The sequence below is a fragment of the Pelodiscus sinensis genome, chromosome 2, assembly GCF_052426305.1.
Source record: "Pelodiscus sinensis isolate ZL-2025 chromosome 2, ASM5242630v1, whole genome shotgun sequence".
In the NCBI taxonomy this organism is placed as follows: Eukaryota; Metazoa; Chordata; order Testudines; family Trionychidae; genus Pelodiscus; species Pelodiscus sinensis.
In genome coordinates, this window is record NC_143053.1 from 42,922,551 (window position 1) to 42,994,639 (window position 72,089).

General features: G+C 41.1%; 1 protein-coding gene and 1 pseudogene across 1 annotated transcript; one reads left to right on the plus strand and one right to left on the minus strand.

Moving 5' to 3' along the window:
• Window positions 1-700: 700 nt before the first annotated feature.
• Window positions 701-33,684, minus strand: CIBAR1 (CBY1 interacting BAR domain containing 1). The gene is made up of 9 exons (XM_075920386.2): window positions 33,622-33,684; window positions 25,955-26,189; window positions 22,424-22,492; window positions 20,545-20,646; window positions 19,505-19,510; window positions 12,235-12,339; window positions 10,595-10,708; window positions 7,444-7,563; window positions 701-2,081 (listed from the first exon to the last, which is right to left on the minus strand). Exons 1-9 carry the CDS (start codon window positions 33,651-33,653, stop codon window positions 1,977-1,979), a joined length of 888 nt encoding a protein of 295 aa, XP_075776501.2. The 5' UTR covers window positions 33,654-33,684; the 3' UTR covers window positions 701-1,976.
• Window positions 33,685-42,841: 9,157 nt separating this feature from the next.
• LOC149525249 (uncharacterized) lies at window positions 42,842-51,454 on the plus strand (annotated as a pseudogene).
• The last annotated feature ends 20,635 nt before the right edge of the window (window positions 51,455-72,089 follow it).

Consider the following 72,089-nt stretch of genomic DNA (forward strand, 5'->3'; position numbering starts at 1 on the left):
GGTCTTTATGCCTGCTTTATGCAGTTACATCTTGGTAGACTTCTGACATCCCAGTTGCTACAGCCATCCTTCTTGACCACATTTACTGTACTTTTAATCTCTCTATACCTAGACAAACTGACCCAGTCTAAGGAGCATTTGCTATCTCCATTTTTGGAAGGATCCTAATTGCTTCTCATTCCCCACCCCATTTAAATACAGTACAAAACTCACTTTGTATGCTATTTACACTTGATAAGATGTCAACCAGATTGTCAATTTGGGTGATTTGATCAGATGACTTACTATCAAATGGAAAGGATATGATCTAAATTCCACACGAGTGCTTATCAATTGTTTTCTGCCAACATTTTTACTGCAATATTATTGGATTTCTTTTGAACTGCAACATGTTTTAAGAGATTCATTTGGATTTTCACCAGTGTTACATGGTAGTAAGACTCTTTTCCTCTAAACAAGTGTGTATTATGTCCTACAGCATCAACCCTTGAATATTACTTGTCAATGTAAGAGAGTGAACTAAGTGCATTTGTTTTCTCCACAGTAATTAAAACAAGTATTTTACATGTCAGAGAATCCAACTGTATTTTATTCAGTTGAGCTACTGGCTGGTTAAGATATTAATTTAGAGGGTTTTTTTTTACTTATTCCTAGATACAGGTAAGTGTTTCAATTCCAAATGACAAAGAAGAGTTGGCTTAAAAAATCTTTATTTTTTTCCATCTTAACTGCAGATTCAAATTAGTAAATACTAGAGTTTAAGATGATTAAAATACTGAAACAACTATTTGGCAGACAAACTGTCACTCCATACAATAATACTGAATACAAATTTTATCCAGGAATGAGTTTTACAAGAAATACGTAGGAAAATACTTTGAAATCTTGTATCAACTGTCCGTAACTGCTATAGTAATGAGAATTAGTAATTGACTAATATAAAAGGCAAGTATGAAAAGGTGATGAATACGAATACAATATTCTTTTATCATGAAGGCACTTTCACCTAAAAAGGAAGCTATATGAAAAGGAGAGCTCTTGGGCTACATGTGCAACAGAAAGTTTATTTAAGCGATGCAATTCTAGCTACATGATTCCAGCTTTACCCTGTGAGGGATCAACAGGAGAAACTCTCCTGTTGACTTCCCTTAATATATTCCACAAGAAGAGAACAACAGGGTCTACAGGAAAGTGATCTGTGGTTGGTTTGGCTGGCCTTAACTAGACCTGCTATATTGGCAGCTAGTTGATTGATCTCAGAGCATCAAGCTAGGCTGTAGTGTAGATGTAGCTTTGGACTAGACCCGTGCTTCTAATACAAGCCATTTACACCACTGCAGTGGTGTAAAACCATAGAACCATCTTAACTAGCTAATTGAGGCTTTTCAAGAAACAAAGGTAGAATACAGCAATTTTCTGCCTGCAACTCTGTGACAAAGGCATTGATAGGCAAGGCAGTATAGCAGGGCAACTTCTGTATTTTGCTTTGCAGCAACACAACAGCTCTTGGGTTGAGGACCGCCTGGCCTAAGTTGCACTAGTAGCTGCATTACAACCTGGCCCCAAGATTGGGTGAAATTAAGCTAGTACACAGATACAGCTCAGCTAGATCTAAGAGTGAGGATCCCTGTGTGCATTATCTCTCATTAAATATTACAGTATATCCCTTTGAATGCAATAGACAAAAATGAAGCTTGACTAAAATTAAATAGAACATATAAAAGTGTTCAATAAAAGTCTACTGAAATGTTTGCTTTTCATTTTCAGTACACTTAGTTACAATCTTCAAGACTGACTTACTGTTCAAGTAATAAATAGCCAAACAGAATTAAATGTTGCTGCCAATTTCTTGCTGCTCTGTTGTCATTTTAATGGATGACCTCAGTGAAATCTCGTAATTAACACACAAACTGTTTAGCAAAGAAAGGCCTTTCTTGTTACTGGAAAATAAAAACAACTTGGAACAGGTCTCAAAGTTATCTCTCTTCCTTTGTAGCTTCCAATTCATCCTCTTCGTCCTCTTCCTCGTCCTCCTCCTCATCTTCCTCCTCATCTTTTCTTAGCCGACTGTTAGAAATTTGCTATGAACAGAATCAAACAAGTCATACTTCTGAATGACTTTGGGGGGGAAAAAATCTCCCTATCCCAAATTCATGCAGTTTTAGGATTGAACTGGCTGTATTCAAAGAAATATCAATCTGTTTCCTGACGGGAATATAATACCATACATAAGACAATACATAATGTAAACTTCAGCTAGTTAACTGCAGAGAATGATTTTAAAATGTTGCTCATATGATAACAGTACCAGTAAAAGAAAAATTTACACTTATGAGAAAGCAGCAGTCCAAAACACCTAGATGGGTCATATCTACACTATGGCTGCTACAGCAATATGACTATAGGTGCCGTAGCTATGAAGTGCAGATTCTTCCATAGGAACTCCACTTGTTTGAAGGAACCATTCTTCCATCAACCTAATAATAAAGGATGACTCTGACTCCCTTTGTCCTGTAACTGTCAACCTAGCTGTTAAGCATAAACTAGTCTGTGGGAAATCCAAATTTGGTTCCTTGATATAGTGAGCCAGCCACGCAGCAAACACTCTGGAGGTCTTGTAAGAATTAAACAGACTCCAACCTCTTCAGTTAGCAAGAATCAGCAATGACAGGCTCCAGAGTAACATTAAAGTCTTTTCCTTGAGAGGATTACAACAAGGTACGGTCTCAAGAGCATGGTTGGGTAAGCCTTCCTTCTAGATTTTTCAAATTCATAGTTGTGGAGTTTCTGCAACCTCCCTTTTTGCACAAATTTTGGAACTCTTCTCACCCACAGTTTTCCATGCATGTATGATGTATTTCAGACCCTGCCCTCCCAGCATTAAGCTCTGTCTATACTTGCAAATTTAAAGCATATGTGGGGGCAGTGCAGTCAGGTCAAGAGCACTAGAAGAGGGCTCTCCCAGGGCATGTCTACACTAGGGGAAAAAGTAAAATTCAGATATGAAACTTCAGTATATTAATTGCATAGCTGAAGTACCTTAACTCAGCTTTTGGCGCCATCTACATTGCAGGAACTCGAAAGGAAAACACTCTCCCTTCGACTTCCCTTACTCCTCGTGAAAGCAGGACTACCAGTATAGACCCTCTCAGTTCGATTTAGCTGTCTTCACTAGAAGATTGACAGCGGCAGCTTCGACCTTCCTCTGTAGGGTAGGTGTATCCCCAAGTCCTCTACCTCCATAAGTGGAATAGGTAAGTGCACTGGGAGTGTGGCTCCCAGTACTATAGCTTGGTTTACACTGGTGCTTTACAGCTCTGTAACTTTGTACTCCAAGGAATGACTTTTCACACCCCTGAGCCAGAAAGTTGAAACACAGTAAAGTATCGTTGTAGACACAGTTATCTTGGAAGGATGAAATAAATGTCCTAACCATAACCTGCATAGAAGGCGGCTGCTGTCCAATTCTATTCTAGCTTCAGACAACCTGTACTGTCCAGTCCCCCCTTGCTCCTGTCATAAATGTTAACGGTGATTCACACTCTTACAGAAGCTGGAATCAGGCCTATAGTTAAACATACAAAGGGTGTTGGTCTGCCTGAAAATGGGGAAAAAAACCCACAACCCAAAACAGGCGCTGGTGGAGTAACAAGCAATGCAAACATTAAATCTGGTTATTTCTCTCCCTGGTTCACTTTTCTGAAAAGGTTTTCGTTCCAAGTGTCCTTTGAAACCTTTTTTTTTTTTTAAATAACCTAGCTCCATTAACTGCGTCTTGTCTCTTATCAGATAATGTTGGCAGGTCTAGACCTGATCTGTGCAGATTCAACCCACAAATCCCATCTATTTTTAAGCACTAGATGAATATGTTCTTGACTGAGTAAACTGGCATTTCTTAAAAGTTACTTTGGATAGATTTGGTTTAGGCCCTAAATTTAAAAAATGGGATTAACTTCCAATATTGCTACCCATATACTATTGAGTGAATGGAAAATTATCAGAAACATTCCTCATTTTTAGAGGCACAAGACAAGAATGCCCCATATCACCTTTTTGCTACAGCAATGTAATCACTTGCCCAATCACTCATATAATGTTAACAGAAATGGAATTACAATAGGGAACACATATCACCCTTGTGTGCAGATGTCAAGGCATGTATTACAAATCCAGCTCTCCACTACTAATTGCAAGAAGAAATCTTTGGCAAAAACTCAGGATTTAAAATAACCAGGTCAGAGGGGCTACATGTAGGTGAGGGCTCTGATTTATAGATTATAAAAGAAATATAAATATAAATGAGTAACTACATTAAAATAACTGGGAATATACATTTCTAAATGAGGGTAAGATTTATAATACTCTTAATTTTGCTCCTTTGAGTAAAAAAAAAAGACATCTAGAAAACAAACTTTGTATTTTTACCGTAATTAAGCAAATGAAAGTTGTTAAAATGAATATCTTAATTTTCCAAAGGTTCCCAGTTTTAGTCCCAGAAAGTCTTGTAGACCAATGGCAACCACTAATAAATTCATTTGCAGAAATAATCCCAGATTTAAGCAATCTATTATAAAGGTCAGGATACAAGGTAGAATTGGCTTTATAACCACACTATTAAAAAAACAAGAGAAGTGTGGAAGGGTTTATTTAGAAAACTAAAGCTAAATCCATATCCATAGTAAACGACCTAGAAATTAACACCATTAAAAAAAGCCAGGAAGTTTTGACATTTGGGAACTTACAGGTATATCAAAATTCAGCTGTTTGGAAAAAAATATATTTAGATCACCTAGTGAAATATGACTCATGATACACCAAATTCCAGGTTTTCAACATACGCTATTAAGACTATTAAGACATTTTTCAACCCATCCCACAAAAAATGTGTTGGAAACTGAAGAACTACTCACTACATACATGAAACACAAAGATAGATGCTCCGAAATATCCTGTATAATAGACATTTTATGATTTAATCTGTGACCCGGTTTCTCCATTGGTAAAATGGGAAAACAACATCTTCCAGCAGTATTGTGAAGGTTAATAAATAAGTCAAACAGTATGCAACTGCTAATGTAATTATCATTTGGTTTTAACGGACCTTGCTTGTTAAAATTACAGTGAGATATTTGTCTTGCACAAAACAGAATAAAGCCAAAGATTATTCTTAAACATAAAATTCTGAAAGCCACTCTGTGCAGTAAGCCAGGTTTATGAAACAGGTCAGATTTCAACCAAGATCTCCAACTAAATCTCAAATATACAAAAATCTGACATAACCTTAACACTGAATTAAATGTCTAATAAAGGGGGATGGGTTCTGGAGTGGCTAGGGCAGTGTTTCTCAACTTTATTAAAGTACCCTTTTTTCAAAAATAAAATAAGTACCCCCCAGTACCTACAGTTTTCAGATGCACACATTTTTTTTTCTACCATTGCAACACATTTGTTTAAACAGCTTAACTGTAGCCCGGTGGGCGATGACATTTTTAGGTAAAAAAAGTACAAAAATAATAAAACACTGTCAAACTTAAATTCAGTTCTCTCCTAATTTCAGTTGTGTAGAGGTAACTCCCCTCTCCCCCCAGACTTCTCTTGAGTACCCTTAAGGGTACTCCTACCACTGGTTGAGAAACACTCGCATAAGGGATAGGGCAACGGTGGGCAAAAGAGCCTCTGTGGGCCGAATCCAACCCGCGGAGGCCCTGCTGCTGCCCCCGCCCCCAAGCCAGTTAGGGTCTGGATGCAGGGTAACACTGCAAAGCCTCCTCCTGCCCTGCCAGGAGTTCGTGGTGGAGAGCGAAGGAGGCTTCACAAGCTCACCCACTCCCAGGCCAATCAGGGGCACTTTTTGCGGCACTTCCTGCACTCCCCTACCCCCAGGTCGATTGTTCTGGGTGTGGGAGAGCATGCCAAGCCTCTTGGGGCCTCGGTGCCTAGTGGGAATGTGGGGCAAAGGGGCTCTCCCACCCCCAGACCATGATTGGTCTGGGGTACCCCTGCCCCCTCCCCTTTAGGCCCCGTCTCTTCCGGGGTGGCCCGGGCCTACTTCAAAAATTTTTGAAGTAGCCCCCCTGGGCAAAAATTATTGCCCACCCCTGGGATAGGGCATTTGCCTAAGGAGGACAGGGTGGTGGGTTCAGGCTCTGGTTAGACTAACAAAATGTATAGCTAACAACTCCTCCAGAAACAGTAATTAAGCATCACCGATTTAATGTATTCAGAACATTAGCTGTACTGTCTCTGTAAATACAGCAGAGGGATATAAAACAGAAAATATTTAGTATACAGCTGTGTTAATACTGTGCATATCTGAGGGTTAACTACAATTTAGTGAAATTTTTCATGATTTTTGAAAGTGTAAATATAGGAGAGCTTGAAATATCTAGAATGAGATTTAACTAGCAATTGTAATACTTTGGAGTTAATTAGCAATTTAGCAGAGTTGCTGACTCGAGTCCCACGACTTGAACTCGAGTCTGACTTAAGTTGCCAAGGTGACTCGACTTGAGACTCAACTTGGGTTCATTGTTTATGACTTGAGACTCGACTTGAGACTTGCTAATTTTGTTAAATCGACTTGGTGAATTTCTCACAACCTGCAATAATTTTCTTTGTAAGATATCTTTTCATCTTACTCTTTTTTGCCCTACTATGGTATATTTTTAGACATATTATTTCTTCCAGTGTTGTCAAGAATTTTTGCTTCTGCCATACCTCCAATTATTTGCATGACTTCACTTCTTTAATTCTTCATTGTCATCTCCCTCTTCATTTTTTTAAAATTTATTGGACACATTTTATAATGTAATATAAAAAGCTTCCTATTCTATCCATACTTGATCATTTTATTCATTATGAATTATCTATCCTTCAGTGGAATGCATTCTTGCTGCAATCATTAATACTGACAAGTCTTACTCAATTTCTGAATCTTATTCTTATACATTTACCTTTCCTAAAAAGTCACTGCCACAAAGCTAGCTCTTCTAAAATGAAGTAAATATTTTTAAATGTTTCTACAGAATTCTCCTCTACATTTTATACTTGATAATGGACAGTTTTCATTTCCTACAAAATCATTTCACAAACTTAGTCATTCTCAAATTAAGAGGAGAAAAAAAGTTTCATCTATTTTATTCTTCTATCATCCAATAGTTTATTTTTTATATTAGTTTTTAGTATTTACTATTGTATGCAAATCTTAGTATTAAGAAGGCTATAATTTCCTAGACACAAAATACAAAACAAAAATGTTCACTGAACATATCTGGAGTGAATTCTTCCCCATGTTCAGATAGCATACTTTGATATAGGCCCATTAAAGCCAGTGGAACTATGACAATTTACATCACTTTTGAATAAGCTCCTGCAATACTGTCTCTATTTTAATACATCTTCTGGAATTAATCTGGAATCTAATATTCATGTTTTCTATCTTACCTGTATCATCCCAGATGAAAATTTTGATGAGCCAGTTCTTTGAAGGGGAGACTTTGAGTTTGCACGGACTATGTCTAAACGAGATTGATAGTCTGGTGGATATAGGGAACTTCGAAAAACCTGTTCAAAGAAAAATGGCAGTAACTATAGTGCCATGATATAAATGCCACGCTGACAGCCAATATTCCCTCCAATTTTTTCTAATATGTAGAATATATTTTATGCATTGGGGCAGTGTTTCTTAAACTTTTTAAGACCGAGGAACACCAAACAATATCTTTTTTATGGGGGAACGCCAAGGATTTTTTTGTTCAGGGAAATAAAAAGCCCCCAGGGAAAAGTTGAGCCAAAAAAAAAAAATTGCCCCTTTAAGGGTGGCCATTCCCCAGGGAAATGTTGTTGACTAAAAAAATAAATAAATAAAATGTAAAAAAATTTAAAAAAAGGCATGTCCCTTTAAGGATGGCCATTTTGAATTCTGTTCTCTCCGTGGCGCACACTTTAAGAAACACTGCACTGGGGCATGTGTGGATGTGCACCACTAGTAGAAACACATGCTGGCAGCTGTGGGCACTAGGTTAATCAACTAGGAAGCACCTGAATCTCTCCAGGGTTGCTGCCCAAGAGCACAGCTTTCAGGAAACCCTGCTAACAGCTCAAGAGACTTAAGCAACGAGGAGTCCTGTGGCACCTTATAGACTAACTGAAGTGTAGGAGCATAAGCTTTCGTGGGCAAAGACCCACTTCGTCAGATACATGTAGTGGAAATTTCCAGAGGGAGGAATAAATATGCAGGCCAGGATCAGGCTGGAGATGACGAGGTGGATCCAATCAAGGAGGATGAGGCCCACTTCTAGCAGCTGATCTGGAGGTGTGAATTCCAAGAGAGCAGAAGCTGCTTCTGTAGTTAGCAAGCCATTCACAGTCTTTGTTTAATCCAGAGTTGATTGTGTCAAACTTAAAGATGAACTGTAGCTCAGCAGTTTCTCTTTGAAGTCTGGTCCTGAAGTTTTTTTGCTGCAGGATGGCTACTTTTAGATCTGCAATTGTGTGTCCAGGAAGATTGAAGTGTTCCCCTACAGGTTTTTGTATGTTGCCATTCCTAATATCAGATTTGTGTCCATTGATTCTTTTACGTAGGAACTGTCCTGTTTGGCCGATGTATATAGCAGTGGGGCATTGTTGGCACATGATGGCATATATTACGTTGGTGGATGTGCAGGAGAATGTACCAGTGACAGTATGGCTGATCTGGTTAGGTCCTGTGATGGTGTTGCTGGTGTATATATGTGGGCAGAGTTGGCACCGAGGTTTGTTGCAAGAATTGGTTCCCGAGTTCGAGTTATTGTGGTGCGGTGTGTAGTTGCTGGTGAGAATATGCTTCAGGTTGGCGGGTTGTCTGTGGGCAAGGACCGGCCTACCTCCCAAGGCCTGTGAAAGCGAGGGATCATTGTCCAGGATGGGTTGTAGATCACTAATGATGCGTTGGAGAGGTTTTAGCTGGGGACTGTAGGTGATGGCCTGTGGTGGATCCACCTCGTCATCTCCAGCCTGATCCTGGCCTGCATATTTATTCCTGCCTCTGGAAATTTCCACTACATGCATCTGACGAAGTGGGTCTTTGCCCACGAAAGCTTATGCTCCTACACTTCAGTTAGTCTATAAGGTGCCACAGGACTCCTCATTGCTTTTGCAGATTCAGACTAACACGGCTACCCCTCTGATACAAGAGACTTAAGTTCTCTAACACAAGTACAGCATCAGAGAGTGACAATACATTCTTACCCTCCAACCTTGACTTAAAAACTAACTCTGGAATGAAGAAAAAAATTCAGTCTACACTTAGTATGCTCTAAAATTAATGCTGTTCAATGTTATTTTCTGAAGTTTTTTCTATGAATTATAAATAAGTTGATCAAGTACACAGTATTGATATGTTCAGACTTCTGAAAGGTGTTTGACTTGGTACCACATGATATTTTAATTGAGAAACTAGAATCATACAAAGTAAACATAGCACACATTAAATGAATTAAAAAGTGACTAAATGATAGGGGGTCGCAACATTATAAGTAGATAGTCATCAAGCATTTGTACTGAGGTCCTACAGATAGCAATTCTTGGGCCTACATTTTTTTCAATGATCTTGAGAAAAATAAAATTACTGATAAAGTTAGCAGAAAACTCATCACAAGGCAGTCCTAAATAATGAAGAGGACAGCTCACTCATACAGACTCATCTAAGGTGGGTGCAAGCAAACAATATTTTCATTTCATTACATTTGAATACAGCCAAATGTAAGATCATACTATATAGACACAAAAAGGTAGGCTATGCTTACAGACAGTCCTACTGGATAGTCATATGAACATGAGCTCCCACTAATGCTGAAGCTAGAAGGGCTAACAACATCTCTGGAGTGGGATATCTAATAGGAGTAGGGAAGTTATATTACCTCTATTTGACAATGGTGCAACTGCTACTGGAATACTGTTGAAAAATTGAAGAAGGTTCAGAAAAGAACCATGAGTATGATTAAAGGATGGGGAAAATGTGCCTTTTAATGGCACACTCAAGAAGCATAATCTACTTATCTTATAAAATAGAGGGCTATGGGATGATTTAATTATAGTCTAACAAGTACCTACATAGGTAACAAATACTTAAATAATGGGCTCTTCAATCTAGCAGACAAAGGTATAACAAAATCCAATGGCTGGAAATTTAATCTAAACAAATTGAGAATAGAAATAAAGAGCACATTTTTAACAGAGAGTGTAATTAACTACTGAAACAATTTACCAAGCTTTGTGGTGGATTCTTTATCAATGGATAATCTGGATTGGATGTTTTTCTAAAAGAAATGCTCTAACATTCAATCACAGTTATTTGACATAAAGCAGGATCTAAGAAAGTCCTAATGACTTTGTTACTCGAGATTAGATGAAATAATAACAATGGTTTAAAAATCAGTATATGAATTTCTACCCACTTTAAAGCTCCTTTACACAGTTGTAGTAGTGTAAAAGATGCCTTAGTTAAATGAAAATCGGTCCTTTCTTTTTTATTATTATTTACTTACAAGGCCACGTTGCACACTAGATCTACAAATGTTGGCTAAGTTAGAAAATTAATGTTGATTGTTCTTACCTCTAAATCTTCATTCTCCTCAATATTGTGAATATTTTGGTAGGCAGCAGTGTAAATCTCTAAAGCTTTTCCATGGAATAGCATTTCAATAGTTATAAATTCAGAAAATATGCTCTAAAATTGAGAGAGAGGTTGTATTTGTATGCAGCTATATTATATGACAAAAGGACACTGCGGCTTCCAACACAAACTAGCACACTTGTATCATTAATATCCTATGAAAAACAGCAATACAGTTCAATGCATTTTTAAGTTTAACTTCAATTCTAGTTATTAACTCCTAAGTCTGTTGTCAGCTTGGCAAACACTATCTATCCTGTTCCCACTTAATATACCATTTTAATTCCTAGCAAACAGTTGACTAGTGACATATAAACAGGCACTGAAGAAGAAAATGAGAATTTTCTCACTAACTAAAACCTGCCTATGACAACTCTCACTAGCAGTGTTAGATTTTCAAACAGATATAGTGTTGTCTCATTTATACAGTCCCTCTCCGTTAAATGTTGCATTTTATTTCCTTAAAAATACTCTGTCAATTGCAATTTAATGACAATAATCTCCTGAAAACTTAAAATTGGTTAGGAAGAATCTTTTTATTTTACTATCTATATAGATTTTTGTTAACACATACCAGAAAACCCTGCCTTTTCTCGAATATAATTCACCACTCTCTCCAAAACTACTGAAATGACTCTTATCCATGTTACTATATATATATGTTTTATTTTGTCTTCCTCCCCTCCTTTTTTTCCTGTTTGGGCTACTTATTTAATTTTCAAATTAAAAAGAAGTAGCCCAGTTCAGTAACTTTATAGTAAAGCTGAGATGGCATTTTTAATTCCTTTTCAGTCATTTATATCCTTTTGGGTTTAAGTCTTTTATGTTTATTTTCTCAGATAAGAGGGAAATGAAGGCCTTATACACTTAATCAGAAAACACTTCTTATAATAGTAGCCGTTTTAATTCCAATAACCTAGTCAAATTCCAAGTTGAGTAGTTATATTCTGCTTCTGATAGCTGTTGCTCAGTACTGCCACTTCGTTCCACCCACAAATGCAACTATCTACTGGAGGGAATACGGCAGCTGTTTAACAGTACAGCGAGACACTAGAGGCACACCTACACAGCAGGGCAAAAGCTGAATTAAGCTATGCAACTTCAGCTACATCAATTGTGTAGCTTAAGTCAAAATAGCTTAACTCTGCTTTTGGCGCTGTCTACACAGCAGGAAGTCGAAGAAAGAACACTCTTCCTTCAACTATCCTTATTCCTTGTGAAATGAAGATTACAGGAGTCGGAGTAAGAAGTCCTCCAGCTCACCATTATTTCAAAATAATTGCTTAATACTCTTCTTTATTTCAGAATAACGTCAGTAGACATAGCCTAAATGATATTCAGGAAACATTTAACAGTGGATCCAAATGAAATGAAGAATAACTAGTTAATTTTTATATGTTATTATTTGGGTATTGAAATAGTTGTGAAAAATCACCATATTTGCACCAATTTATATTTGTGCACAGTTTACCTGAACTGGAGGTAAGCCTAGCTTTGCCAAACAAACAGCAGCTAAAATCATTTTGACAAAATGTGATGCTTTAAACTGAAATGTAAACTATATACATTTGCATGCATACCTTTATGTCCTTTATTTTCTGTTTTTCAAAATTGTCAATGGTCTCCTCCAACTGCCGACTTGTTCGAGTTGCATCCATCGAAGCTCTCTGTAGATCACTTTCAGCCTTATAAAAATAACCAAAGAGAGATTTTTTCCCCCTTAAATTAATATTTAAAAGGTTATGCACTGTGCTTTACTTTGGAAACCTTTAGACTGCCCTGACTGTGCAAGTTACAGTAATTTAGATTTTTTTGAGCGTTGGACAATAATATCACTTACACTGATTTACAGCCCTTTAGAAGAATTCTCAAAGATTTGTACAAGAATCAAAGTCAAATTTAGAAAACGTGAACAGTAATTCCTGATTTTAAAAAGTACACTATGCAAGTGAGTCTCTAAAAGCCTTTTTAAACTGGGCCAATGACTTTATATATACACACCTTATGGTGGTGAATTTTCTTGGTAAAAGAAAAACATCTGGTTCTGATATGAGTAAAAATTCTTATGGACTTATCTCTATATTGTAAGGTACTATACACTACACTAATTTTGTGTGCATTAGACAAAGTATCAGTGTCTTCATTTTGGATACTTATTCCCACAAATAACATTTAAAATTAAAGAAAACCACTACATTATTAAACAATGTTAGCATATTCAGTCTCATTCTGGGGTTTAATCTATGTATAAACAGTATATACTATTTAATTTGTAATGTGAATAGGGTATTGTGTTAGTGTACAAAGCAATTTTAGATATCTCAGGTTCAAGCTGCAGTTAAGTAACAGTACTTATTTTGACTTCAGCTTAACTCAATATTTGATTAATAATGTATGTTAAATTTTCTCCATATAGGCCAAAAACCATTTCTAGAAGAGCATATCCTTGGATAATTTAAGCACAAATTGCAAGAAATATTGTATTTGTTGCCAGTTACAGTATATCTACAAGCCTTGCATAGATATACAATACTATTGAAACACAGAATTTGTTGTGTGATCCTGAAACTAATCTGCAGATATAGATCTGTATGCCCTCACAGAGTCCTACTGAATTTAATGGGAGTTGTACAAATGCAAGGGTCCACATCCAAGGGCTTATAGATTCATTTGCAAGACTGTAATATTTTGAATAGAAACAACTTGAAACTAAGGCTACTGAGTGCCCTTGCCAAATGTGGTAGCTTTACAGTCATATTTAGCTCTTTTAAAAAATATTCTTTCCTCCTGTCAAAACAGAAAAACAAGTGGAAAACAGTAAAAATGAACACGTTGTCAAATGTAAAACCAAGACAAGGTGATAAAACAAACTAATTTATAGTTTTATACTATTCTTACGTATTCCTTTAACTATATTAAGTAAAAAATTAAGCATACATTTGTTATGTTAACTGTTAACTTTCACTTCTATTGCTACCTTGGTAACTTAGACACATCAGAAAAAGGTAAAGTGCCTTCTATTGTATATTCCTGAAGTCAACTCCATATCCTGATATACTCTGAATGCTGCTTTGAAAATGATATTGTTATGAAAGAAACAGCAACTCTGAGGACAAACAGGGTCAATTTTAAGGATGGAAGAGCACAAGGGTCAGCTTGGGTGCTATTTTACATAAGCGCCATATTGCTGTGTCACGTGGCTATTTCTTGATTGTGTTTTGTCCAGCTTTCCCACACCCCAATCCAATCTGCAGCCTCTACTGTGGGTTTTTGGTTTTTTTGCTTGAAAAATGGGAGATGTTGAAAATGTAAGCTGCCTAGGCCAGCAAAACAGCTAGGCCAGCTCCCATTTACAATGATCTATGGAATTAGTAATAAGCAAACATACACCATCTCCATCTCTCCATTTAGGCCCCAATTCAACAAAGTTCTCAGCACTATATTAATTTTAAGTATAAATAACACCCTACCTGCTCAGCAAAGCATTAAGCCTACATATTTTCCTAAATCTTCCAATAATGCACTGCAATAGATAGTTTTTGGCATATTATATTTGTCTGGTACAGTTTTGTCACTACTGATATTTAGTAAGTAGCAAATATTGCAATGTTAATTATATTACTGTCATGATAATAGACTGCTAATCTTGATCTGCTTTTAATAGATAGGTCCACATATTTTATGTATTAGTTTCTTAGGAAAAACAGTATGTTGTAATACAATAAAATACTAAAGCATGCTAATTAAAAGATTTTCTTCTGATATTTCCTCTTCAGAAACACAGCACACACCTGTGACTGAAATTATTAATAAAGGAAAATATTTTTTATGAAATTGAAAATAAAATATTTATAGTACAACTTATGTAATCTTGGGTAAAATATCAATCAATATGCTTACATAGAAATTATTTTTGTCTACAATGTCTGCCTTTCCTATATTGTGTGTATTTATGCATGAAATATTTGCTACAGCAAAAATATACAGAAGCATTGAATATTTCCTTTGGGAGCTTGTCAGAAATGTGCTATAGCAGAAACAGTTGCAAACTTCAGTATTATTTATTATCTATTAGAATATAGAAATGAATATTATTCTGCAGGTAGTCAGCAGTTGTTTAGAGGGGAGACAAGTTTTTTCAGTGTATTCCACTAATGATTGTGCAGCAGTACACTAGTTAGTTAAAAATGAGTTAGGGTAACTCATCTGCTAGAAAAAATTAATTGTTACCACATGTTTGGCATATATCCGGTGGTCATCATCAGGGTAGATAGCTGCTGGAAGTGGTACAATATTTGTATATCATGTAATATTTAATTATCAGAATCAATCTGAATAATCAAATCACAAAGGGCAAAAACTCAAAATAAAAGTATGTCATTATTTGTAGAAGAGGTTGATTTGAGAAAAGTCTACTATTTTCATGAAGTTATACAGATAAGACGACTCTGAACATTTCTGATATCTGCTTGGCTGCAGACAGAAGTCTGAAGTACACATCATATTTGTGTAATTATCTTATTGAATGCAACACATATAAACTACTTATAAAAGGTAATGACTTTTAGAAGAGCTGTAGAATGTCTTCTATGAACATATGTGAATAATGAAGAATAGATTGATAACCCTCCATATAATTACAGGCTACTGAATATCTAGTACAACAACTCAAAAAAAAAAAACCACAATAATTTTCAGATAGTTGAAACATTCCTAATTCTCCCTTAGAATCTGTTTGAAATGTTTGATATTTTGTTGTCACACTGAGCACTGTCACAATTCCATCAGAGCACACCCCATTTTCCCTAGCGCATATGCATTTCATTGTTGCACAAGCACTCTCACATATTCCTGCATATAGATGAGGGTAACTTCTAGAAGAGGTAGCAGCACCATCATGTTAGGAACAAGATGCTCTGAGCTATCACCCTCCATTTCTGATAGGGGACACTTGAAAATACAGGTTGAACTTCTATAATCTAGACCTCCCTTGTCAGGTAACATCTGTAGCCTGGCAATTGTGGATGAGCAAGGGCTGGAGCACTGACAAGGAGAAGATGAAGCCCTGCACTCAGCAACTCCTTTCCTCTGCCCTCCCAGAACACTGCAAATAGCTGATTTGTGGTGTTGAAGCTTAGCATGTTTCAGTTGCTACCTGAAGGAGTCCATTCGTGGCAATTTCTCACTTGTTTTATTCTTAGCAAACATTATCCAGAGATGGTTTGCTTATCACAGTACAATAAACACATCAGTAAGGCACAGACAGACTATCTCTGAGCTGGACTGATCCCAAGATGAGTGAACTCAGGGCCGGCTTTAGGCCGATTCCCCCGAATCGGGCCCTGCGGCCTAAAGCCATGGTCACCAACCGGTCGATCGTGATTGACCGCAAGCCTCGACCAGTCGATCGCAAGGCATTCGGGCCCCCCCACTCTCCATTTTTCCCCCGCCCCACTACCTATCTCCAGCATAGTGCTGGCTTCCCACGGGGTGGACGGAAGTCCTGCCTGCAGCTTCGCGCCACTTCCAGGGGCGGAAGTGTGCTGGCTGCTCCCTTCCCACAGTCTGTGGCATGCTGCAGGAGGGGGCATTAGCCCCGGAGGAGGAGTGTGGCAGCTTCCCTGCACCGTGGGGGGAGAGGAGGGGGTCGGCTCCGGGGCAGGCACGCGCAGGGGTTTGGCCCCAGGGCAGGCAGGACATGACTCTGCCCTGTAGCTAGGGAGTTAAAGGGGCTGTGACTCGTGTCTGTGCAGGGTGCGGGGTTTTTTTTTTGCTGAACAAAAAATCCTGGCTGCCGGGTCCCCGTAGAAACTGCTCGAATTAGGCCCTGCACTTCCTAAAGCCAGCCCTGAGTGAACTATGGGTACTCCTGAATCAGAATTACATTATGCTATATTATGAAACATATCCATTCCCAGCTCCACAGCCTCTTTATGCATGGGAATGAATATATTCCTTTTGTGAACACCACTTTTGAAATAGAATTCATTTCCCCTAAGAACACAGCAATATCTTGGCAACACAGATGCAACAACTAGATATAAACTTCACATTAGCGCCTTATTTGCTTTGCATGAACAACGTCCAACAACGTGTTTATCTGATTCCTTGTGATCTGCCTTGAGTTCTGGTAGTATTGCAAAATGGTTGTCAGACTCCACTTTTACTGCTTGTAAGATGCCATGAAACCTACCAAGCAAGGTATACTTCACAACCAGGTAACAAGCTGTATTAATACTTAATAATTCAGTCACTGAGAAGAAAGCCTGTAATTTCTGATTTATTCTTTGAATGTCTTTAAGCATTGGTTTGGAAATGGTACTAACGGAGCGGGGTTTCAAACTTCTTGCATTTGTATATTTCCCCCTGAGGTTTCTCTCACCAGATGACTGATTCTTCATCTGCATACTTGTCACCAACAAAAGCAGTGTCTTGACATTTTAATCAAAGGATACAGTTCAGCAGCTGATCAAACCGTCCCAATTTTACACTTGGTAGTATCAGTGCACACCATCTGCAAAAACATGAGGTCAACAAATAGCTAATGTTGATTCAAAAGCTGACAGTAGCTCAGCCACTGACTTTTCTAGATGGTGAATTGCTTTTTTGGGTCTTTCTTAGAGATTTATGCAAATTGAAGAAGGAAATTGGGAGCACTTCCAGCCAATGTGCCTGCTAATCTTTCCCATCCACATGTGGCTTTTTCCCATCCAAGGGTGAAATAAATTTTTGTGCGCACCATCAGTAGATGCAAAAAACTGAGCTGTGGGTATTTAGCTCACGCCTGAGCAGCTGCTCCTGTGCACAGCTTACAGCAATGGTGGGCAATCTGCAGCTCAAGGGCTGCATGCAGCCCATCAGGGTTCTATGTGTGGTCCACGAGCCATTTTGTTTACTGTTTCCCACATACAGGGTTGCCAGATTCCATTGTTTTTTGTCCATAGTTTTTCCTACCAATATCACTAAAGTGACATGCACATAAAGCAAGGGCAAGTTAAGTGAGGTGCATGCTGATTGCACAAAACACTGATTGTGAGAGCTGTATGCTCCCTCTTCATCCAATCAAAGCACTGCTATGGTTCAATCAGCACACCCCAAAAAATGTACTACACAAAGCAGTTAGCAGAACTACCTTATTCCAGGAAACCGTCTTGGTTCCAACAATTTTGTGGCCCACTCATAAGCCCAGGTTGCCTATTTCTGGCTCACAGGGAACATTGGTGCCAGCTCATAGTTCACCACACACTTGATATCAACATCTCTGGACTTGGCAAGTGCTGCTAGCTTGCTGAATATCTGACCATCAATAGTTCTTGTTTGTGCTGTCCTGCTGCTGCTTGATTGGTTTGTTGCGATTACCAAATGATCTGAGATTATATCTTTTTATGGGATCAAAGAGGCCTACTTCACCTTCTTGCACTCAATGCGTTAAAAACTAATTCTTTTACTCTATTCTCTTATTATGTACAAACTTTCAGCAGTTTCTGGTGGAGCCACAGTAGATATTGCAATGTACACAAGGAGCTGTCTGTTGTGTAGGCTTGTTCCAGGTTGAGTGCTAAAAGAATGTGCCATTCTTTTAGTCATGTTTGTAATATCTTGGACATTTTCATTAGCAACCATGCATTCTGTAGTTGTTTCTTTATGGAGACCTGTCTCTGAAGCTGAATTCCACACATTTTTGTTGTAGCTATTAATGAGTCAAGTAACACTTGGTCAAAACCTTCTCTTCCATTCCAAGATGCAGATGCTTTCCATAACCCTTGTTAGGAGATTGCTCAATGGCCACACCAAGCCATATACCACTAAAAGATCAGGCAAACCAGTAAACTTCTCCCTGACTATCAATTAAGGTCTGATATATATCTAGCTTCTTCTCCAGAAATCTGTCTTCTGCTACATTTACACAATCCCATCTAAAACAGTTCACATGACCACTTGGAAGTCAAGCGTAATCATCTCTATGAATGTGTGAACCTGTTACCATTTCTCTTTGCTTCTATGTAATTCATCAGTAGTTGGACAAAATCCATTATACGGTTTTGCCAGAACAGAAGTATATTTGAACAATTTTTCCCTGGGTAAGGTAAGTGTCCATGAACTGGCAGAGTGATTGAATGCTGGTCATGAAGTCTGTCATGGCATTTTAAATACTGATAACATTTTATCATTAGAAGATAATGATAATGTCTTAGCTGCACAACTTTATATAGTCAAAAACCCTTCTCAAATCAATCCATTCTACAAATGAAGACAAATATTTAGAAGTATTTCTTGGTACAGACTAGCCCATAATGTTATATGCAAACAAACTTTTGCTTTAACCAAAGGCAAAGTACAGTAGACTTCCGATAATCCGGAACCTATGGGAACTAGGTGGTGCCGGATTATCAAATATGACGGAGTATCAGGAGGTACTATAAGCTGGTTATGAATATACTGCATACAGTATATACTGTATATAAAGCAAAATGCAGGATAATGTAGCACTTTAAAGACTAACAAGATGGTTTATTAGATGATGAGCTTTCGTGGGCCAGACCCACTTCCTCAGATCAAATAGTGGAAGAAAATAGTCACAACCATATATACCAAAGGATACAATTAAAAAAAATGAGGAAGTGGGTCCGGCCCACGAAAGCTCATCATCTAATAAACCATCTTGTTAGTCTTTAAAGTGCTACATTGTCCTGCATTTTTAACCATCTTGTTAGTCTTTAACATTTTTTGCCGAAGCTCACTCACTAGGCTCTTGCCATTTTGATGCCGGACTATCAGGAGTGCCAGACTATTGGATGCTGGACTATTGGAGTTTTACTGTAGTATGGGAAAATGAATAAAATGTGTCACTTGGGACTAAATATTTCCCAAGCTTTCCAAAACAGTAGTATTTTTTGAGTACACAGCTGCATTATCAATTGTTTTCTGCCAATTTTGGTCACAGATAGTTTCTTTGAGTTATGGCCCTTTTTGTGACTTTATTATTTTTTTTTTCAGTTTGGAGGTTGACAATGTGATATAGAAAAAAAACGGTGATATAGAAAAATACTGGACCATTTTCAGACTCTATATTTTTACATAATGACCACTAGATAGGTACCTAAAAAGTGATAGCAATGAAGCTTCTCTAGATTATGGGTTTTGCTTTCGTGCCCAAAATGAGTCTGAGGTGGCAGACTACATCTTTTCCTGCCCTAATCAGCCTTATTGAGCAACAGCAACAGTGGGGGAAGTTCATGCCCCCCATGGCCGGCAGGAAAGTTCAATAAAACTGCTAGAGAGATAAGATGACAAAATAATGGAAACAAAGCTAAAATTAAACAAAACGTTAAAAAAAAAGAAAGCCAACATTTATTCTATACTTACTTTCTAAAGAAATACAACTCATAATAGGATATAATCTTTCCATAAACTTCAGATACCATATACAACAGACATTAAAACCTACTGTCAATGTTAGAAAAATGTGGAAATGTAAATATTGTAATATTGCGACGGAAAAATTTCAGAGAGGTAGCCGTGTTAGTCTGTAACTTTAAAAACGAGTAGACCTTAGAAACTAACAAAAATATATAGAATTGTTAATCACAAAAGCTCATTTTTCTATATATTTTTGTTAGTCTCTAAGGCGCCACAGGACTACTTGTTTTTGTAACTGAAAACATGTCAGATACTGTCAGATACTTTTTGTTAAATAAATGCTACTATAGCAAATGTTTTAAGCTATAGCTAATAAGCTGACAAATATAAAATATAACAATTTGTGATTCATGATCAATGTACAATATAATCACTTTATATACAATTTCTTTCACATCTTTCTAAATATAGTATTTTTAATTACAGGAAAACCAATTGCTTCTTATATTCATTAGAAATAGAAAGGATACAATAATGTGTCGATCTGATGGATTCCTCTGACGTGTCCTTTCCAGTTGAGATAACTGCTTAGCTTCTCGATTCTTTGCTGTTAAAGTTGCTTTGAGATCATCCTGCAAATATATTTATAACAATTTAGTATATGGTGAAATAGAACTAGGGGTGTATGAAATACACTTGTCTGCATTTATGAGTTGTCCAGAAAACTTACAAATGTTTTGCTCTAAACCCAGTTTTTTATGGGTGAATCCTGTGAAATGAGGAGCACTTCCTCAAAAAGACATCAATGGGCACTCGGTGTGTTTAGCACCTTGCAGGATTGGACCTCAGGCTGTGCCATTTTTTAAATGTTTAGATGGAAAAATGAGAATAAAATCACTATTTTTAAAAGAAGAGTTTATTAGATGGCCAAAAAGCCACAATTCCGCAATCAAGAAAGAGGTCAACTTTGCTAAAAACCCATGCTGGTTCAGTGGCAAAGTGTAGCCATCATTTAGAAATAAAAAAGCAATATATGACAAATAGAAAAAGAAGAAATAGCAATCAATATAAATTAAAAGTATGAATTACAGGAGATTGATAAGGGAAGCTAAAAAAATCAGGGAAAACCCATGGCTGGCAGAACTAGCGTTTTAAAAGTACATTAGGAACAAAAGAAAGCCTAGCAATGCGATAGGTCCCATGCTGGATGAAATGGTAAAAATGTTACTAATGATGCAGAAAAGGCAGATGTGCTCAATAAATATTTCTGTTCTGTATTTGGAAAAGCAACAGAATAATATACTTATACAATATGAGAATGATGAAGTACTTTACAGTCTGTTAATTACAGAGTAGTATGTTAGACAATGCCTACTCAGGATAAATATATTACAATTAGCTGGCCTGAGTAACTTGCGCCCAACAATCCTAGAAGAGTTAGTTGAGGTGATTAAGTATCCCACTGATGTTAATTTTTAGTAAATTTTGGAATTCAAGGGCAATTACAGAGCACTGGAAGAAGACTGTTGTGCCTATATTCAAAAAAGGCAAGCAGGATGATATAGGAAATTATAGGCTGGTTAGCCTGATGTCAAGAGAGAACAGAAGCCTAAGTTAGATTCAATTAATAAAAGAATTCAAGAATAGGAATACACTTAATGAAAGTCAACATAATTTTAAAGAAAGCAAGTCTTGTCAAACAAACCTTATTTAATTCTTTGAGGAGATTATAAATTTGGTTGATAAACATGCTGTGTAGGTATAACAATTAACTTAGTATTGCACAACATTCGGATTAAAAGCTAGGCACTATAAAATAACAAGAGATCATATGTTAAATGGATTAAGAACTAGCTACCTGACAGATTTCAAAAAGTAGTTGTCAATGGGCAATCATCAGTAAATGGGGATTTTTCAAGTGAGAGTCTCCTGGAATACGTATAACAGTAGGCCTAATGCTATTTCAACATTTTCATCAATGCTCTGGAAGTAAATATAAAATCACGCCTGAAAGTTTCCAGATGACACACTGACTTTTTAAAATTCAAATTAAATTAGTTAAAATCTGAAGGGGTAATTCACTTAACACAGTGAAGTCTTTCTATTTCCTATATACAGAAATGCAGTTCTTTTCCTAAAGCATTTGCAAACAAGTTTTAACATATCTCCTAGACATCATTGTCGAGGCTTGGACCCCATCCTCTTAGTTGTTTCCTGAAATGTATCTGCTTCATATATGTCCCCAGATGCAATTCCAATGTACTGTTGTGAGTTACATACCTATATCTTTGTTGCAATAACTATTTTAATAGGAAATAGTTAAATAATTTGGTATGCTTAACAAGCTTCACCAAAATGACTATAAGAATACACTAAAGTTTGAGAAAAAATACATTATATTGTACCTACCCTTTTAAGTTTTACTATGGTCCCATAACTTTTCAAAGGATCAACAACTTTGGCTTCAAGCCTTTCAACCTAGGGAAAAAAGTCAAGTTACCCAAGTCCTCTGCATAGTAAATCTATCGCTAGAAAACTGACTACTGTAAGAGTAATGTTGAGACTACTAGGATTTTAATCATATTCATGGATGAAAAAGTGACGGTGGAGATTGAATACATAGGCAGAAGCAATAGAACTAATCAAGTCATATTGATCTTGATATATCCCTAATGTAAATTGTACGAGGAGTAAGGGAAGTCGGGAGAAGAGTGCTCCAGCTTGAAATAACTTGTGTAGATAGCGCCAAAATTCACAATAAGCTATTTCGACTTAAGCTACACAATTAGCGTAGCTTAAATTGTGTATCTTATTTTGAGTTTAGCGCTGCTGTGTAAACATGCCCTTAGATCAGTGGTTCTTAACCTGGGGTGCATGCAGCCCCTGGGGGTGCAAAACAAGCCAGATTTTTATGACGTATCTTAGGTTTAAAGAACTGACCTACTTCAATGATTTTTAATAAGGGGTGAGAAAACATATTTTGAGAACCAAAGGGGTGCAGGCTGCAGTAAGGTTAAAAACCACTGCCTTAGAGACAAGCTCTCATACCAACAGAAGTTGGCTCAATAAAAGATATTACAGACTGGACCTCACTGATCCAGCACTCTTGGAACCTGAGCAGTCCCAAAGGCCCTAGGCTCCATGAGGTGCTGCTACTTTGAAACACCCCCTCTAATTCCCCCGCCCTTGCTGCCACAGAATATTATATCAAGTGACCAGCCTGACATAGAAGAGAAGACTCCTTCTCTCCATGCAAGAACTGAAATGGCATTGTGAACAAGGGGCAGACACTACAGAAAGAGTTTTAAGGACTTTGAAACTAACCAGGGTCTTGTATAGCAGTTAAGTATCACCCGGTAAGCATACAATAAGCTGCTTATTATTTCTGATATGTATTCAGTGTAAATCATTTGTTCTAAACAAGCTGTGCTGGTTACTTGTCTATCCTGTCATTAACTCTGGATGAGAACAGAACAGCAGGTTTTGAACTAGTCATCTCTCTGCTCACCCATTGCAGCTAAATCCCTGAACCCAAATGTAGCAAATGACATTTGGAAAAAAAACACTTTTATAAAAAATTCTTTCTAAAGAAAATGGAGCATGTTGTCCATTGCATGCCAGATTGTAAAGATTGGACAGGCAGAAATTACTTAATTAAATTCACTAAATTTGGGAATAAAAAAATGTCAGTCACAAGTTTTTTGATATACCCGGAAGTATGTCAAGTTTGCAAAAACTTTTTAGTAAGTGCAAGTCAGTTGTAAATATTGTAAACAGCCCTTCTGTATTACATTTTCTTCATCAGTATTTCTAAGCTGATTTTATGTTTTAAATATATTATTAAGCCTTTATTACTATAAAGTAATAATTCCAGATTATTATATATTTAAATTCACAGAAACAAATATATTATTTTAAATTAATCAGTCAGAGCAGTTTAGTGTGTTCATAGCAAAGCTCATGGCTTTTAGAAAAAGGGAACACTAATTTACTTCCTATGATTTTCATAAGACATGTTTATGAAATTTCACTATGTTTATCTTAAATTATGTTTCCAAAGATTTTAGGCAGATCAAAAGATTTTATATCTTACTAAGGTACTGATTTTGGTGGACGGTTCTCTTAAAACTAGTTTATCAAATAGTCAGAAGTAAAAGGGAAACTCACTTGTCCAGCTATCTAGAAAAGGAATGTGTGTGTGTGTGTGTGTGTACACGTACATACACATGCAAGTTTTTATACTATAGTAATTAAAATGTATTTTTAGATAAGGGTGGTCTTTTGAAAAATTAATAAAAAATGTGTCTGAAGAGCCAAATATTTGAGGCTAAAGCTGAATCCTCAGATTGTGCATCTAAATTATTTTTTAGAGATGTGATTTTATAATCTTCAGCCAGAAACTAATGAAATATTAAAGCAAATTTTAAACTAATGACATAGTAATGCACAACTATTTTTGTCCGTAAATAGGGTTGGCACATGCCTGTTAAATGGTTTCATTATCACTTAATGGTTCTTTCCTAGGTTCAATGTTATAATAATAGATCTGGTAAGCTGGAAGGTTTTTCAATTTTAAATTAATAGATTCATTTCTGGGGAAGAGTCACCAGTCTGCAAGGTGCAACCCAGGGGAGATATTGCCTCCCCTTGCCTGTTACACCTGTCACCCATGATCATCACAGTGATTTGCAGGAATTACAGCATAAATTCCTGGTCTGAAGTGAGAGGAATGTGGGTTTCCACCCTGAGAAAAGGTGACAAAGACTGACCCGAGTGTGGTTCCCTCAAGGAGACCAAGAAGGGGTCAGAAATGCAATTATCTTGGGAACTGTAACAATTAGATTCTAAAGGGTATTTAGATGCCAAAGTCACTGAAATCAATGGTAATTAAGCATCTCGGTGCTTCTAAAAATCACACTAGGTATCTATCTGCATCTCTAGACAACTAAATACCCTTAAAATCTGGGCCTAAATACACTGTGAAAGGAGCATAGGATTCATATTTTCAATTGCCCTGAGTTAAAAGGTCTATATCTCTTAAAGGCAAATGTAAAAAAGATTTATATTTTTTTCTTTTGTTTCTTAATGTACACAGATGACTTTAAAGGGTTGAGTTTTTAATTTTTTTTCCACTTTTTTTTCCCCATTATAAAAACAGCATGTCAAATAAAAAAAGAAGAATGTCAAAAAAAGAATGTCAAATATTGTATTCCACTTTTCAGTTAAGAGTACTCCATCGTGACAAATGTAAAGCACAGCATTATGAACTCCTTATAAATAAATAGGTGTTAGCATAATACAAAAATTTTAAACAAAATAAAGAGAAATCCACTGCATTCTAATTATGCCCCAATCCTATGATTAGATTCATGTGGATGGGCCTTTTGCACATGTGGACACACAATGAAGTCAGTGGAACTTCATGCTAGTTCCAGGGCTGATCCTTGCAGATTCCACTGTGGTTTCAACACCTCTCTTCCTTGATATGTTTGATGTCAACAACTCACCCATATTCCAGCTATTGACAATAACTTGTGACAAAGTGAACGATACTTGAAGGACAGCCCAATTCACAAAACCAAAAACCAAGCATTTATTAAGCATAATCTACAGCTCAATAAATTCCATTGGCTCTCTTCTCATCTCCACTGAAGACCAGTTCTTTAAAACATGAGTGTAGCTACTCAGGGGGACAATTCACTAGGCATGAAGATAAGAATGGGCATAAGGCAATTCACAATTTGGTCTTAGGTCTTCAGAAATGTCATAGTAGGGTAATCTATGAAAGCTAGTGGGGGCTTATTTTGCTTTGTTACTAACACATTTATTACTAATGCATTTAAAAGTGGTGTTTCCTCAGTCTTTGGAGACAGACAAGGTATATATTATGATAATTATATTAAAAAGATCAGTTTACAAGCACAACATACAATTCTTTACCTCTGCTTGGCGATAATCTTGAAGTTTGGCAAATTCATCTGCAAAATTCTTCAATCCAAGTTTTAAGCTTGGTGTCTCTGTAGCTGCATATGCATATATTTCGTTTACTAGAAGGTCTGCTTTGTCTCGTAGTCTAGCAGTTTTACGCACATATGCTGCAAATATTTGGCACAATTCACCAAAATGTTTTTCCACATTTGAAACAGCCTCTCGTACTTGTCTAGTCTGATTGTCCCTAGAGACCAAGGAAAAATGAGAAAAAAGCAAAAGCCCAACATAATTACAATACATACAGATTAAACAAGCTTGACAGTACTGTCATCACTATTTCATAAACAACATATTTCAAATTGGTCATTTTACTTCTGGGCAAAATGGAAAGTAGAGGAAAATTATGCTTAATTCCAAGGTGATGTATAAAAATACAAATACAATAATAAAACTTGAGATTTGGTTTTCAGCTTAAAACTCATCAAACTGAATTTTAAAAAGTAAAAATGCAATAAGACCCAAACCAGATACAGCTACATACTTAAGAAAATTTTAATAAAACTCCCATGGAGTTAGATGCTTTGGGAATCTCAAAGGTTATTTATCTGCATCTTTAGACACTTACATACATTTAAAAATCTGGCCTGAATTTTGTTAAATGTACAAATAATATACTGAAAGACTAAAGAGGTTTTTTTTCATTGGTTTTAACTTTATTTAAATGACAGAACTTTGGGTATAATCATTTCCAGTGCTTCTTTTGTATTGTTAGACTATTTCTCCTGTTTTAATGCATGTTTTTCACACACCATTAGATGCGGAAAATGTATTTTAAAATAGAAAAATATGAATGCAAACCCCACAGAAATCTCTGAGGTGGGCAAAGCACCAGAAAACTTTCTTAAAATAGATTTTGAACTGATTGTATACCTTTGAAAATATTGTCTTAAATATAAGGCTCTCTCAAGTCCATCTTTATTCCCTAATGTAAACCAGGGATAAGTATTTTGAAATAACGCCCCTTATTTCAAAGTAAGTGCAGTGTCCAACTACCAAGCCTGTTTATTTGAATTAGCAGGTTGGTTATTTTGAAATAACAACTCCTGCTTGTCATGAGGAATAACACTTATTTCAAAATTGCAGCTGGGGAAGCTCATGGTAGCAAAGCCTACAATGAGGAGGTCATCGTCCCTCCAGTGCGATGACCCTCCATAGCAGGATGGTGTTGATGGCCTTCACTACCTGGATGAGCACGGCCCCAATCATGGATTTCCCCATACTGAATATTTTCCCTATGGCACGGTAGCTCTCCAGTGTTTCAAGCTTCCAGAGGGCAATGGCGATGTACTTCTGCAGTGGAATGGCGGGTCTCATGAAGGAGTCCCATCACCTGAGGGAAGGGGTGTGCCATTTGCAGAGCTCCAGGAAGGTGGCCTTCCACATGCAGAAGTTCTGGAGTCACTACTGGACGTCCCATCGCTGCAGGATGATGTGGAACTGGTCTTCCTCCGCGGTGTTGCAGTATGCAGGGGATGGAAGACCATTAGGTGTATTAGGAGCGCAAGGGCCTGGGTGAAGAGGCCTCCTGGTCCAGGCTGCTCATTGTGGTCCTGAATCAGCACGTGTGCAGTGTGGATCAACTGTTCCATGAGGTGCAGCATGAGGCCCATGAGCCTGGCACTGCTTTGCAGCAGCTGTGGCTCCATGCAGTCAGTGCTGTGGCGTCTGCAAGGGCAACCAGAGGACATGGCGTGAGCTTGGTGACCTGCAAGGGGGTAGGCAGTGGAGAAGTGGCATGTGAGATGTAGCTGGAAAGCGGAGCTCCTTTAAGCATGTATCTCTGCTAGCCTCAGCAAGCAGCCACAGGAAGCGTCCTCTCTCCTGGTGCCCTCTCTGGAATGCTTCAGGGGGCTTTAATTGCAATACAGGCACCAATCAGTGTGGATATGCTATTTCGAAATAATTCTGTGCTATTTTGATGCTGCCTTGTAGTGTGGACTGGACGCGCTATTTCAAAATAGTTATTTCGGGAGTTATTTCAAAATAATTTCCTAGGGTAGACATGCCCTTAGCGTGTACTAAGGCCCCATTCCTGCAATCAAATGTACATAGGTGTAAGCTTCCACTTAGACAAAAAAAGACATTAGTAGGGTTCTGCACTGGCAAAGGGCTCTGCTCATGCTGATTGCAAGATCAGTGCCTTAGTTTTAATGGTTCTAACTTTCACTAGAGGTGAATCATAATTCTAAAAATAAAATCTGGCATATTATTTAAACAAAGCAAAAAATAAAAACCTAATTTAAGAAATATTAACAATGCCATCACAATCACCAAGAAAATAGTATCCAATACCAACAACATAGAAAGTTGCAGGATAAAACTCTGGTGTATAAAATTGTAGATGAGCCTTTTGTTAGGTGGATTGGTGGGAGGAGGAGTACAGAAAAATAACTTGGCCAACAGAACTCAAATGCTATGAACACTAGAGCTTAGGAAGTCCCTGAAGCAAGTACTTTCTCCTTTTAACCTCCTCAGAGTTCGTAAGTGTGGTCTCATGAATAGGATTTAGGTTGTCAATAACATGCAAGGTAAATTTTCCACATATGTACATCTTTGACTCAATGAATTAACCAAAAGAAAATAACATATATGTAAATTATTTTAATTGGTTATATACATGAGTTATATTCAAGACACAAGAAATCGTTCTTCCGCCTTAGTTGGAGTATTGTGTCCAGTTCTGGACACCACATTTCAAGAAAGATGTGGAGAAATTGGAGAAGGTCCAGAGAAGAGCAACAAGAATGATTAAAGATCTAGAGAACATGACCTATGAAGAAAGACTGAAAGAATTGGGCTTGTTTAGTTTGGAAAGGAGAAGACTGAGAGGGGACATGACAGCAGTTTTCAGGTATCTAAAAGGGTGTTACAAGGAGGAGGGAGAAAAAATGTTCTCCTTGGCCTTTGATGATAGGACAAGAAGCAATGGGCTTAAATGGCAGCAAGGGAGGTTTAGGTTGGACAGTAGGAAAAACTTCCTGTCAGGGTGGCTAAACACTGGAATAAGTTGCCTAGAGAGGTTGTGCAATCTCCATCTCTGGAGATATTTAAGAGCAGGTTAGACAGACATCTATCAGGGATGGTCTAGACGGTACCGGATCCTGCCGTGAGGGCAGGGGACTGGACTAAATTACCTCTTGAGGTCCCTTCCAGTTCTAGTGTTCTATGATTCTATGTTCTGCTTTTTATATATAGGATTTTAATACTAATATCATAGCTATGCGTTTGCATAAAAGTTATTAATTAGGAAACTCAAGTTAATGATGGGTTTAGGGTAGGACTTAAAATTTCAGCGTCCAACCAAAACCTGGATATTTTATACTTATTAATCTCATTAAACCATTCGATAAATTGAATTCAAGACTTATTTAGTTGGCATTCATATTTTGCTTCATACTTCAGTCTCCTCCTCCTCTCTGTTTAATTAGTGCCTTCAGTTTATGGTTTCACCTCTGCATCACGTGTATCACAACGTCAGCAGCATTATATTGCTACTGTCAGCACAATTCTACTGCTATTGAAGTTCACAGATTCTCAACACATTCATTCTACTGTTTGGTGCCCACAGCAATTCGCTACAGGCCAAATTCTGCAAATGTTAATGATCAATTGCAGAGTTCTGTAAGAAGTTCCACTGACTCCATAAAACTACTCAAACACTGTGCTCGGTAGGGTACAGAAATTCAGGTGATATGTTATTAGTAAGATGGACAAGATCCTTAGCTTGGAATTTGCTCACTTCTCACTTATTTGGCACTATAAATTAAAACTTTAATTTGTGTGAGTTGCCTTCAGATTCTGAAAGCCTGAAATGATCCTGGCTTTTAATTTTGACCAATGTAACCAACCCTCCAAACTAGTGATTTTCAACTTTTTGGCCTACACCGTGCTCAACGTACACCTTTCCACAGACCACCATTCAGCCATCAATGATGGAAAAATGCCTTTGCTTATCTCTAAAAACCTTACATTGGAAATTATTCATATTAGATTACTGGAGCATACAAAGGTAAATAAGCAGCTATAACACAAGGAAGCATTTATAACAGATAAGAAAGACATATTATTAAGCAAAATCATTAAATAGATTAAGCACTTTATCTTTATCATGTTAGTTTAACAAACTTTGTTTTAAAGACAGTAAAATATTAATTATGTACAAAACAAAAAGGTTTCAACATTGCCATAATTTATTGCAGGGGTGAGGATACTTTTTTGGCTTGGGGCCACTGATCCACAGAAAATCAGTCAGAGGTCACACAAAAGTGAGGAGCAAAAACAACAACAAAAACTCCAACTCAACTGACACTCTCCTCATGCTGCTGCCCCATGGGGGGAGGGAAGGGAGAACCGAGGTTAAGGGTTTCCCACAGACCAGATTAACTCTCCTGGGGTCCTAGGGCTAATAGATTTTGAGAGCCCCCTAAATTCCGGGGTGGGGCCAAAAATGAGGGATTCGGTGTTTGGGAGAATGCTGCCATGGAGCAGGATAGGGATGGGGTGCAGGGTCTGGGTGGGAGGTAGGATGCAGGATCAGGGTGGGGGTATGGCTGGGAGGCTGGGTGCAGGATCTGCCTCAGGGTGGGAGGTAGCGTACAGGGTTCAAAAAAGAGCTAGATGGATGTTAGGTACATCAATAGCTGTTAGCTAGGATGGGTAGGAATGGTGTCCCCAGCCTCTGTTTGTCTGGAAATGGGTGACAAGGGACGGATTACGTGAGGATTACCTGTTGTGTTCCCTCCCTCTGGGTTATCTGGTATTGGCAACTGTTGGTAGACAGGATACAGGACTAGATGGAGCATTGGTCTGACCCAGTATGGCTGTTCTTGTGTTCTTAAATGGCCTGGAGGTGGTCAAGAGGGAGGGAGTAGGAGTGGGCTGGGCATGACGGGGGTGGAGAGGCACTTACCTCGCTATGCACATCCCACTGCTCCCAGGCACCACTCCCCGCTGCTCCCATTGGCCACCATTCTGGCAAAGGGAAGCATCAGGGAAAGCCTCCAGGCAAGCAGTTTTCTGCACTGACGTTCCCCTAACCAGGGTGAAGATAGAGTGGCAGCACATGGAGCCACTTCCTGCTGATGCGAGCCAGATCCAGCCTGCCAAGCTCGGGGCTGCCCCACTCCTGCAGCAGGAAGCCAGCACTGGCACTCCAACCACGCTGGGGTAGGAGGAGAGGATGGGATAGCAGGGCTGGAGCACCACTGCAAGCTTCCCACTGCAGGGTTAAGGAGCCTGAGCCCGTGGTCCACCTGCAAGATGGTCATGGACCACTAGTGGTATGCGGACCGCACTTTGAGAACCACTACCCCAAACCCAGAAAAATCAAAGGAAATTCAATGCTTCAAAATGAGCATATTGTTTCAGTCTATATTTTCTTGACAAGACAAACATGTTGAAAATGAAAAGAAATGTATTTTATCCTTTCTCTTTCAAAAGAAAATATCCTTGCAGAAGATCAATTTATGTTACCTCAAAGTAAGCAATCAATTTGAGGTAGGGTTGGGATAGTCTCCTAGTTCCTAATGCTTTTTCAAGTTTGCTATCATTTAAATAAAAGGGGATTTCACAAACTCGGTTAGAGTATAAAAAAAACTTATTGAAAAGCCCATCACAAAAATCTTTCTTCCACTAATTAACAACTAAAGTACAGATAATTTTGAGTGAGGAGTGCCTCCCCTCTCCCACTAAACTGTCTGACGCTAGTGTAGTTATAACCCAAAAGGTAACAAAGAACTTAAGGCAGGTCTGCCCAAACATTCAGCAACTTTTGCCTGCAGTTTTCCCATGTAAACAGCATTCAATTCTAAGAGATATGAATTATATGAACTTAAAAAAGGAAGTTGTGAAAACTTAGTTTGTTTTTAAAAATGTTACTTAAAGGCCATAAAAGGAACAATAGCACAAGGCTTAATTAGTAAGTCCTAATTTTATCCCTGAATACGCAATCTATATCTGGGATTGGCAAAAGCCTCTCAGTAGGCCAAATCCAGCCTGCCTAGGGCTTTGATCCGGCCCTTGCAGCAGCTCCAGACTCTGCCCCTTTGTGTGTTGTCTAGGAGCTGGAGACATGCGAGCCTTTTTAACTGTTTCTATTTAAAGGGCTTATGCCTTCCCCGCAGCTGCCAGGCAACACATTGTCTCCGATGGGTGCAGGGAATGTGCAAGCCCCTTAAATAGAAGCAGTTAAAAGGGCTCACAAGTCCTGGCTCCCTAGCAATGCGCTAGCAGGCACTGGGAGAAGTGAGCCCTTTTAACTTTTTCTATTTAAAGCGCTTGTGACCAGGACCGGACTGAGGGGTGGGCGAGCCGGGCAGTTGCCCGGGGCGCCCACCAATGGGGGGCGCCTGATGGCAGCAGTAAGGGGCACGCGGCGTCCCTTATAGCTGTCATCAGGCACCGTGCACCCGGCTCCTGCAGCACGGGCCCCATGGCGCCAGCCAGCAGCACCCTTACCCCCACAGTCACAGGGCCGTGCACGGCCCGGTGTGCGCGCTAGAAGCGATGGCCGGGCCAGGTTGGGCAGTGCATGCGCCTTGTGCCCCAGGCTGTGTGCCAGTGGCTGTGGCCATGCCGCGCATGTGCCGTGCGTCCTGGGGGCAGGCCCGCGCACCCTGGGGGGGTAGGCCTGTGCATGCGCCGTGTGCCCGGGGATGGCGCCACACGCCTGGGCAGCCAAAATGGCTCGGGCCAGCCCTGCTCGTGCCTGGCAAGTGGCTGCATTGCCAGGTGGCAGATGCAAGCCCTTTAAACAGAAGCAGTTAAAAGGAACTCACAGCTTCTGGCCCCATGCTAGCCCATTGCCTGGGATGCACGAGCCCTTTCAACTGATTCTATTTAAAGGACTTATGCCTTCCCTACAACTGTGAAGTAACAGCCCTGAGGAAGGCACAAGCCCTTTAAACAGAAGCATTTGAAAGGGCTCTAGCGCCCCTGACTCTCAGGCAACAGGCTAGCAGAGAGGCTGGGAACAGCAAACCCTTTCAATAGCAGGAATTAAAAGGGCTCACAGCTGCCATGCCTGGCTAACATGATGCCTGGGAGCCGCAGGAGAGGCTCGAGCCCTTTCAACTCCTGCTCTTTAAAGGCCACCCTTCTGTCCAAGGCTCTACCCCTTCCATCCAAGGCCCTGTCCCTTCTGGGGCAGCCCATGACAACTTCAAATTTTTTTGAAGTGGCCCTTGTTCAAAAATGATTGCCCACCCCGATCTGGATACACGGAATTGCCTAGACTTTATAGTGACAGGCAATCTCTGAAATGGCTTAAACAGGCAGATTGAACTGGCCATGGACAGCTGCAAGTTACTTTCTGTTGCTGTTTTATTTAGGTTTGTGGCACGCCCGCGCCTTAAATACACAACCTCGAGAAGGGCCTCATCCCGCGTCCAAAGCCTGGGGCTGATGGGTAACCAGTCAGGGCCCGGGACGCCAAAGAGCCAAACTCTCCCTCCTTCCCCACGGCAGCCACACACCTCGACCGCAGGGGCTCCGGGCCCTCCTGTGCCCAGGAACGGGGCGCCGTCCGCCTGCCCCCCGCTCCAACCGCCGCGGCCTCTCGGTCCCCGCGGGGCGGGGGCGTCACGCGGGTCAGTCGTGGCAGGGGGCACCGCACTTACCTGGCGTCCAGCCCGCGGCCCAGCATCATCATGGCGGCCGGGAAGGAAGGGGAACCGCGGCGCACGCTCCGCTTTCACCCAGTTCCCATGGACACCGCGCGCCGCCCACGGCCCGGGCTGCGGAGGCTGGCCCGCCCCCCGCGCCTGGCGGGGCGAAAGGCTGAAAGCGACGCCGAGATTCCTACTCACAGCCCCGGCAGCACGTGCGCTGTGTAAACCACAAAGGGCGAGTCTGTGTCCTCACAATGACAACTCTGCCCTCTTTCCCCCACGGCCGCACTTCTCTTTGCCCAGGACTAGGTAGCTGCGACATCCCGCTGGCCCGCCCGTGAAGGATTCCTTCGGAGCACAAACTTGGCAGCATTCCTGGGCAAGCGCTATAGAGCCGTGTGTCTCCGGGCTCGTCAAGAGCCTCGAACTAACCCTGCTTTCAGAAATGGCTTCACGCAATGCACCTCACCCAAAGCCCACTGAAGCCAAAGGAAAGATTCCCCTGACTGGGCTAGGACGCTTGGATCAGAAATAACACGGGAGGGAAATGTGATCCCTCCCTGAGGGATGCTGTGAGTCTTTCAGCAAGAGAAAACAGTTGTCCAGCATCACACACTGGAACTGCTTGACATGCCCAAATCAGTGCAAACCTCAAGCACACAAACTAAGGCAAAATTCTGACAATCCAGAAATCATTTCAGCCACTACTTACGTGCAACCACCTTTGGACTTGAATATAGCAGCATTTCAGTGGCTGTTACATCCTGACTATATATGTAGAACATCACTGCATTTACGATAATGGAATAGCTCAAGGTACATTACCACAAACTGATCCACATTATCCCAGAGGTCCACCAGCAAGGACTAGCTTGCATTACCAAGGTCTTACACAGTGAATGTTGTATACATTAGTCTGATTTCCCCCTTTTGACCCAGCACATATTGTTTCTATATTTTATGTATAATTTTATAAGAATGTTCTTATTTATTTACTAGAGAAAGTAAATAAAGTGCTATTTACTTCTCATAACACAAGAAGTAGAGGTCATCAAATAAAATTAATAGGCAGCAGGTTTAAAACAAACAAAACAAAGTATTTCTTCACAAAGCACACAACCTGTGGAACTTTTTGGCAGAGGATGCTATGAAGGCCAAGACTATAACTGGGATAAAAAAAAGAACTACATAAATTAATGAAGAATAGGTCCATCAATAGCCATTAGCCAGGATGGGTAAGGATGGGGACCTTAACCTTTGTTTGCCAGAAGCTGGGAATTAGTAACAGGGAATGGATCACTTATATTACCTCTTCCGTTCAGTTCCTCTGGGGCAATTGGCCTTGGCCATTGTTGGAAGCAGAACAATCCCATCCATTGGATGAAATGGGGCATTTCCTTGGGCCCTGCACTTTGCAGGACCCCGGGGCGGTCCAGGAGGTCTTGGAGGTGTATCAGGAGGCCTAGTGCAAGAGTGAGCACAACAGGCTTTGGGCTTACTCTTGCACTCACCAGTGGCAACAGGAGCCACAGGAAGTAAAGTGACCCAGTCCCACCTGCTCTGCTCCACCATCTCCCAGCCAAGTCGCTTTGTTTCACTGTGGTGGCAGGAAGTGAAGCAACCTAGCTTCAGTCTGCTCTCCTTCCATAAGTGACATGTCTGGGAGCCAAGTATCAGAGGGTAGCTGTGTTAGTCTGGATCTGCAAAAGTGACAAAGAGTTCTATGGCACCTTTTGAACTAACAGATGTATTGGAGCATAAGCTTTTGTGGGCAAAGACCCACTTCATCAGATGCATGTAGTGGAAATTTCCAGAGGCAGGTATAAATATGCAGGGAAGAGATAATGAGGTTAATTCAGTCAGGGAGGATGAGGCCCACTTCTAGCAGCTGATGTGGAGGTGTGAACACCAAGAGAGGAGAAACTGCTTTTGTACTCGGCTAGCCATTCACAGTCTTTGTTTAATCCTAAACTGATGGTGTCAAATTTGCAGATGATCTGTAGCTCAGCAGTTTCTCTTTGAAGTCCGGTCTTGAAGATTTTTTGCTGCAGGATGGCTACTTTTAGGTCTGCTATTGTGTATCCAGGGAGATTGAAGTGTTCTCCGACAGATTGTTGTGTATTGCCATTCCTAATATCTGATTTGTTTCCATTTATTCTTTTACGTAGGGACTGTCCAGTTTGGGCGATGTATAAAGCAGAGGGGCATTGCTGGCACATGATGGCATATATTATATTGGTAGATGTGCAGGTGAATGAACTAGTGATGGTGTGGCTGATCTGGTTAGGTCCTGTGATGGTGTTGCTGGCGTAGATATGAGGGCAGAGTTGGCACCGAGGTTTGTTGCAGGGATTGGTTCCTGAGTTAGAGTCACTGTGGTGTGGTGCATAGTTGCTGGTGAGAATTTGCTTCAAGATTGGCGGGTTGTCTGTGGGCAAGAACTGGCCTGCCATGTCTGGGAGGGGGGCCCTGACTCCTGCTGCCAGTGCCAGGCTCCCTGCTAGTTCCCTTGGATGCACTGTTCTGAGGAAGAGGCTTGGGGAAGGATGGTGTAGGGGGCAGAACGGGGTGGGAAAAGGCAGGCCAGGGGCCAAGCAGGGACAGGGCTTGTGGGGAGGGGTGTAGTGAGCGGTGCAGCTGGGGCAGGTACTGATAGGCTGGAGGTCAAGCAGGAGCAGGGTTTGGGGGAAGAGGTGAAGTGGGTGTGGCTCATAGGAGGAGCAGGGGCAGGAAGAGATGGTGGTAGGGCTTGGGGAGGAGCAGGAGTTGTCCCAAACCCCGCACCTCTCTAGGCATGGCATTGGTTGGAACACAGGATACGGTGCTAGATAGACTTTTGGTCTGATTCCATATGGCTGTTCTTATGTTCCTATTTCCAGTTGAATTATTATTTTTTAAATGTACGGAAGTTTTCTTATATATTTTCTTACATTCTTTAAGTTTGTTGTTATTATATTTGCAGTGTAACTATGCCTACAACCTCTCTGTCTTTCTACCAAATTTGAGGCACAGTAGTATCTAGGTGCCAGACATTATTAAAATGAGCATAAAATGTAATTCCAAATGGTTATCATGGGATAAGAGGGAAGGTCCTTTCATGGATTCATAACTGGTTAAAAGACAGGAAACAAAAGTTAGGAATAAATGGTAAATTTTCAGAGTGGAGAGAGGTAACTAGCGGGGTCACCCAAGGGTCTGTCCTGGGATCAAGCCTATTCAACTTACTTATAAATGATATAGAGAAAGAGGTAAACAGTGAGGGGGCAACATTTGCAGATGATACCAAACTGCTCAAGATGGTTAAGACCAAAGCAGACTGTGAAGAGCTTCAAAAAGATCTCACCAAACTAAGTGATCAGGCAACAAAATGGCAAATGAAATTTAATGTTGATAAATGTAAAGTAATGCACATTGGAAAAAATAATCCCAACTATTCATACAATATGACGGGGACTAATTTGGCGACAACTACTCAGAGAGAGATCTTGGAGTCATGTGGATAGTTCTCTGAAAACATCCACTCAGTGTGCAGTGGCAGTCAAAAAAAGCAAATAGAATATTAGGAACATTTAATATCATTAAACAAGTGATAGAGAATAAGACAGAAAATATCTTATTGCCTCTGTATAAAACCATGATATGCCCACTTCTTGAATACTGCGTACAGATGTAGTTGCCTCATCTCAAAAAAGATATATTGGTATTGGAAAAGGTTCAGAAAAGGGCAACAAAAATGATTAGAAGAGAGATTAAAAAGACTTGGACTTTTCATGTTACAAAAGAGGAGACTAGGGGGGATATGATAGAGGTCTATAAAATCATGACTGGTATGAAAAAAGTGAATAAGGAAATGTTATTTACTTATTCCACAGTATAAGAACTAGAGGTCACAGAATGAAATTAATAGGCAGCAGGTTTAAAACAAACAAAAGGAAGTTTTTCTTCACTCAGCTCATAGTCAACCTCTGGAACTGCTTGCCAGAGGATGTGGTGAAGGCTAGGACTTTAACAGGACTGAAAAAAGAGCTAGACATGGATGTTAGGTCCAAAATGGCTATTAGCCAGAACGGGTAGAAATGGTGTCCCTAGCCTCAGTTTGTCTGGAAATGGGTGACAGATCATGTGAGGATTACCTGTTGTGTTCCCTCCCTCTGGGACCTCGGGTATTGGCCACTTTTGGCAGACAGGATACTGGGCTAGATAGACCATTGGTTTGACCATTATGTACTTATGACTCTGCTACTGTCATTCTCTCTTCAGCAATTTCTACATTGTTTTTCTTCCTCCTCTCCAGCTCTCTCCCCTTCATTTTTGGATTATACAGTTCCCTTGCTTGAACCAGGGAGCCTGACCAATCTATTTCTGACTCTTTTCTCAAGATCAAGAGGTAGCTTCTGGAGCACTTATTAGTTCCATGTTTAGGATTATGTCAGAGTCCCCAGAGTACAATTTCAACTGTGGGACTGTTGAATCCTGTGTCTCACTAACCTAGGCTGCCTGTTACACTGTGATGCTGATGTCAAGCTACAAACTGCTTATAATATATGGAGATATACCACCTCATAGATCTGGTAGGGACCTTGAGAGGTTATTAAGTCCAGTCCCTGCCCTCACAGCAGGACCAAGTACCATCCCTGACAGATTTGTCCCAGATTCCTAAATGGCCTCCTGAAGAATTAAGCTCACAACCCTGGGTTTAGCAAGGCAATGCTCAAACCACTGAGCTATCCCTCCCCCCTTGCAGGTACTGTGCTTACATATACATCCATTAGCAGGGACACAGCCAACTGATTTACATGAATGACCTTCTAGCCATGGGCTGCACATGAAATACTAACAGCCAATCCTGTCCCTTCCACCTGACGCCTTGCTCCTTCTAAACTACCCTCACTGGAGCTCCGTTTCGTCTTTTGCAGCCAAGGGGAGCTGCGGGAAGTGGCATGGGCTGGGTCATCACTTCCCACGGCTCCCCTTGCCTGCAAAGGACAAAATGGAGAAAATGGGAGGCACGAGGCTCTGTGATTGCAGCACCAGTAAATAAACAAACCGGCCAGTTAATGTGTTTCTGAAAGTGATTTTGCAGAACACTTTCAGAAACACTGCTCTAACCTATCCAATTCCTGTAAGTTTTAGTTTCCGAGTGAAACTCAGGGGTGAAAGTAACTTAAATTTCTCAAGTTACAGTGGGGGAGATCTAGGTTGGATATTAGGAAAAACTATTTCACTAGGAGGGTGGTGAAGCACTGGAATGGGTTACCTAGGGAGATGGTGGAATCTCCATCCCTAGAGGTTTTTAAATTTTAAAATTCTGACAGGTACCTTTTCAGCGGGGGGAGGGTGGGAGGAGGCACTCAAGAAGCTTTGTGTGTGTGTGTGTGTGTGTTACAATACAATAGTGCATGTAAGAAATGCGAGGGTGGGGGGCTCCAGGCAGCGGTGTGGGGAGGCTCAGGGCAGAGGGCGGGGATGTGAGGGAAAGTTTAGGAGTCAAGACAAGGGGCTGGGAGTGTGTGGGGGATGCTCAGGACTAGGTATGTGCCGGAGTGAGGGCAGAGGGGGGCCAGAGTGGAGGTGAAAGTAAGAAGGTGAGTCCTGGTGCACAGCTCTGGCAAGAGCTAGCTGAACTGTGGCAAAAGTTATCAAGGAGCTATTCAAAGAACTGGCAGGGACCTGGGTTGCAATAGGAAAGTGCTTGTAAGAAATTTTAAGTTACTTTCATCACTGGCTGGGAGTGTTGTGGGGAGGCTTAGGGCAGGAGACTGAGGGTGTGTGAGGGGAGCAGGAATTCCAAAGGGAACGGAGAGAGGCTGTTCTCAGTAGTGATGGATGGCAGAACAAGAAGCAATGGTCTCAAGTTGCAGTGGGGGAGGTCTAGGTTGAATATTAGGAAAAACTGTTTCACTAGGAGGGTGGTGAAGTACTGGAATGGATGAGGTGGGAAGGAGGTGGTGGAATCTCCATCCCCTAGTGGTTTTTAAGTCTCGGCTTGACAAAGCCCTGGCTGGGCTGATTTAGTTGGAATCGGTCCTGCTTTGGACAGGGGGCTGGACTTGATGACCTCCTGAGGTCTCTTCCAGCTCTGTGATTCTATGAATTAGGGAAGGGGGCTGAGTGTGTGTGTGGGGAGGTTCAAGGCAGAGGGCAGGGGAAATATGTAGGGAGGAGACCTGGATTATGTTATTTGGCTGATAGACAGGTCCCTACCTTGCTGCTCCATTTTGTTGCCAAGGGAGCTGTGGGCCAGCAGATGTGGGCATTGTTACAATCAAACAGGCAGCAATGGCATGAGAACTAGGGATGTTAAAATGTGAGGGTTTTTTGTAAACGTGTAACCACTTCCCGCTTGTCCCCTGCACCTCCCATGCTGCTGCCTCTCTATCAGGGGAAGCAGGTGGCTCCAGCTCCTCCCCCCACCACTGCCTCTGATAAAAAGGCAGCGGGGGAGGGCAAGTCACTAATACAGAAGCAGCAGCATGTGTATGTGTGTGGTGGGGGGGGGAGGCGAACTTGCATGTAACCATGAAGATTAACAGATGGGCCCAGGTTCATCACTTAACCATGTACACTATCACATCCCTAGTGAGACCAACTGACCTGACATTCTTTTCCCCTGGCTTCTTCCGAGGGGCTGCCAGCACCAGTGCATGCTGGGGATTTCATGTGTGCTGCCCAGCATCCAGCAAGAGAGGGGGCATCAGGACAGGCACAGACACATCAGCAGCCTGACTTGAGAGCACACACACTTCCTACAATGTGCCCTTTAACCTGCCTGCCTCACCTGACTACCTACTGTGGTATGCAGAGTTGTCAGTACCAGCCTGAAGTGGGAGGCCCGAGGGCCAGTGGGAGCCTAGCAGGGAGAGAGAACTACAAGCTACCCCCATTCACCTCTACCTGCAGCAGAGCACCCCAACCATCTTTTACTGGAGTGGTGTACTGGGGAGCACTGGCTTATTTTCACCTCAGGTGAAACCCACTATTTAAATGTATATGTTCAGTAAATGTAGAGCCAGCATGTCTTTCAGAATCTCCAGGAGAGGGCCTTTTCTAATGATGATCTCAAGGTGAAAATCTATTCAGGAAGAGGAGAATCTAGATGGGATGAGAGTCTATGAAAATAACTGGAAGCTGATTAGCTGAACTGTTATAATTAGGCAGAAAGGATCTATGCTAAGGAGCTGGACCTGAGAGTGCAACCAGTATAAAAGGCTGACAGCCATCAGGCTTAATTGTGGGTGTGTATGGTAGCTGAGTTGTAGAGCTAAAGAGAATAAAGCTGAAGAAAAAGCAACTGATTTTTAAAGCAACTACCTGCAGAAACAGCTGCTACTGAGGCTTCCAGAAGGCAATAGCTTCTGAGGCAGCAGGGCAACTTTGTAAAGCAGTGTAGTAATCTTCCCTGGAGCTGATATCTCCAAGCCGAGAGAACAGAAGGACCCCTTGGGATGAATAAGAGGGACTTTGAGTGAAAGAGTATAAGTCTGATTTTTCCTGTCTAATTTTAAACATAATGTCTGGTTATGTGGATGCCTGCCTCTGAGTGAGATCTGGTCTCTTTCCTCTCCCCGCCCCCCCCCCCCTCCGATTTTGTGACCATCTGGCTGCTCCTCAGAATGTAATGGTTCTTCAGTTTGTTATAAGGTAATGTTTTCTTGTACAAAATATACATAGAAGCTCTATTTGTTTTTTTTATGATTACTTTGGCCGCTAGGATGCACTGTCCTGTGAGCAGGGGTGAATTTATGGATTCAGGCTGCTAGGGACATAGATGTAAGATATTTATGCCCCACCCCTGGATGCTCTCTTTGAAAAAGCACTGTTTGCATTTAATAACGCCTTTTTCCGAAAGAGCACTTTTGAAAAAAGGCGTTATTCCTCGTAAAATGAGGTTTTCCACGGTCAAAAAAACTGCCGTGTTCTTTCAATTTAATTTCAAAAGAATGTGGCAGCAGTCTAGATGCAGATTATTTTTTTTCTGAAAAAAGACCACTTTTTTTGAAAAAAACCCTGTAGTCTAGACACACTAAGAGATACAGGTGCACGCATCCCACATAAGACAGGGTTTCCCCCAACCCTGACATCCTGCCACTTTGAATTTCTAATGCTAAATGATCAATTGCTACTTATCTAAAGCCTTAATCCTGAAACTGGAGACATAGCTTTAGGCTTCAGAGCAGTGGTGAGCAACCTGCAGCCCAACGGCCACATGTGGTCCATTGGGGTTCTATCTGTGGCTCATGAGACATTTTGTTTACTGTTGCCCACACAGAGGGTTGCCAGATCCTGCTGGCTTTCATCCGCATAGGTTTTTTCCTACTGGTATTACTAAAGTGATATGCATTTAAAGCTAGAGCATCTGAAGTGAGCTGCATGCTGATTGCATACAACATTGTAAGCTGCATGCTTGTCTGGGCACACAGAGGAAATTTTAACCCCACCCACCACCTAAACAGACCCACGTGGTGGGCAGCAGACAGCTGCTTTGGCAGCTGGGGCCGGGGCCAGAGCTGCTGCATGGTGGGCAGCAGCTGGGAAGTCACCACATGGCCTTGGCCCCAGTTCCAGCCCTGAGGAAGAGCTGGAGCTGGGGCAAAGGCCATGTGGTGGCTGCTACCAGGGCAGGCCATGGGGCAACTGCTGGAGCTCATGCTGTGGTACGGCTTCTCCTGGGGCTGGGGCCATAGTATGGTTGTCCCTACTGGATTAGAGGATAAAGACAATTCATTTTCTTTTGTTGCTTTTTAGTAAATTATTGTTTAATTATTCCTATAATGCTTGCATGCTAATGTATGACTGTAATGCATTCTTACACACTTTGTCACTGTGACTTGCTGCAGGTAGCATTCGTATATGTGGCCAATGAACACAGAGCTGTGTGGGGAGGGGAGAAAAAAGACACAAGACTGTTGTTATTACACCACTCCTTGCCAGTGCAGCAGTAACACATGCCTGCTTTGCTGTGGGGCTCAGAATTCAGATGCTTTTTTTTGTCATGAATGTTTCCAAGTCAGAAATGGAATAAAGCTAGTTATGGAGGACTTTGCATGTGTGCTGTGCTGCCCCCTGCTGGAAGGGACTGGGATAGTGTGAGGGTGGGCATAGGGTATAGGACCTTGTACTGTTGTATCCATGCTGGAGAACGAGTAGAAGTGGTAATTAGTGCCATGCTAGTCACACAACATTGTGCCATGGGCACCACTGGAGCTCCATAGTAAGGGACCAGGGCCCCATGGTGCCAGACACTACAGACCCAGAACAAAAAACCAGTCATGCCACAAAGAGTTGCCAATCAAAATATTCCCATGTCCTGGATCCTTACACAGTGGGAAAGGTGCTGATGGAAAGGATGGGCCAGTGGTTAGGGTGCTGCCATTGGACTTTGAAGACATTGGTATGGTGGTGAGTCAAATTTCCCCTTTGTACAGTTGTGAGGCCACATGCATTAGTACTTGTGAGGTGGTCAGATAGTGGAGTGAAGGAAGGTGGTGTGAATGCCACTAACACAGGCCTTGTAAACCTGAGCTCGGATGCCTTCAGGAAAGAGTCATGCTTCCCTCCATTGGTGCAGCTTCTCCCTCACATGGCTTTGGGTCTCTTTCCACGTGCTACTCACACTGGACCCAACCAGCCCCTTGGATCTACCTTATGCCATGTCCCCCATCTGCTTCCTATTGGCCCAGGGAGGGGACAGATAACAGCTGCAGCATAGTGTTAATTATCTCTTGTTTTATTATTCTTTCTTCTGTAACATATATATCTAAGTTATTTGTTAATAACAGGTGAATGCCATGGTGGCACACATTCGAACAAGCGCACATGACTTCAATATTGGTGCACAAGATAAAACCCACCCAGCTCATGGATGGAAAATCTTAGAGGGAACACTGACTGTGAGAGTTGTGAGCTCCCTCTGCATCCAAAGTGCTACTAAAGTTCAATGGGCACATCTTGAAAATTCTAGCTACACAAGCACAGTTAGCAAAACTACCCTATCTTGGGAGACTATCTTGGTTATGACAAACATGCAGCCCACTGAGATGAAGGAGGGCCACTTATGAAGCCCACTCACTAGCCTAGGTTGCTCCTCACAGCTGCAGAGGAAGGTCAAAAAATCTTGGTTTCATTGAAGTCAGTGGCATTTTTGCTATGAAAGATGGAATAGAATTTTACTCCAATGCAATATTTTATGTTTCCAGCAGTAGTATTGTGTTCCCAACAAACTGCTATACATGACACTAACTTTTGTAACATTAAATCAATATTTCCTGCCGTTGAAATGCTGGTTTAATATGGGATAATGCTAAGGCTATTGATATGTGATAACAGCTACCACTTGGTGGCATCCACTACATACCTAATCTTAAAACTGTGCTTTTGAGTAGATTAGAAAAATCTTGTAAAGTCATAGTTGGGCATTTTTATGGACACTGAAAACTACTAAACTTAAACTACTCTTGGTTATTTTATTAGGACTTGATAAATGGCAGTGTTCAAGTACATAATGTTTGCAGGTGGTTTGATAAAAAGTGATCAGCTTCTTCTGCAACACAGGAAATTTAGGTTCAGCATAGGAAAATCTTTAAGCATAATTAAGGGATGGCATAGGTGTCAAGACACTGGACTCACATCCAAGGCAGCAGGTTTACTGGGAAACAGTATCAGAGCATTTACCATGTTTTATGGGAAAGTGTTATCCATAATGCAACACCAAATTATTGCACTACCATGGAATTCACAGACTTGGGGGAAGGCAGTTTCTAGGGTTCCATGACCTGCTTCCTGATTGGCAAATTGTCTTGACCCTTACTGGCTACTGCCCATATATAAACTTCCTGCTTCCTTTTGGGTCTTATTTAAGCACTGAGTCATTCTGTGGTGATTGTTCTTCTTGGACCTTGTTTGACTCTCTCTTGCTGTTCTTTCCTCTTGGATTGGATCTCCTGGGTATTGGAACTCTTGTATGAATTCTGGCTATCGATAACTCTTTGACCCACCTTATTCTTGGGCATTACAGTTTGCCCATGCCACTTTCTAGCTTCTCCTAGTCTTACCTGGATATCCTGGCAACCCCATCACCTCGGGCATTGGCACTCTCACTGCAGGTCTTTCTGGATATGTGGACTCTTTACTCAGACTCTACGCCACCAACACCCCTAACTATCTCCAAGACACCACGGACTTCCTGAGAAAACTACAATGCATTGGTGATCTCCCAGAAAACACCATCCTAGCCACCATTGATGTAGAGGCTCTCTACACCAACATCCCAATGTAGATGGAATACAAGCTGTCAGGAACAGTATCCCTGACAATGCCATGGCACAACTGGTGGCTGAGCTCTGTGACTTTATCCTCACACACAACTATTTCAGATTTGGGGACAATTTATACCTCCAAACCAGTGGCACCGCAATGGGCACCCGCATGGCCCCACAATATACCAACATTTTTATGGCCGACCTGGAATAACACTTCCTCAGCTCTCGTCCACTAATGCCCCTCCTCTACTTACGCTATATTGATGACATCTTCATCATCTGGACCCATGGGAAGGAGGCTCTGAAAGAATTTCACCGTGATTTCAACAATTTCCACCCCACCATCAACCTCAGCCTGGACCAGTCTACACAAGAGATCCACTTCCTGGACACGACAGTATAAATTAGTGATGATCACCTAAACACCACCCTATACTGAAAACCAATGCACCACTATGCCTACCTACATGTCTCTAACTTCCATCCCGGACACACCATATGATCCATCGTTCACAGCCAAGCACTAAAGTACAATCGCATTTGCTCCAACCCTCCAGACAGAGACAAACACCTACAAGATCTACACCAAGCATTCTTGAAACTACAATACCAACCTGAGGAAGTGAGGAAACCAATCAACAGAGCCAGATGTATACCCAGAAGCCTCCTGCTACAAGATAGACCCAACAAAAAAAATAACAGAACACCCCTGGCATCACCTACAGTCCCCAGCTAAAACCTCTCCAATGCATCATCAGCGATCTACAGCCCATCTTGGACAATGATTTCCCACTCTTACAGACCTTGGGAGGTAGGCCACTCCTCGCCCACAGACAACCCGCCAACCTGAAGCAAATTCTCACCAGCAACTATGCACCACACCACAGTAACTCTAACTCTGGAACCAATCCTTTCAATAAACCTCGGTGCCAACTCTGCCCACATATCTACACCAGCAACACCATCACAGGACCTAACCACATCAGCCAAACCATTACAGGCTCATTCACCTGCACATCTACCAATATAATATACACCATCATGTGTCAGCAATACCCCTCTGCAATATACATCGGCCAAACTGGACAGTCCCTACATAAAAGAATAAACTGACACAAATCAGATATCAGGAATGGCAATACACAACAACCTGTTGGAGAACACTTCAATCTCCCTGGACACTCCGTAGCAGATTTTAAAGTAGCCATCCTGCAACAAAAAAACTTCAAGAACATACTTCAAAGAGACACTGCAGATCTACAATTCATCTGCAAATTTGATATTATCGGTTTAGGATTAAACAAAGACTGTGAATGGCTAGCCAAGTACAAAAGCAGTTTCTCCTCTCTTGGTGTTCACACCTCCACATCAGCTGCTAGAAGTAGGCCTCGTCCTCGCTGACTGAATTGACCTTGTTATCTCTAGCCTTACTCTTGATTGGAACTCTTTTCTTATGCCTGTATATTTATACTTGCCTCTGGAATTTCCACTACATGCATCTGACGAAGAGGGTCTTTGCCCACGAAAGCTTATGCTCCATTAAATCTGTTAGTTTATAAGGGTATGTCTACACTACAAAGTTAATTTGAACTAACAGACGTTAGTTCGAATTAACTTTGATAGGCACTACACAGGCAAACCGCTAGTTCGAACTTAATTCGAACTAGCGGAGCACTTAATTCAAACTAGGTAAACCTCATTCTACGAGGACTAACGCCTAGTTCGAATTAAATAGTTTGAATTAAGGGCTGTGTAGCCACTTAATTCGAACTAGTGGGAGGCTAGCCCTCCCCAGATTTCCCTGGTGGCCACTCTGGGCACCACCAGGGAAACTCGTCTGCCCCCCTCCAGGCCCCGGAGCCCTTAAAGGGGCACGGTCTGGCTACGGTGCCTGTGCCAGGTGCAAGCCTGCCAGCACCCAGCCAGCAGACCCTGCACCTGGCACGGCACGAACCAGCCACCCGCTGCCACCCAGCCCTCCTCCTCTTCCCGGGACCAGGCTGGCGGCTCCCGGGAGCCTGCCCAGGTCCGCAAGAGGCGGGCGCCCACCAGGTCTAGTGCGGAGATCGTGGACCTCATCCACGACCTCCGCACTAGGCACAGGAAAGTGGCCATCTAGGGCAGGATAGCTTCCAGCCTGGCTACCCAGGAGCAGGTTTGCATGAAAATCAGGGTGGTCCAGTGAGACCCCCGACCCTGAGCCCTGAGCTTAGAATGGCCGTACTGGGTCAGACCAAAGGTCCATCTAGCCCAGTAGCCTGTCTGCCGACAGCGGCCAACACTAGGGACCCTGGAGGGGATGGACCGAAACAATGACCAAGCCATTTGTCTTGTGCCATCCATCTCCAGCCTTCCACAAACAGAGGCCAGGAACACCATTTCTACCCCCTGGCTAATAGCACTCCATGGACCCAACCTCCATGACTTTATCTAACTTCTCTTTAAACTCTGTTATAGTTCTAGCCTTCACAGCCTCCAGCAGCAAGGAGTTCCACAGGTTGACTATTTGCTTTGTGAAGAAGAACTTTCTGTTATTAGTTTGAAGCCTGCTACCCATTCATTTCATTTGCTGTTCTCTAGTCCTTCTATTATGGGAACTAATGAAGAACTTTTCTTTATGCACCCTCTCCACACCATTCATGTTTTTATAGACCTCTATCATAACCTCCCTCGGTCTCCTCTTTTCTAAGCTGAGAAGTCCCAGTCTCTTTAGCCTCTCTTCATATGGGACCTGTTCCAAACCCCTGATCATTTTAGTTGCCCTCTCCCTCCCACCCTCTCTCTTTTCCTCTCCCACCTCCTTTTCCCAGTCTCCCCGAGTTTTGTTCAATAAAGAGAGTTTCTATTTTTGAACACACGTGTCCTTTATTTTGTACATCAGGAAGGGGGGCTAGGGAGGGGTAAGTGGAAGGAGGTGAGGGAGGAATGGGGTACGAGCCCCCGATGGGGAGGACTGGGGGTGGCTCTGCGGGCTCCTCGGGGTGGAAGCTCTACTGCAGCTCCCCGATTGCCCCCCCCCCCGGATGGCAGCCTGCGGCAAGTGCAGCCGGATTGATGGCCGAGTCCTGTGATATGCCGAGTGTGGGCATTCAGGGCACTCCAAGCCAGGACTGCTTTGCTGTCCCTCATCAAGTTAGACAAGCGAGCGGGGAACCCCTGAGAACTGTCTGTCCGGGGTGGGGGTTGGGTCCCTTTAAGCACAGCCCTCGGCTAGCCTGAGACAGCAGCTCCACGCTCTAAGTCCTAATCTGATTCCCTGCCGGCACTACTTCCGGCCATCCTTAACCTCGGTTCACGGTCCACTCAATGTGGACATGCTAGTTCGAATTAGCAAAATGCTAATTTGAGCAAGTTTTTAGGTCTAGATGCACTAGTTCGAATTAGCTTAGTTTGAATTAACTAATTTGAATTAAGTTAGTTCGAATTAGTGCTGTAGTGAAGACATAGCCTCAGGTGCCACAGGACTTCTTGTTGTTCTTGCAGATTTAGACTAACACAGCTACTCCTCTGATACTGGTCTTACCTTATATCTCCAAAATGGCACAGAAACCTACAGGGCCATTGAGGCTGGAATATCAATTACCCAGAATCACATTGCCCTCTTACAAGTGGAAAACTAAGTGTTACAGGTCCCAGTGGACCACCTCCAGGTGGAAACCTGCATCCTACAGGAATAGATTACTGGAGTGCAACTAGGAACCTGAAGTCTTCCTGTATCTCCTTTGATTTCTTAGCCCATGATGCCTTTACAGGCAGTCCCCGAGTTACGCGGATCTGTCTGCAGACCAGGGGGACGGGGAGCAAAGCAGAGCAAAGCCGCGGAGCCCGAGGGCAGCAGGACAGCCACGGTGCGTCTGAGCTGTCCCGCTGCCCCCGTGCTCCGCGGCTTTGCTCCGGACACCTGTGGTACAGCAGCTGGGGTGCTGCCGGTTGGTCCCGTAGTGCCGCTCTGGGCGCTACTGGACCAACCCGGCAGCACCCCAGCTGCTCTGCCCCAGGCGTCCAGATTCAGCCACTGCTGGTCAGTTTCAGCAGCGGCTGACTTGGGGACGCCTGGGGCAGAGCAGCTTGGGTGCTGCTGGGTTGGTCCAGTAGCGCCGAGGAGCGGCGGCTCTACTGGACCAACCCAGTAGCACCCCAGCTGCTCTGCCCCAGGCGTCCCCAAGTCAGCCGCTGCTGAAACTGACCAGTGGCTGACTACAGGAAGCCCCTGCCCCGGGGCTTCCTGGAATCAGCCGCTGATCAGTTTCAGCAGCAGCTGACTTGGGGATGCCTGGGGTTCTTAAGTTGAATCTGTATGTAAGTCAGAACTGGCGTCCAGATTCAGCCGCTGTTGAAACTGATCAGTTTCAGCAGCGGCTGAATCTGGACGCCAGTTCCGACTTACATACAGATTCAACTTAAGAACAAACCTACAGTCCCTATCTTGTACGTAACCCGGGGACTGCCTGTACTAGAGTATTATCATGGTACTCAGAGTAAGTTTCATGGTTTTGTAAACCAGTGCAGGCTCCTGTTTATGATGTGGCCTTATACCTATATGATGGACCAGGAAAAAGTAGACCTGATGAGTAGCCTCTTTACTGGTGTAGTCCTAGACTGTGTATTGTAGTCCTATTGTGATATGGATAAGACTTCCCTTCTCAGTGGGCATGAATGGAAAGGTAAACTGAAGACTAAGTTGTAAGTAAGGGTGTAACAAATGTAAATAGAGTCTGAATGAATTTTTTCCTGACATGTAGTGACAAACTGTGTGTGAGGGAATACTTTAGGAGCAGACTATATTTGCATAGACACAGCTACTTTACCTAGGTGTTCAGCAGACAGACCTGTCTTGCCAAAGTAATCAATTTTTTTGGTTGGCTTTGTGTTACAAATCACTATGATATTGAGTGCAAGGGTAATGAAATATTTTGTATCCTTATTGTATGAGTAAAGGACAGCAAAACTGCATTTAGCCTACCATGATGTGAGGGGGTCATCCTAAGCTGAACCTCACTTCTTAAAGAGTCCTCAAAATCATTTGTCCTCCGCTCTTCAGTGTGTAAAAACATAGCCAGTTAGGCTCAAGGGAGAGTCCTTGTTTTTTGTCAGTGATTACCAGGACTCAGTCATTAAGCTGATCTCCGGGCTACATCTTGGGCCTAGAGTGGGGACAATGTTGCAATAAAATCACTAAGCTGGGCTAAGCAGTGGAAACTCAGAGCATCTGATTTTTCAGAAGGTGAGTCCTCAGCACATCCTGAAATTCAGGTTGGGCATACAAAAATGCAGGTGTGCAAAATCACTAGTTTCTTTTGGAAAATGTTGGCCACCAAATCTAGCGTTCACTGTATGATCGCGTAATTCAGATAATATAGACACAAGCATGGTATGAAGTTTAGATAAATAGCAGTTGGCAGTTCGCCACTTGCTAGGTACTGTTATTGGTCATCCAACAATAACTTGATGGATAAGATGCTGGAGTGGGACTCAAGAGATCTGGTTCTTTACCTGGCTCCATCACTGGATGTTGGGTGACTGTGTGCAAGTGACTTCTTCTCTGTGCTTCCTCATCATTAAAATGAGAACAGTGATACTGACCTCTGTAAAAGACTTTGAAATGTACTGCTGAAAAGTGCTCTATTACTACTTGATGGTATTAATGATTGCAAGATACCAGGATTTTTATTTTAAACACCCATTTTCACACCCAGATCTCCCAGAGATGAGGACAGTTTGTTTTTAAGTGTGAAGAAAATCCCTTTAGCCATTCTTCAGTATTTGGAGAGTTGGTAAGAACTGGATATTTTTCCAGCATTTTATTTTTTCTTGTTTATAGGTTAAACAGCTGAACAAAATTCCTCCAAACCTGACATGCAATTAGTCCTTACTGAGGAGTAGTCCCCTAATTAGGTTTGGAGAGGGGGAATAAAACATTGAAGTTATATGCAATTGAAAAATCACTTCTAGTTCAGAACATGCTGAGTTAACACCTGGTAATTTTAGTACAGCCTAACAAAGACCCCTTCTTTTTTCTGTTAAAAGCATTTGCAGAAAAGAGCGTCTAGATTGGCACAGATGCTTTTCCGCAAAAGCACTTTTTGTGGAAAAGCGTCCGTGCCAATCTAGATGCGGTTTTGCTCAAGAAAGCCCCGATTGCCATTTTCGCTATCGGGGCTTTTTTGCGCAGAACAATACCGCGTTGTCTACACTGGCCCTCTTGTGCAAAAGCATTTGCACAAGAGGGCTTTTGCCTGAACGGAAGCAGCACAGCATTTCCGCAAGAAGCACTGATTTCAGACAGTAGGAAGTCAGTGTTCTTGCGGAAATTGAAGCGGCCAGTGTAGACAGCTGGCAAGTTTTTCCGCAAAAGCAAATGCTTTTGCGGAAAAACCTGCCAGTCCAGACGAAGCCCATGTGTTAGTTTCTTCACTTAAAAGTTTTATATATTGCATCGTAACTCTTAATATCTATCCAGAGTACTTAATAACAAGAAACATTTCCATATTATTTTGTATTGTCACATGTATTTTCTTTTAAACTCAGATGGCTGGCTAAAGATGGCAAGAGTGTTCTGCATTAAAGTAGAGTATATTCAATAATCTACTTCTAGAGGGCAGCAAATGACTGCTTTTCAGTGATATGAGAAAACAAAAAAATTGATAATGCATTGCTAGCAACCCAAGGACCCAATCTGGCTCTATTCAATCGGAACCTTCCCATTTTCTTCAATGGGAACAGGATCAGGCCTTTACTGTATCCCTCCCCTGAACTTCCTCATTTGTATTTCAAATAAGTAAGTGCTGTATATCAAATAAATTATACCCTTATTATCAATTTTTCCCTTTTTTGTTTGGATGAAGTGAAATGAACTATGAATACAAACATCATGTTTCCTATTAACATTTTGAGGACACAATTCAGTTACATACAAGAGCACATGGCATTATTATATTAGTATTTATCTAAATATCAGGTCAGTGTGTTTTTTTTAATTAATTTTTCATGGCATTTAACTGATTGTGAGTGACTTTTTCCTTCCACCCACATATTGTGACTAAGGACTAAAGTAGGAAAAATGAAGGCACCCTTTCTAATGGAAATAAATGCAGATAATTTCACAAATAGGGTGTAATGAAACCCAAAAGGAGAGACAAGATAAATAAAAGATCCACCTAAAATACATTTAATTTACATATAGATATTTCTATAGCTCTCTTCACTAAAGCATTTGAATATCTATTGTTTTTAAAAATGTCAGTCTGAGCTTTCCAAGGGCAAGTTTGCAAAGTTTGGTGGTGGTGGGAATATAGATTTTGGGGTGACCTTGGTATCTTTGCACTCATTTCTAATGTTAATTCTTACAACTTGCACTTTATTTTCCAACTCTTCAATATCAGCCATCCACTAATGTGCCAATAAGTGCCATCTATAGTAATCTCAGTGGACGGTGCAGATTCACCTTGCTTAGCATAAGGTGGCGCTATGTCAGTAGACAGAAGGAAAGTATATATGTATACACAATTAAGAATATAAAATGGCCCAGAGTGGCAATATCTCATCCTACATGCACACATACATGCACGCATGCACACTGGTGATATGCAAGTGACAAATCTGTGGTATATTATAAAGCAATGACTATCTGCTCTGTTTTCTGCTCACTATTTCACAACAGTCTAATCCCCTAAGCAACTTCAGACAAAACCCATTAATTTTTACAAGAAACCTGTAATGAAAATATTTTTCTTACCTTCTCATATGTGGAATTTATTCTCAAAATTACACCTGCCTATAGTCCAGAATAGGCAGGATTCAGGCCTGGGCCAGTAACAGCTTCCCTATAAGATAAAGGTTAGGGTATGTTTACACTGGAGCTGTAGAGCAGTGGACTCCAACCTTTTTACACCCAAGATCACTTTTTAAGTCTCAGAACAGGCAAAGATCTACTGCCCCGCCCCTTCCTTGAAGCCCCGCCCCTTCCTTGAAGCCCCGCCCTCTTTATTCTCCTGTCCATCACTTGCTATCCCCAGCCCTTATACACTCTGTTAAACAGCTTATTTTTAAATTATGCAATATATAAAATTAAAATCACATGTTTATAGTTATGAAATAAATGGTCTGTTTTTAATTCATGCTATTTAAATGTCAAATGAAGCATTTACAATTCTACATTTTGTTCTCTATTTTGTAAATCTAAAATCAAGTATTGATAATTATATATTTTTTCTTCCAATAACAAAGTCTCAGTGTGACACCTGTGACTGAACAGTATCTGCCAGTGTCTTGAAGTCTGGGTTGTAGTCTGAGATTGCTAGTCGTATACAGTCCATCAGATGGGAATCTGTGATCCTGCGCTCAGCCTGGGAAGCTTGCTCCAGCACAGCTGGAGCTAGACACAGCCTCCCTGGGCTGAGCGCAGGGCAGCCAGGCTGGAAGGAAAAGAAGTGGCTGCCCAGCGCTCAGCCAGGGTGTACCAAGCTCCACGTGAGCAGGCGCAGAGGAGAAGCTGCCGATCAGCTGGAGCGCGGGGCAGCCTCTTTCAGCTGAAAGCCACAGTCAGCTGGCTGGGGTGTTTCAGCCCTCCCAGCCTCCCAGCTCCCACCATTCCTCGCAGCTACTCACCTGTGTTGTTGCTTGGTGAGTAGCTGCTCCTCAAATGAGGAAATCTAATGTAAATGTACTGCGCAGGCGCGCAGTTCAGAGGGCTCAAGAGCTGCTCTTAGAGCCCCTGAGATCTACCGGTAGATCGCAATCTACTGGTTGGTGACCACGGCTGTAGAGTGTACTTTCCAGCTCAAGCAGGTATATTCATGCTAACTCTGATCAAGCTAGCTTGCTAAAAACAGAAATGCAGCACTGGTAGCTTGTGCTGTCCTGAGTACATACCTATATGATTCTACTCAAAGTAGTCGGTCCCTCCTGCTGCTTGCACTGCTGCAGGTATGCTTTAATTTTTAGTGTGAATGCTTGATCAGAGGTAGCATGGGTATGTCTGTTCAAGCTGGAAATTACACCCTACAGCCCTAGTGTAGATATACCTTCAGTCGTCCTGTTGCTTTGCTCAGGACACACTTTAAAAACCATCTTTGTGGTCCCTGTATTCTGGGGCCATGCTGGGACCAACTTGGTCCCTGTGTATGGTAGAAAAGCTTCAGGACTGCTCCAAAATATAGGTAATGTCTACACTACCAAAGAAAGTCAACCTAAGATATGCAACTACAACTACGAAAATAGCATGGCTAGAATTGACATAACTTAAGTTGAATTTCTGTGGTGTCGCCACTGTAGGAGGTCTATGGGAGAAATTCTCTCATAGTCTTTCCTGATTCCTCGCAACTGGGCGGTGTATCAGGCTCAATGGGGGCTCAGTTAGCAGTTGATTTAGGGGGTCCTTCGTAGACCTGCTAAATTAAACCCTGGGAGATCAGTCCTTGGAGTGTAGATCTTGGGGTAAGTGAAGACAAGCCCATAGTCTCCCCTTGCTGACATTATATCATTTAGCTCTGGAATGTTCTAATATACAACATCTTTGTGTATTGAAGGTATTTTAGATGTAAGCAAGATTTGGATGAGTTGGGGGAGGGGAAGAGCCTTGAAGACCAGACTATAGTTACATGAAAACATACCTCTGTTTAGTTCTGAGCAAATACTGCTGTATTGCTAAAGTGATGAATCATAGTATCATAGAATACTAGGACTGGAAGGGATCTCAAGAGGACATCAAGTCCAGTCCCCTGCCCTCATGGCAGGACCAAATACTGTCTAGACCATCCCTGAGAGACAATTATCTAACCTACTCTTAAATATCTCCGCAGATGGAGATTCCACAACCTCTCTGGACAATTTATTCCAGTGTTTGACTACCCTGACAGTTAGGAACTTTTTCCTAATGTCCAACCTAAACCTCCCTTGCTGCAGTTTAAGATCCTCAGAGGACAAGATGAACAAGTTTTCTCCCTCCGCCTTATGATACCCTTTTAGATATCTGAAAACTGCTGTCATGTCCCCCCTCAATCTTCTCTTTTCTAAACTAAACAAACCCAATTCTTTCAGCCTTCCTTCATAGGTCATGTTCTCTAGACCTTTAATCATTCTTGTTGCTCTTCTCTGGACCCTCTCCAATTTCTCCATATCTTTCTTGAAATGCGGTGCCCAGAACTGGACACAATACTCCAACTGAGGCATAACTAGCGTAGAGTAGAGTGGAAGAATGATTTCTCATGTCTTGCTCACAACACACCTGTTAATGCATCCCAGAATTATATTTGCTTTTTTTGCAACAGCATCACACTGCTGACCCATATTCAGTTTGTGGTCCACTATAATTTCTAGATCCCTTTCTGCTGTACTCCTTTCTAGACAGTCGCTTCCCATTCTGTATGTGTGAAACTGATTGTTCCTTCCTAAGTGGAGCACTTTGCATTTGTCTTTATTAAACTTCATCCTGTTTACCTTAGAATTATGGGTTGGTATTGCTCATGGCCAGATGTGTTCAAATCATGGTTATGGCATTTTTCCAAATTAATGCTGTGTTCCTTTCCCCTGTTTATTAAAAGTTTTCTTTGTTATACACATAGTCAGTGCTCTGAGGAACTAGGAACTATTGCCTCTTAACTGTGCTCAGGGTGGTGTTTAATTTTCCCAGATTACTGAGTGGGAGCTCACACTAGTTCTGTATTGTATTTTAGGAGAGACCCATGGATACTAAATTCGGACCTTGTAGCTATCAGCTCTATCTGGCCGAAGGGTCACATAGTAGGTCATGTTTACATGTTTTGTATTACCCTTTAAGCCCTGTGCAAGTGGATTTGTGGGAACAATTCATTCCTGAGCCCAGGATAATGACAAATGGGAGCAGAATGGATTATGCCTCCCCTTTTCTTGGTGATGCCGGGGACCAATTTGTACTCAAGTTCAGATTAGAACAGTATCAGAGGGGTAGCCGTGTTAGTCTGGATCTGCAAAAGAGACAAGGAGTCCTGTGGCACCTTATAGACTAACAGATGTATTGGAGCATAAGCTTTCATGGGCAAAGACCCAATTTATCAGATGCATGCATCTAATCTGCTTTTAGAAATCTCCAATGATGGAGATTCCACAACCTCACTTAGGAAGTTTATCTCAGGGCTTAACCACCCTTATAGTTACGAAGTTTTTTTTCTAATGTCCAGCCTACACCTCCCTTGCTGCAATTTAAGTCCTTTGCTTCTTGTCCTATCATCAGGGGTTAAGGAGAAAATTTTTACTTTCTCCTCTTTGTAGCAACAGTTTAGGTACTCAAAAGCTGTTAGTATTCTCTTTCAAGACTAAAGAAATGTAGTTCTTTCAATCTTCCCTCATAGGTCATGTTTTCTAGACTTTTTGTCATTTTTGTTGCTCTTCTCTGGACTTTTTCAAACTTGTCCACATATTTCCTGAAATGTGGCACCAGAGCTGGACACAGTACTGCAGTTGAAGCCTAATCAGTGTGGAGTAGAGTGGAAGAATTACCGTATATTCCGGCGTACAAGACGACCTCTGAAGTTAAAAATCATCCCCCAAAAATCGGGGGTCGTCTTGTACGCCGGATGCCCCGCCGCCGGAGCCCCTCCGCGGCTTTGAAAGCCTCGGGGGAAGCCGGCGGCGGGGCATCCCAGGCGCTCATGGGCTTCCCCCCCGCCGGAGCCCCTCCGCGCCGCCGCGGAGGGGCTCCGGCGGGGGGGCAGCCCATGCGCGCCTGGGATGCCCCGCCGCCGGCTTCCCCCGAGGCTTTCAAAGCCGCGGAGGGGCTCCGGCGGGGGGGCAGCCCATGCGCGCCTGGGATGCCCCGCCGCCGGCTTCCCCCGAGGCTTTCAAAGCCGCGGGGGGGGCAGCCCAGGCGCTCCTGGCGGCTTTGCTTCCGGTGCCTCTGGTCTGCTGGGGACCATCTCCAGCAGACCACGGACACCGGGAGCAAAGGAGGCGGAGGGGCGCTGGGGTATAAGATGAAACCCTATCTTTTAATTAAAAAGATAGGGGGTGGTCTTATACACCCAGTCGCCCTATACGCCGGAAAATACGGTACTTTTTGTGCTTATAGCACTCCTGTTAATATAGCTCTGGATGACATTTGCTTTTTAGCAACAGTATTACACTTACTCATATTTAACTTATGGTGCAGTATAACTCCTAGATCCCTTTCCAGGATAATCCATCCTACGCAATCCTTTCCTCTTTGTATGTGTGCAACTGATTGTTCCTTTCTAAGGGGATGACTTTGCATTTTTCCTTATTGAATTTCATCCTATCTACTTCAGACAATTTCTCTAATTTGTCCAAATCATTCTGAATTATTTCTATACTCCAAAGCACTTGCAACCCCTCTCATCTGGATGTCATCTGCAAGCTTTATAAGTGTACTCTCTATGTCATCATATAAATCGTTGATGAAGATACTGAAAAGAATAGGACACAAAAGTGATTCCTGCAGAACCATACTGATTATGTGCTGCCAGCATGACTGAACCATTAATAACTACTCTCTGGGAATGGTTGTCCAACCAGGTATGCATCCACCTTACAGTAGCTCCAAGTAGTTTGCATTTCCCTAGCTTTAATGAGAAGGTCATGCGAGACGTATCAAATGCCTATTGAAGTCTAGATATACCACAAGTACTGCTTCCATCTTATCTATAAGACATGTTACCTTGTCAAAGAAAACTATCAGGTTAGTTTGACATGATTTATTCTCTACAAAACTATGCTATTACTTATCACCTTATCCTCTAATCTTTGCTAACTGATTCCTTAATGATTCCCTACTAGCTTTCCTAGTACAGAGGTTAAGTTGACTGGTCTGTAATTCCCTGAGTTATCCTTATTTCCCTTTTTATAGATGGTCATTATATTTGTATTTTTCCAGGCTTCTGGAATTTTCCTGACTTCTATGACTTTTAAAAGATAATAGCTAGTGGCTCAGATATTTTGCCAGTCATCTCCTTGAGTATTCTAGGATGGATTTCATCAAGCCCTGGTAACTTGAAGAGATCTAACTTGTCTAATTTGTTCATTCGCTATTTTAGCTTCTGAACCTACTCCAGTGTCTCTGGCTTTCACTATGGCAAGCATCCAATCACCACCGACCTTCTTGGAGAAAATCAAAAAAGTCATTAAGCACCTCTGCCATTTCCACATTCTCTGTTATAATTTTCCCCTCTTCATTAAGTAACAGGCCTATCCTGTCCTTAGTCTTCCTCTTGCTTCTCATGTATTTGTAGAATGTTTTCTTGTTACCCTTTATGTCTCTATCTAGTATGAGCTTGTTTTGTGCTTTTACCTTTCTAATATTACCCCCACATACTTGTGTTCCTGATATTCATCCTTTGTATTTTGACCTTGTTTCCACTTTTTTTGTAGGATACTTTTTATTTTTAGATCACTCAAAAGCCCCTGGTTAAGCTAAAGTGGTTTCTTTTGCCATACTTCCTATCTTTCCGACACAGTGGGATAGTTTGCTCTTGTGCTCTTAACATCTCTTTGAAAAGCTGCCAAGTGTCTTCAATTGTTTTTCCTCTTAGTTTTGTTTCCCATGAGATCTTATCTACCAACTCTAAGTTTGCTAAAGTCCCTCTTCTTGAAATCCATTATCTTTATTGTGCTGTTCTCCCTCCCACTATTCCTTAGAATCACAAACTCTTAGAATCACAAACTCAATCATTTCATGATCACTTTTATCCAAGCTGCCTTCCACTTTCAAATTCTCAACCAATTCCTCTTTGTTTGTAAAATATAGAACAGCAAATATAGTAGATTTTTCCACCTTCTGAAATAAAAACACAGTCTCCAATACATTGATGGACAATCTGTGCCCAACTGTATTACAAGGAGTCCACGCTATAAGTTGCCCTGTTATATATCCATTCTGCATTAAAGTTGTTGATGCTTGTAGGTTTTGGTAACCGGGTTTGGTTCTTTAAAGGATTTGAAACCAGACAGAGGAATACTTCTTTTTAGGGTTAAACAAAGATTTTTATTTTTCTATTTACTTTACAATTCATTTTCCATTTAAATCAATTCACTATCTTTGATTCTTTTAAGATAGTGTAATATACACATAAAAAATAGAAAAACAGTACAGAAATAATAACTCCTCATACAGATATACCCTCCTGATTTACCTTTAAACAATGGATAAAGTTAACAAATATATAATATTCACGGTAAGAAAGATAGAAGCATTGCTTAGATTCAGGAGATATTCTTTTCTTTATGTTTCTCCTTTTTGGGATTTTTTGTTGCAACTTACGACCGGTGTTGTTTCCCTTTTGGAGCTTATGTGCGGCAGCAAGATTCAGCGCTGGGGAGCGAGCCCTGGTTGATCAGACCTAGCTTTTTGGATTTGCAACCCGTCCGCTTTTGGTCTGTTCCATCCAACCTTATATACCCTCTTTCGGTATTTCGGTATTCCTCCACTCGCCTGACAATTGCTGACGTTAGTTTTTTGTTGTCTCATTCTGCCCTTTCAAAACTTTCGCCTGCTCCATTTGGGGTAATCAGCACTTTGTTGCATATTGCTGCCTGTGTTACTTACTTCCCTAAAAGCGGGGTTATTGTTGGTCATCCAATCAATTTTTGTATTTTTATCATACATCTCCTGTATCTCACAATGCTGCCTTTCCTTTACAGTTACAATTAAACTGGTGCTCATTTGATATATTCTGTGTAGGCCTCAACACAGTCTTTTCACATCCTCCTGTGTTAAATGAGACATTTTAATTACAATAACTCAATTTCCCTTTGTGCTTGTGCATCTGCTATTTGCTCGTTTTCTATTTGTTTTGTTTTCATGTATTTTACAGTTTGTTTTGGGGAAAAAATTCCACATATATAGAATCATAGAATAATAGGACTGAAAGGGACCTCGAGAGGTCATCGAGTCCAGCCCCCCGCCCTCAAGGCAGGACCAAGCTCCGTCTACACCATCCCTGACAGATGTCTATCTAACCTGTTCTTAAATATCTCCAGAGAGGGAGATTCCACCACCTCCCTTGGCAATTTATTCTAATATTTGACCACCCTGACAGTTAGGAATTTTTTCCTAATGTCCAATCTAAACCTCCCTTGCTGCACTTTAAGCCCATTACTCCTTGTCCTGTCCTCAGTAACCAAGAGGAACAAATTTTCTCCTTCCTCCTTGTGACACCCTTTTAGATATTTGAAAACCACTATCATGTCCTCCCTTAATCTTCTTTTTTCCAAACTAAACAAGCCCAGTTCATGAAGCCTGGCTTCATAGGTCATGTTCTCTAAACCTTTAATCATTCTTGTCGCTCTTCTCTGTACCCTTTCCAATTTCTCCACATCTTTCTTGAAATGTGGCGCCCAGAACTGGACACAGTACTCCAGCTGAGGCCTAACTAGTGCAGAGTAGAGCGGCAGAATGACTTCACGAGTTTTGCTTACAACACACCTGTTGATACAACCTAGAATCATATTTGCTTTTTTTGCAACAGCATCACACTGTTGACTCATATTCAACTTGTGGTCCACTATGACCCCTAGATCCCTTTCCGCCATGCTCCTTCCTAGACAGTCGCTTCCCATCTTGTATGTATGGAACTGATTGTTCCTTCCTAAGTGGAGCACTTTGCATTTCTCTTTATTAAATCTCATCCTGTTTAGCTCTGACCATTTCTCTAACTTGCTAAGGTCATTTTGAATTATGTCCCTATCCTCCAAAGAAGTTGCAACCCCACCCAGTTTGGTATCATCTACAAACTTAATAAGCGTACTCTCTATCCCAATATCTACATCATTGATGAAGATATTGAACAGTACGGGTCCCAAAACAGACCCTTGCGGAACTCCACTTGTTATCCCTTTCCAGCAGGATTTAGAACCGTTAACAACAACTCTCTGACTACAGTTATCCAGCCAATTATGCACCCACCTTATCGTGGCCCTATCTAAGTTATATTTGCCTAGTTTATCAATAAGAATATCATGCGAGACCGTATCAAATGCCTTACTAAAGTCTAGGTATATGACATCCACCGCTTCTCCCTTATCCACAAGGCTCGTTATCTTATCAAAGAAAGCTATCAGATTAGTTTGGCATGACTTGTTCTTCACAAACCCATGCTGGCTATTCCCTATCACTTTATTACCTTCCAAGTGCTTGCATATGATTTCCTTAATTACCTGCTCCATTATCTTCCCTGGGACAGACGTTAAACTGACCGGTCTGTAGTTTCCTGGGTTGTTCTTATTCCCCTTTTTATAGATGGGCACAATATTTGCCCTTTTCCAGTCTTCTGGAATCTCCCCTGTCTGCCATGATTTTTCAAAAATCATAGCTAAAGGCTCAGATACCTCCCCTATCAGCTCCTTGAGTATCCTGGGATGCATTTCATCAGGACCTGGTGACTTGCTGACATCTAACTTTCCTAAGTGATTTTTAACTTGTTCTTTGTGTATCCTATCTTCTAAACTTACCCTCTCTCTGAATATATAATATTCTTATTACAATTATTACTACTATAATTGCACAAAAAATCCAAAACCATTTTCCTGATATCAACATGGATAAAAAGTTCCAAACACTTGCTCCCCATCCTATTGCACTTTCTATACCCTTATTAATTGTTCCATCCAAATTATTTAATATGTCCACAATTGTTATGGGTGATTCATCCACATTCCTTACAGTTTGATTCTTGATTGCTAGCTCAATAAATTTTCCATTTTTTAACAAGATGTTCCAATTTCGTTTCTCCACATCCAGATTTATAACCTCTATTTTTTGTAAATCCAGATTTGGTATTGTGAAATGCTCCACTTGTAATATTACTTGGGCATCTTGAAAAGTTTGTTTTGTTATAGCCTTCACTTCTCCTGTTAAAAATCGGATTCACAACACTGTATTTTGTTCAATAGTCTTATTGCCTTTTCCAGTAGAGTTGTATCCCATTTGTGTTAAGTTCCATAATCCATTTACCTTACAAAAAGGTAGGGTGACATTCATTTTAACTGGTATGACATAACATTTATTATGCATTATCTTTTTGCTTAACAATTGCCAAATTGAGTCACTACAGTGACAAACAATTAAATGAGTCTGGTTAGATCTTATGTATTCTTTACATTTCTTTGGTAATCAATTAATTTTACCTGTTAATGTGGACACAACTTTCTGTCCATTAAACAAAGCCGGTTTACATATTCTGACCTTTTCTGAACTATTACACCAACACTCAGGAGTAGTAACCATTCCTCTTCCCCTTACTTCACTTGTTTCCTTATATCCTACTTGTTGGTACACCACTGCTTCCCATCCTATTTTAATTTTATGGGATGTTATTTCATGACTTATTTGTGCTGTATTTGGTATTTTTACCAATGGTGCTGTTCCACTTATCCCTCTTTCATCTTCTCCAATTTTTTGCAATATTTTTTTTCCTAAAACTACTACTACTGTACAAACTTATACAATTTAGATTATTTAAATACATGTGTTTTATCGGCATTTGTATTGGATAGGTTTACAGCTGTATTTACCCAATATAGTAATTTTGCCGTTTCAGCTTTCATGGTGACTATTATTTTTCTACTTAATGAATCAATTGCTAACAAATCTGGTTTTACATCCTCCTCCCATTGCCTTAATAGTTTTTTGGTTGCCCAGACATCCCATGCTCCTCTTTTCTTCCTTCGTGACCCCCATGTTGTGCAATTTATACTATATTTTATATTTCTTCCTTCATTTTCATATGCTGGTTGAAATTTTATTATTACTCCTTCTGTTTCTGTTGGTTGTAAATTTGAGGGGGGTATTACAACTGTTAATGTCGGAAGGGTTGTATTACTACCTGGTGTAGCTAAGGCTGTGGTTCCAGATAGTGGAATTGTTACAAATGTGAGTTGGATCCATGGGTCACATGTTTCTGTTGGGTTGCTAATATTAAGCCATATGCCATATAATGGTGTTAAGCTAAAGCCAAATACACCCAGGCTTGGGGCCTGTATGCCTGTCATTGTATTGGGCGGGGGGTGCTATCATATGATTTGTTTACCCAATTGTTCATGTTAGCTTCAATGCTATACAAGCGGGACATATTCCAACTGGTATCATTTTCCTGAACTATAACTAGAGTTTGGTTTACCTCTTCATTCCAGTGGGTGGTATAGTTTATTTTACACACTTGCCACTGGGCTGGTTTGTTAGCCAAATTAGTTTGGGTGTTGTTATTATTTTTTGACCCAGGTCCAGTTTTCTTGTAATGGATCATACTTACCATCTAAGCTGGTCCATCCTGCACCATTAACGTGATTTTCAGTGATGATGAACAACCTATAACATATAATCTTGCGTAACAGTTAATTTAATTCTCTACTGCTTAGCCAATTATGGTGCGCTAATTCTTTTCTTGTTTTTGTTGTGATTACATAAGTGAATGGTAACTTTCCAGCTTCCATTATTGTTCCTTCCAACGCCTCTCTTTTCTCCTTATCCTCTGTTGGCCATACAACCCATATTTTTTCTCCTTGCTTATAGGAGGGCTCCCAGTTTGGTTGCTCCTTGGGTTTTATATCTGGCCATCGGCTTGTATGTTCGTTCACATTTAATAAAACTGTATCCAATACTAGGTGCCAGCCTTTAAAGGTGCCCTCCTTGGTTGCCATTTTAAAATGTTGTTTTAAGGTATCGATTTTCTTTTCTACTACTCCGCTGGATTGAAGATGGTACGGGAGATTTAAATGCCATGTTATGCCCTTTTCCACGGACCATTGTTCTAGTTTTTTACTTCCAAATGGTGGACCTCCATCTGACTGTATTATTTGTGGGTGTCTCCAAGCTGCCATTATTTTTTGTAAGGCTTTTAGTATGTGTTCTGCTTTTGGTTTTTTCAAAGGAATTAACATAGTACTCCAACTTTCCAAATCTACTACAACTACTCCCTTTGGGTATTGTTTAGCACTTGGTAATGGTCTTATTAAATCTATTTGCCAATGGTTTCCTGGTTTATAATATTCTGGGTTATATGCTCCATAGGCATATTTTAGCCGATTCATGCGTTTAGTATTGTGACAGATTTTACAGGCTTTGTGTATTCTTTCATGTTCTTTTACTCCAATTATTGATTCTCCTCCTATATATTGTCTTATCCATTCTCTTTCCTTGTGTATCTCAAAGTGGCCTGTGCATTCATGTAACCATTTTATGAATGGATCTACTTCTCCTTTTTCTTTGTTTTTTTCTACTAACACCTCAAATTCTTGCAATTCTTTATCTAGTTGTTTGTGGTTAGGATTATATCTTTCTTTATGGCTAGGGATATGCTTCACTGATGTACCACTTACGTGATTTCTAATTATGGTCCATATTTCTCTCCATCCTGCATGTGTTTCAATGTCTGTATTCCCTTTTATCAGTGTCTTTATACAATACATACTATCTATACCTAATTTCCATGGTTCATTAAGGTGGCTCTTTTGTGCATGTTGTAATCTTATTCTAACTCTTTCTACTTTTGCTTCTTGGGCATTCGCTTTTTTCCCTAACACAATAAAGCACTTACTTTCACTTTTGGTTCAGTAATATCTTGCTTTTGCTTTCCCCCCTTTTGTGCTCCCATCTGTAAATATCTAGGGTGTTTTTGTTATTCCTGGTGTAGCTTTTGGGGCCTCCCAGGGTACTAAATTCTCTTTCCTTTTGTATCTCAAAGTGGCCTGTGCATTCATTTGCTTTCACAGTAGGAATTGATGCATTATAAGTCTTCCCATTCTCCACTCTCAAGTTGCACCTCCCCACCCCAATTTGCACAAATGGAAGTCAGCTCCAGGAAAAAATTCCTCACTTTAAATTGTTTCACTATAAATCCAAGTGTTTTGGAATGTATCTTGGACTTATAGGGAGGATGGCCTGTATTTCCCCAACAAGTGTCTGGGTAATTGAAGTCCCCCATCACCATCAAGAACTGGATAAAATAAGGCGAGAGAGACTTTTGCCCATAGTTTCAAATCTTCTTTTCATCAGGTACTGAATAAGACATAGTGCAGAAAATATAAGCCTTAGAGCAGGGGTGGGCAATAATTTTTGCAGGGGGACAACTTCATTAATTTTGGTATGTGGTCACGGGCTGGCTCCACCCCCGGAAGGGGTGAGGCCTGGAGTAGAAGGGGCAGGGCTGGGGACTAGCCTTCCCCCAGAGTAGTTGGAGCCCAGAAGTGTTGAAGTAAAAACACAACAGAGGGTTCATGACTCCGGGCCCCACCACTACTGCATTACCTGGCAGCCACCTAGGTTTGCTGCGACGATTTAAAGGATTTGCAGCTCCAGCCCCTGCGGAAGTAGTGCTGCAACTGGGAAATGTGTCATTTAAATAGGATGCTGCTGCCTGAGCCACTGCCTGGAAATTCGGTAGCATGGGCAGCAGGATATAAATAAAAAGCAGCCAGATGCAGTTCACAGGCCGGATCAAAGTATTAAGTGGGCTGGATTGGGCCCCTGGGCCGCATCTTGCCCAGCCCTGCTTTAGAGTGTAGCCCAAGGTCAAATATACTTCAAGAGCAGCCCTGGGAACCACAAGTTGTAGGCTACAAACTATGGCATGTTGGGAGAACTTCCTGGTTCCAGCCAGGATATACCCAGTGCCCCCAGCCGGTCTCAGCACTGAGTGGGTAGGAGCACGTAGGCTGCTGAACTGTAATCCTGTTCTATGTTCTTTATAGGTAGGACTAAAAAGGGCTTATAGAGCACCCTGAGAGGAGTTTTAGAGACACAAAGGGAGAACATGGGTTTATTTGTTTTGGGGCTTGGGTACTGTGGGAACATGTTTGTAAAGGGAGGTTGTGCTATACAGTGCACCCTCTGTTCTCCCAGCAGGGTCTAAGCACTAAGAACATGTTTACGCTAGGAAATTATTTTGAAATAAACTTATTTCCCAAGGAAAGCAGCAGTGCAGATTTTGAAATAACCAGTTTGTTATTTTGAAATAACGAGCTTGGTAGTGTGGATGCTTTGCTTAGTATTTTGAAATAGGGCAGGGCAGGGGGGAGTTATTTCAAAATAACTCTCTAGTGTAGACCAGGGCTGACTGAGCTGGGAGCACATAGGCTGCAAGTAGAGAGCAGGCAGCTGAACTGTAATCCTGTTCTATGTTCTTTACGGAATAAAGCCTGTTCCTGGTGTCTTGTGTGAATGGATCTGGTCTGAGGTGACACACTGACACACACCACAGTGCACACAAAGGATCCTCAGGCCTAGTCTCCCAAAGTTGTGTAAAAAGTCACAAGGCTTCCCCTATTTTCAATAACCTCATACTGGGCTAGTGAATAGGAAGGGCTCCAGTTGTCTACATCTAAAATTTACAAAATCCATATAGAATTGTCTATCACTTTTGTGTCAAAAATCCCACCAAAGCATCCAGAAGAATGTGAACAATGTAGACTAGCTATACTATCTTGGAGGTGTATTACCTAAGGAACTACTATAAAAGTTTGATGTCAATAGGAAAATATTTATTTATGTCCCAAGCTGTTGCTTTTATTTTTGGTAAGTTCTATATATTAGTGAAAAGGATGAGGGTTGCAGTGTTATAGCTGTTATATATATTTGTTGGTCCTGTTTCTCAGAATGATAAATTTCTGATTTCTGTACTTTTTTTGCACAGATGTTGCCATATACAGCATTGGAGTTTAAGCTATTGATTACTTACTTGGATGACATAAGGTACCTTACCGCACTGGCCACAAAAGCATTCCACAGCCCTACAGTGGAACTAAGTATTGTTGTGTGGCTTTCAACAGGTACAGGTACAGTAAAAATGTTTAGCACTTTCCATCCAAGTGTGTTTTTTCCCCCAAAAAGCATCTATTTTAAAATGATAGCATTATACTTTGCAAATAAGTTTCTAGTTTTTATTCAATCTAATGTACTGACAAGAATCAGGGTGGTTTTTTTTACATTCCACTCCAATTAGCAGTACAGAACCACCACAGATTGTAAAGGATGAGCTGGATTCTTTCTGATGTGGAAACCATCAACAGAATGTTAAGTTTCAAAAGAGGTGAGTAAAGTACAGATTTTTGTCAAACAACCAATCCAAAGCTTGGCTGCAATTGTCCTCATTGCCCTAGTTCTCCACAACCACACGCTTTTTCCTTTTCCTCCCATCTGACTGCCACCTAAGTGTTTTTGCTTCAGCTCCTCTGTATCCAAAACAAAAATTTTAGATAGCACAATACTAAGACAGTCTGTGTTCATGGTAAATATCCCTATAAAATACAAACACATTATATTCTACAGAGAACTTGTAGCAAGCAGCATGAGTTATTAAATCTTTACCTCCACAGGAGTACAAAAATTGGACTAGAAATATCAATGGTGGGGTGTTCTTTAGGACCAATGGGGTTCGCACATTTCTTCAAATTACCCAGACAAGCATAAATTGGCTGCATAGAAACACTAACATTTTTTTTATTGGTGCATGCACACTGTATAGATGTGCAGACTGGAAAGAATATATCCACATTAAGGAGATATACAGTTTTTACAAATACGTTCTCCCAAAGACAGTGGGTGCCATCCATTGTCTTGAGTGAAACTTGACAGATTGAGACCATTTTGACTCATCAGTAGTTTGAGCTCTAGCTCAGCACAAAAAACCCACGTAGAAACATATTGACAATGACTATTTTTCTGGGGTAATATCTCCACAATACATAGCTCAAATAACTTCAATTAGGGTCACTTACTCTATCCCACACCTTCCTGAGTCACGTCTATTTTCAGGGACTTAAAAATGTCAGCCTCTAAAATGAAGTTTTATAGACTTTAAGGTCAGAAGGCACCATCATGAGCATTGCAGGCCACAAAACCTTACTCACTGACTCTTGTAGTAAACCCCTAACCTCTGGCTGAGTTAGTGAACTCTTGAAATCGTGATTTAAAGACTTCAGGTTACAAAGAATCCACCAGAACTTGCAAGTGACCCATGGTCAATGCTGCAGAGGAAGTTATGCCATAGCCTTAGGCTACGTCTACACTGGCACCCTTTTCCGGAAATGCTTAAAACGGAACAGTTTTTTGTTATAAGTATTTCCGGAAAAAGTGCGTCTACATTGGCAGGATGCTTTTCCGGAAAAGCACTTTTTCCGGAAAAGCATCCATGGCCAATGTAGACGCGCTTTTCTGCAAAAAAGCTCAGATCGTCATTTTCGCGATCGGGGCTTTTTTGCGGAAAAGACTACTGTGCTGTCTACACTGGCCCTTTTCCGGAACAGTTTTTTCCGGAAAAGGACATTTGCCCGAATGGGAGCAGCATAGGTTTTCCAGAAAAACACTGACAATTTTACAGTAGATCGTCATTGCTTTTCCGGAAAAGCAAGCGGCCAGTGTAGACAGCTGGCAAGTTATTCTGGAAAAGCAGATGCTTTTCTGGAATAAGTGGCCCAGTGTAGACACAGCCTTATAGTTTAGCAATCCTGCTACTATAATTTATCCTTCTTGGTATATGTCACTGTGCCAACCTGGTCCCTGGAGCATTTTCCCATGGGAGAAGGCTGACTTGGTTTTCACTGCCTCACTTCTCTAATCAGTCCCCGGATTGGGCCAGTTTTAATATTTGCTGGAGACATCCTAGGGGACTAGTAAGTAGAGACTGAAAGCAACTCCTGACTCCTTTCTGGTGCACAACCACCCTGTCAATAGCACTATCCCTGTTGGAACTGTGCTGGCCAGTTGTGGTCACCATGATGAAAGGGAGGTTGTAGATACCTGGCTATCATATTTTTTTGCTTTTGAGAAATTTCCACCAAAGTTTTCAATTATAACAGGAAAGAGAAGGAAGAAGCTTTGGTTTATTACACTTTCTAATATGTTCCTATTGGTTATACTTCCTGCTACACCCACTTCCCACCAACTGTGTAAGTTATCCCTGTTTACAGTCTCTTACAGTGGCTTATGCTATGTTGAATCAATTTGCAGTGACTTAGCAATGTGTAATGTATCCACCAACTCTGAACTGGGCCAGCAGTAGTAGGTTAAAATCATGGTTCAAGGAACACAGGGGAGATCTAAGAGGGAGGGGCCACAGTGGAGCCCTCTGCAGCTCTTTAGTCCCTTAACCCATCCCCAGTCTGGTTTTAAGCAGTTTTAGGATTACTGCAAACTAGTGGCAATGCTCCAAGCCACAGTCATCCCCCTTGCTTCAAGGTGCATCCCTTGTGCTGGTGGTTGAGAGATGGGATGATGCAGGAGGCTTTAGGCTAGCCCTAGGCCACTAGATAATTCTCCATGCACTAGGAGAATCCTCAGGAGCTAGGATCCAGTTAATCTCCTTTGCTTTTGTGTGTTGGTAGATGTCCTTGTATGGGGATTTTGGCTTCATTCTAGGCTTACAAGCAGAGAAAGCATGTGATAGTGACACTTTCATCAGAGTTGGGACATAGTAGAAGAGGGTGCAATCAGTAGAGAGGAGTGTGATCAGATCAATGGTCATTTTGCAGCTGCAGCTTGTATGATGTGGAGGGTGTGATACAAGTGTTGGAATGATCAGGGAGGAGGATTTACAGTAACCATGACAGGAAACAGATTGGAGAAAGTCTAAAGCTATTTTTTCATAAAACATACAACTGAGGAAGCAAAATGTCTTATTGTGTTTGATTAAAGAAATACCTCACATTGTAAGAGTATGACATACTATGTCACATTTTCATTTAATTTGTAAGGAATTGTCAAAGCCTGATGTGGGACTGAGTAATTTCTATTTCTAAATATTATATATATTATTTTAATTAAATTCTTGAGGCAGAAAAAGGAAAAGAGGAATAAAACAATTAAAATACATAATATGGTCCTGGTTGCTAGTCTATTAGATCTTTAAATCATAATTTCAAATTCCTTTTCAAATACAGTGTAGTTCATAACCTCAAATGCAAATTATATATCATGTTTTTTAAAATGAATAGCTCCCTCAAACACAATAAGCTCCTTCATATTATATAAAATAAAGGAAGTAAAATATTGATCTATGAAATGTTAAATAGTTTGATGGAGTACAAGCTATTAAATCTACATCTCATTAATTTTGAACATATATGTCTGTAAACCTGAGATTTCCCCCCCCCCCCCCCCATATTTATTGCTTGAATTTCAGAGAGACAATAATAACCTATTTCCAAGATTGCAGTATTTGATATCTGGCCACTGATATTGCCAAATCCACAATTTAGATTTCAGATCTAGGAAATAGTAAGTCATTTGTAAAATACATATTAGTCAAAGTGGCAACTGCAGCAATACTCTTCAGCCTTTTATAAACAACATAATAAATTAATGAATTTTAGCAATATATTTAGAGAGGCAGCAAGTGTATGATCTGAATGAAAGTGAGACGTTCCTTAGTTTTAATCTCCATTTCACCACTGACTTGAACTTGCAGCAGCAACCAAGGCATGGCTCCAGTTATTATGAGCAGCCTACTTGAGCAGGATTTGTTTCTCCCTGCCCCCACTGGAAAATCCATAGTGTGCAGCCTGATCACTGAAGTTGCTGGCAGCAGTTGCTGCTTCCAGAATTTGTGCCTTGGTGATTATGGGGGTTGGTTCAGTACTCATTGAAGTCAATGGAAAGAGTTCACATTGACAGATGCTGGATCAAGACCTAATTTTGAAGTTATATGCCTCTGGGTATATCAACACTGGAATAAAAGCCCCATTGCACAGCTGCAGCTGGCCTGGGCTGTGGGGCTAAACATTGCTGCATAGACATTTAGGCTTGGGATGGAGCTTTTGCCGAAAGGGGAAAAATATTTCAGTGACCATCAAGCAAGATAACTTTATTTTAAGAGTAGATGTGACACTTAAAATGACACTTGGACACAGAAATGAATGTAGTAAGCAAGTTAACTGAGGAGGTAAGGAATACATTTTCTATCAATCAGCAGCCATGAAACGAGGAAAGATGAGGCAAGAAGGAAGCAGAGAAGAGAAGGAACAAAACAATGATCATTCTTGTTTTGGAATGGAATGGTAGCTGGTGATTAAAATAATGAATTTGGCTGGATAAATTACTTTAGTTTCAAATGAATTTTGCAGCTCAGGTGATAACATAAATCACTTGTCATCAGAACACTTTGATTTTGATTTAAAATCTGGTCATCCAACCATCTTCATATATACTTTTATGCTTCTGAGAACTTGTTGCCTCAGAGTTGGAGAAGTCATTGGAACAATAAAAAAATAGAGTTCTTTGAAGTTCAAATAGTTTTGTTATCTTGTGTGAGTCAGCTTGTGTGGGAGTTGTAGTGCTTTGTAGCATGATTTGTTAACTCTGTGCTGCTGGTGAAGTTTGGCTTTTAAAATGAGTGCCTGTGAAATGAACGTCTCACCTAACTAAATCAATTTATTTTTAAGTCTTTTGCAGCAAATCTATTCATACAATCTCTTTGGTACTGGGTTAAATTCCTCAGTGTTAAACGGATTGCTTATCAGTTTTTTCCACATTATTAAAGCTGTACACACAATGTTGCCAGGCTCAGATCTATTAATTAGTAGAATTTAAAGGTGAATACAGATGGTAAGCCTATTAATAAGTGATGGGTAAGGAAGTACATATTGATTCTTAGAAAAAATATGTCCGATGTACTGTGTAATTTTAAATAAGACTGGATATTTATCCTCATATAATTTATATATACTTGCAAGTTAGACTTATTATATTTACCTTACAGAAAAGGACAATTGTGGTAGGATGAAATTGTTCTGTTTTTGAGGGAAAATACAAATATTCTCATTAAAATAGCAAGTTAAAAACAGAGGGCGTCATTTGGCTAGGGATGAAAAATGAATTTGAACCAAAAAAGTCTTTTCAGTAGAAGGTAAAGCGATGAGTCACTTTTGTAACATCAAATGTGTAATTTCAGAACTCTGCACATGTGCTCTGTGAGGGTTGGTAGACTACAGGAGGAGCCAGTGGAATATTATGAAAGTGTCACAAGTGAGTTCAGACCACTGGCCAATCATCACTTCTGTGTGAGACGGACATGCTGCAATGCAAAAACAACTGTGGCAGCTGGGACTGAGTGCCTGACCTTTTGTTCCTTTGATTGCTCTCTTGATTGCACCTGGTCAGCCTTCTGCTGTGTGACTCACAAGGGGGCAGGCCTGGCCTGGGCAAACAGGTTTTAAAAGCCACGGGCAGAGCCACCAGAAAGTGAAGTGGACAGGAGTTGCAGACAGGGGAGTTTGAGAGGGAGTTTGACAGAGGGAGGCCTA

Excerpts from the sequence above, each read along its gene's own strand:
- CIBAR1 (XM_075920386.2), bottom strand. The coding sequence starts at position 33,653 with ATGATGATGCTGGGCCGCGGGCTGGACGCCAG. Across the intron at positions 22,493-25,954 it reads AAGATTATCGCCAAGCAGAG|GTTGAAAGGCTTGAAGCCAA; the intron begins GTAAAGAATTGT and ends TTTTTTCCCTAG. Across the intron at positions 20,647-22,423 it reads CCATAGTAAAACTTAAAAGG|GATGATCTCAAAGCAACTTT; the intron begins GTAGGTACAATA and ends ATATATTTGCAG.